Source organism: Prunus dulcis, chromosome 8 (genome assembly GCF_902201215.1).
Source record: "Prunus dulcis chromosome 8, ALMONDv2, whole genome shotgun sequence".
NCBI lineage: Eukaryota > Viridiplantae > Streptophyta > Magnoliopsida > Rosales > Rosaceae > Prunus > Prunus dulcis.
The window spans coordinates 13513204-13579008 of record NC_047657.1 but is presented as its reverse complement, the minus strand read 5'-3'; the positions used below and the strand labels follow the sequence as shown (position 1 = coordinate 13579008).

Genomic DNA, 65805 nt, shown 5'->3' with positions numbered 1-65805 from the left:
TAATTAAATTTCTCCATGCCCAAGAGCCCTATCCGTAACTATTAGGCCATTACTCGAGTAACTATTGTCGCTTTTTGATTTTTTTACTTTTCCAAAATTATTATCTGTATAAAGATCTTGGTACTTTCGTGTTTAATAATGTATTCTACACGTCCGCACGTATTTCTCATATTTAATACAAGTATTCTTTTACAAAAATTTCAATAAGGCTCACAAAATTCACCTATCGTGTTCATATTCTCACATATTATTGAATATAAACAGTATATACATATATATTTGTAATATATATATATATATATATTTTAAAGTATAGCCGCACGGCTATGCTCAGTTTTCCCTTAATTTTTTATTAAAAAATAGTACAGCCGTGGGGCTCTACTTGTTTGACATGTGGCGCACAAGCGCTGGGGCCGGCTGCACTAGATTCTTTTTAAAGTTTATTTTAAAAAAAAAACAAACAAATAGTATTGCCGCGCGGCTATACTCGCTTGTCCTTTTTTTTTTTTGTTGAAAAATAGTACAGCCGCGTAGCTCTACTCTTTTGACACGTGGTGCTGGGCTGATCCATTTTTATATTATAAATAGTATAGCCGTGTGTCTATACTTTTTTAAATAAAATTTTATTGCCGAATTTTTAAAATTTTCAGAATTTGAAATTAGTTTCCTTTACTTTTTTTTTTTCCATTGCCCAACTTCTTTTATTTATTATATGTAATTAAGTAATATCTTACCCTCTTTGAGTTACTTTAATTAGTAATTATGTTTTAACTACTATTTCATACCCCAACCAAAAAAATTTTTAAAGAAAAAGTGCACAAAATAATTAAATTCTATTTATTTAGTGTTTTGTGAAATTGTTTTGGTGTCTTAATTAAATTTCTCCATGCCCAAGAGCCCTATCCGTAACTATTAAGCCATTACTCGAGTAACTATTGTCCTTTTTTGATTTTTTTACTTTTTTAAAATTATTATCCGTATAAAGATCTTGGTACTTTAGCGTTTAATAATGTATTCTACACGTCCGCATGTATTTCTCATGTTTAATACAAGTATTCTTTTACAAAAATTTCAATAAGGCACACAAAATTCAGCTATTTTGTTCATATTCTCACATATTATTGAATATAAATAGTGTATATATATTTTTTAATTTTTTAAAAGTATAGCCGCACGGCTATACTCAGTTTTCCCTTAATGTTTTATTAAAAAATAGGGTAAATTACTCAAATGGTCCTCAAACTTGTACGCGATTTACATTTTTGTTCCTAAATTAAATTATTAGTCCAAATGGTACATAAATTCTATTTTAATAGCCCATTTGATCCAACCGTTACATTCTGTCAAAATTGCTGTTAAATATGAGGGCAAATTGGTCATTTCGTACGTTAAAATTAAAAAAAATAAAAATAAAAATTAAAACTCAGTAATTAGAATAGGGGAGAAGAAATCGAAGGGAGGGGGTTTGGGTCTCATGATTTTTTCCTCTCTTTTTCTTCAATTATTTTCTAATTTTGTATTTATTTTAATCCTATTTTATTTGTTAATTATGAAAAAAAGTCCTATTTACCCCTAAAATTTGGTTACATTTAACAGAAATGTAACGGTTGGATCAAATGAGCAATTAAAATAGAGTTTATGTACCATTTGGACTAATAATTTAATTTAGGGACCAAAATATAAATCGCGTACAACTTTGAGGACTATTTGAGTAATTTACCCTAAAAAATAGTACTGTCGTGGGGCTCTACTTGTTTGACACGTGGTGCATAGGCGCTGGGGCCGGCTGCATTAGATTCTTTTTAAACTTTATTAAAAAAAAAAAAACAAACAAACAAACAAATAGTATTGCCGCGCGGCTATACTCGCTTGTCTTATTTTTTTATTTTTATTTTTTTAAAATAGTACAACCGCGCGGCTCTACTCTTTTGACACGTGGTGCCTATGTGCTGGGCTGATCCTTTTTTATATTATAAATTTTTTTAAAAATTTTCAGAATATGAAATTAGTTTCCTTTACTCTTTTTTTCCATTGCCCAACTTCTTTAATTTATTATATGTAATTAAGTAATATCTTACCCTCTTTGAGTTACTTTAATTAGTAATTATGTTTTAACTACTATTTCATACCCCAACGAAAAAAAAAAGAAAAGAAAAGAAAAAGTGCACAAAATAATTAAATTAAATTTATTTTGTGTTTTGTCAAATCGTTTTGGTGTCTTAATTAAATTTCTCCATGCCCAAGAGCCCTATCCGTAACTATTAGGCCATTACTTGAGTAACTATTGTCCCTTTTTGATTTTTTTACTTTTCCAAAATTATTATCCGTATAAAGATCTTGGTACTTTCGCGTTTAATCATGTATTTTACACGTCCGCACGTATTTCTCATGTTTAATACAAGTATTCTTTTACAAAAATTTCAATAAGGCACACAAAATTCACCTATTACGTTCATATTCTCACATATTATTGAATATAAATAGTGTATATATATTACTCAGTTTCCCTCAATTTTTATTAAAAAATAGTACAGCCGTGCGACTCTACTTGTTTGACACGTGGCGCACAGGTGCTGGGGCCGGCTGCACTGGATTCTTTTTAAACTTAAAAAAAAAAAACAAATTAGTATAGCCGCGTGGCTATACAAGCTTGCCCTAATTTTTTTTAAAAAAAATAGTACAGCCGCGCGGTGGTACTATTTTTACACGTGGTGCCTATGCGTTGGGTTGATCATTTTTTATATTATAAATAGTATAGCCGTGCGGCTATACTTTTTAAAATAAAATTTTATTGCTGGATTTTTAAAATTTTCAGAATATAAAACTAGTTTCTTTTACTTTTTGTTTCATTGCCCAAGTGCCCCAAGGCCCGAGCCCCAAGTCTTTGATTAATATAAGTATTATTAATGAAGGCCTAGCCTATTGCCAGGCCCATTAACCCAACTCTCCTTTCTTAACCAAACTCATTTGACATAATGCTTTGTTTATAAACAACTATATAGGAGTTTGTATTTACGATGTGGGACTTTTACAAAAGGCACCTGAAAAGGTAGGCCTACAGAGAAATCTATATTTTTATTGTTGGTGCAATGTGAAAATATGTTTAAAGACCTTCAAGGTCTCGGTGATGCATCTGTAAATGCCCTTCAAGGTCTTGCAAGACTGTCAACTGCAACCAACAAGAACAATGAGGATCATAACTTTCGTAATCTCGTTCAATTGTATGGATATCAAAACCATTAAGATCAGACTTTTGGGAAGTAATACTAGACAGGAAAAGTACACTTGCTACAGGCATAATTGGCAGGTCACCAGCAGCAAGCCAGCAAGCAATACTAATGGAAATAGTTCTCACAATTTTTCAATTGCTAACACAGGATTGTGATCTAGTGAACTCGGCGGAGAAGATACGACAGGTAAAAGAGAAGAAGAAAATCCAGAAAAAAGACCATGACACAAAGCAACTATCATATGTATGAGCATAACACTTAAAAAAACGAAACTGAATAGCCGATTATTCATTTCCATAACAACCAAGACTCAAAAAGTAAGTAACCACAAATGACCATACATGAATGATTTGACAGACATACTTTCTAGTTTCTAGCAATCTATCTTGGCGAACCAGTGAACTCACTATAGGACTGTTCAAATGAAAGGAAATAGACTCTTGCTTTTTACAGAAAATTCAATCTGGTGAAGTGACAAAATGTGTTCCAGCAAATACCTTCCCACGGTTCTGCTCTTATCAGAATGTCTGCTAGATACTCCATCTGTAAAATAAGAAAGGGCCTCACCGTGTCTGAATATATATCATCATGATTGAGCACGACTAAGGAACAACCCTGCGATAAGAAAAGGTACATGAGATGAATAACTGAAAAAAAAGGAGTGTAATATTTGAGGTAAAGAGGTAGAAGAACAAGCCATGAGTTGGTTCCTGTGTTCTGGCAAATCAAGCAAAAATGCAAAGAAGAAGAAGAAGCCGAAGATCAGATCCCATCAATTTCAGGTATCCCCATGAACATTTGCCGGACATAATTTGGAACACTTCCAAACTCTCAATCTAGAGTTTTTATCATTGACATGTTTAAAGAGTTAACCTTTATGAGTCAATTGAAAGCACTGTTTACCACATCGATTTACTTTAGATGAATGCATGAATGCCATCTTTATAATAGCTTGAATCTTAATTATTTGCGATCCTTTTTTATTGTCATTTTTTTGATGTGGTTGTTATCACCCTTATTGGGTGTGTATAAATACTTTAGCCCGTCGGCTTTACTCAGATTTTTATTTTTTTAAATAGTATAGCCGTGCGGCTGTACTTAGCGGCTATACTTTTTTTTTTTTTTTTGGGTATAAAAAGTATAGCCGGGCGTACTCTTTTTTTCTGATTTTTTTTCTATTTTTTAATTAAAAATATAGTATAGTCGATCCTCTATACTCTATATATATATATACTGGGGTCCTTTTTTTCTTTAAAAAAAATTTCCCCGATTTTCGTTTATCGATAAAAGTAGTTTAGAGCATTATCCATTATTATTAGGCTATTACCTGAGTCTCTATTGTCCCCTTTTCATTTTTTACTTTTCTAGAATTATTACCCGTATAAATAATTTACCACTTTCATGTTTAATACAAGCATTTTTTTATAAAATTTTCACTAATACACACAAAATTCACGTATTATACACATAATTTTCACATATTATTGAATAAAAATAATATATATTAAAATATTAAAATATATTATATTAAAATATTATATAGTGACCGAACTTTTCAGTTGTAACTTGCCAAATTTTTTAATTATTACTAGACAATTTATTATGCAACTAGATTTTACTAGTTTGTAGAGTTGAAGTAGTACAAAATTAATTATATAAATATGTATTGAAAAATTATTCAAGATTTCCATGTCTTTATTCAAAATTAGCTATTTTTCTCAATATTTTCATAGTTTTGGACCCTCAATATTTTTGTCCATACTTATCTTAAATAAATTACATTAAATATTAGGTATTAACTTAAATAATTAGAGGACTATTCTAAACAAATAGGGTTTTGCTTGGTACTTAAGTAAGTAAATAATTCAACCACTGCTTTGTATATATTAAAAAAAGTATGAAATTTTACTATTTAATTTATTTTCTATATCTTTATTACAATTATTATCACAAAATGATACTCCTTGGTCCTTTTAATAGTTATTTATTATTATTATTATTTTTACAACAGAAACTTGTACCCGACTAAGATGGGTTTAAAATGGGCTAATTATAAGTACAACACCCAGCCACAAACCCCGATTATTGGGCAAACAAAGCACAACAAAAATTTCACCAAAGATTGGCTCCATTTCCTTGGGCCAATTCTACAGATTAAACATGACCTTAATGGCATTGCCTCCACCAGCACTGGTTTCAAATGCTTTTTCCACTTCCTTTTGAGAGAATCCAAAACGATGTGTTATCAGGGGCTTCACATCAACCTTACTACTTCTCAACAATTCGAGGCACAGGGGCCATGTGTTCTTGTATCGGAAAATTCCAATCACATCGACCTCTCTGTATTAAAATCATGAAATCTTAAATAATAAAAATAATGCGTGTCACAAATGAGTAATGTCTCATGCCTCTATTAGAGATGTGACACCAAATACAATACAAATAGTTTTACCAACTGAACAAATGAATTAATCAATTTATACCTGGCAGCAGCTGAAGTGAGTGGGAGAGTCAGCTCTCTCTGGCCCATTCCCACAAGGCAAACTTTGCCACCGGAACCAGTAGCACTTAGAGCTGTCGCCATGGTTTTATTAAACCCTGCACAATCGAAGCTTACATCTACTCGAGTTCCCATAGCTTCTTTTATTTTAGCAACTTCTTCAGCAACCTCCTTCAAAATAATTTAGATAAACTCATTAAAAAAAGGGTTGATTTCACCCTACAAATCCCGAACATGTAACAGCATCATGTACCTCTATATTTGTAGAAACTTTGACAATCTCATGCGCACCAAGAGCCTTTGCAACGGATAAACAGTGGTCATTCACATCTGCCACGACAATTCTAGGTGCTTCGAAGGCACGAGCAGCCAACAATGTAACAAGTCCTATAGGTCCTGCTCCCATGACCAAAACATTTGTTTCTGGACCAACACTAGCCCGACGACAAGCATGAACACCAACACTTAAGGGCTCACACATTGCCCCTTCCTCCAAGCTCACATTGTCTGGTAGTTTAAAACACAGGTCTCCAGGATGGACAACCTTTAAAATAAAATATAAGAAAACATCATGTATCTCCAACACCTGCCTCAAATTTGAATTGCCCACTGAAAAAACTGTAGTATCTCAAAGTGTCTGGTAGTTATTTGTACTATTTCAACTCACATGACTAGTCCAATTCATTTGGACAATAGTTATAATCGATGTTTGGTAGGCAAAGATCTATGAACTAACCCATGTTTGACTAACCAAGCAGACAAACGACCCTGCATCTTTTTTATGTCTCCCACATTTAAATACATTTTAGACTAAGACACAAATCTTGCACAAAAATCCAGAATAGCAGAGAAAATTCAACCTATCAACACACCTCCTCAACATAACCCATATTCAAAGAAGTCACAATTAAAATAAATTCAAAGTCTTGTAACCCAAAAACAAAACAAAAACTCAAAGTCTAGTCATGGTCTAGTCAGCCTTATCCAATACTAAATGTTCCGCTTGTGCCAAGCTTACAACGCTCCACGTGTCATCTTGTGCTAGTTACAACTGGCATATAATATGCTGCAAATACGTAGATACCTGATTTGCCAGGCAACCATGAGTTGGAGGGGACCCGAAAAACTTCATCTCGGGGCATAGATTATATCGGCCTTGTTTGCATAGCTCACATCGCTTGCAATTGATGCCGGGCTCTAGTGCCACACGGTCACCAGGCACCAGATGCTTCACCTCACTCCCAACTTCCTCTACGAACCCAGCACACTCATGCCCGATTACCATTGGCTCTTTCACCACAAAATCTGCACATCTCATGTTCTGAAAATAATAACAAATTAAACAACAACAATCAAAACAGGCCATTTACCAATTAATTTAAAGTTTATATTGTTTAACAATCAATAAACATCAAATATCAAATTTCCCGTGAAGACGTGAATTAGGTTAGTTGATTAAAGCAGTGTACCCGGCCTTTGCTCTATCATGAATATAATAAAGAACCAAGAAGGAAAAGAGGGGGTGACCTTGAAGAGGTGAACATCACTGCCACATATGCCAACAGCCTTGAGTCGAATTAAAACATCACGGGGTCCTAAAGAAATACCAAGAAAACAAGGAACACAGGAAGTCAATTAGGCAAAAAAGATCACAAATAATAATTTGACCTGAAAAGTGTAAGAAGTTGACTTTAAAGAAACAGTGATCCAGAAACAGAACAAATTGGTACCGAGATTAGGGAGCTTGAAAGGTTGGATTTTGAGGGTGTTAACACCAAGCAGCCAAGCAGCCATGTTCTCTTGTTCACAACCATCTCTGCTGGCTTCCTCAAAACCATCACCTCCATCAGGCTTTCCTCCCTTACCCATTCGTTATCTGAGTTTTTTTTATTTTGGTGCTTTGGATTTATGCCAGTCTTTATAAAGCCTGTGTTGAGAGATGTAGATGGAGAAACGTGATGGCCTGCTACCTTCTTAAATCTATATGATGACGTGCGGGTCACATCTTTTAATTGCACACTTTATTTTTTTAGAAAAAAAATTTAGACTAAACACCTTATATTTTTAGAATAAAAATTTAGACTAAACACCTTATTTTTTTAGAATAAAAATTTAGACTAAGCACACCTTATTTTATATACCAGAATAATCCAGCATTTAATGGTATTTGCCAACGTAAGTACTCATCTCATGCAAGGTTTTCCTTGCCACATTCAACGACAATCCGTTACATCACTGTTGGCTAGATTGTTCCAAGCACATCTAGATTAGTCATTGACTTCAGAAATTTTCATGTTTATCAAATACACAATTTCATATATATACACGTATTATAATTTGAGTGAATTCAATATATTCTATTAAAACAACGTAATATTAATATATTTACACGTATTATAATTTGAGTGAATTCAATACATCATATTTAGAATGACGTATGTTGTATGTTGTATGTTGTATCGAATAGAGTGCACCAAACCCTAAAGAATAGTTTCCAATATTTTTAGGACAAATAAGGTAGACATATTTGGTAATTTCAGATTTAATTCCACGAAACAGATACCCTCTACATATGGCACTCCATTTACACAGCAACCAAAACCCATCAAGACAAAGCCTCTCAATATCCTGTCACATCACATAACATAAACTTTTTTGTGTTTTTTTTCCCTTCAGATTTTTCAACGGAAGGAAGTGCTGCAATGCGTTTGAGATTGGTGCTTGCTTTAGTCCTCATGACATTGTTGGCTTCAACCCAACACATTGGTGTTGAGGGTGCGACCACAGTTATATAAATAACATAATAAAACATCATATTCATATAAATAACTAGGCAACATGTGTGCTGACCCTTTCATCTTTGACTTTGTATTTCTCAAACTTCTTAGGGTCCTTCGGAGTAGCCCAAGGGTCAAAAGCCCCACTAAAAGTGGCTTTAGGAGAAATTGATGTGTATCATATACGTTAATGTAGTTTGACCTAAAGACAGATTTTCTTGTACAACTTTAAGGCTCTCACGAACCAATTATATATTTGCACTCTTTTAAGTTTTAACTAGACCGGAAAGAAGATTTGGCTTGAGTTGGGAAAACTCCTACTACTGTAAAGAAGAGGGCCAAGCCCATGGGTTTATAAAGAACTCAAACATCACGTTTGAAACAATGTGGCTGTTTACAATGGATGCGATATAATTACATCTGATATTCTCTAAATACCAAGCAGCGCGTTTTGTTTGAATTGCTGAAAGTTGCAATACTTGGCTAAAACACGACACTTGTACTAAATTAAATATTATAATATTAAATTTCCAACAATGAAGCCTTTTGTTTTCAGCACATCTTCAATGAAGCCTTTTGTTTTCAGCACATCTTCATTTGCTTTGATTTATGTCTGGATCAAATTCCTTAGCTGCTTAATTAGCTCTCCACTTCTTTCCCTGGACAAGCAAACAGAATTGCATCCGAAGTATGTAATAATTCATTGTCAATGTATTCAATTCTTTATTTTACTATAGTCTTCATGGATAAAAATTTCTCTACTCTACTCATGCATGTGACTATTACGTTGAAATGTATTTGGTCTTTTAGGGTTATTAGTAGAGATATAAGATGTGCGATGTTGCTGGTGTATCCTCCAATCTCTGGATTAACCCTTTGCCATTATTGTGCATCCATCTTTATATATTAACCCATTATGTGTATTTGGTCTGTGTACCCAATTATTGAATACAATTATCGCTAATTTTAAAAATTAAAAAAAAAACTGCTCTACTCAAAATTGTTCTATATTTTCTTCGCTTTTCAGGCCACCTTTGAGAAAATACCCCTTAAGGGACTATATCTATACATATGTGTTGAATTTGAACGGAACATTTTATTTATATGATCAAGTGTGACTTGCGTATGATAAGATAAAAATAAAAATTAATTGTTCTATACACCATGTATTTCTTGACTGCAATAGGGTGGGATATAGATAATCTAATTAGGGTTCTTGCCTTTAGTTGCGTCTCTCTGCCTTCAATAAGTCTCGTGATGGTATTAGGTGTTTTCTTGGTGAAGATTTGATTGTATTTGTGTGCTTTGGGATCACATGTTCCTTTTTTTTTTTTTTAGGTCAATCTCCTTGTTCCTTTCAATAGTTGTTTTTTTTACAACAGAAATTTGTACCCGACTAGATGGGTTTAAAATGGGCTCATTATAAGTACAACACCCAAACACAAACCCCAATTATTAGGCAAACAAAGCACAACAAAAATTTCACTAAAGATTGGCTCCATTTCCTTGAGCCAATTTTACAGATTAAACATGACCTTAATGGCATTGGCTCCACCAGCACTGGTTTCAAATGCTTTTTCCACTTCCTTTTGAGAGAATCCAAAACGATGTGTTATCAGGGGCTTCACATCGACCTTACCACTTCTCAACAATTCGAGGCACAAGGGCCATGTGTTCTTGTATCGGAAAATTCCAATCACATCGACCTCTCTGTATTAAAATCACGAAAGCATAAATAATACAAACAATGCGTATCACAAGTGAATCATGTCTCATACCTCTATTAGAGATGTGACACCAAATACGATACAAATAGGTTTACAAACTGAACAAATGAATTAATCAATTTATACCTGGCAGTAGCTGAAGTGAGTGGGAGAGTCAACTCTCTCTGGCCCATTCCCACAAGGCAAACTTTGCCACCGGAACCAGTAGCACTCAGAGCTGTCGCCATGGTTTTATTAAACCCTGCACAATCAAAGCTTACATCCACTCGAGTTCCCATAGCTTCTTTTATCTTAGCCACTTCTTCCGCAACCTCCTTCAAAATAATTTACATAAACTCATTAAAAAAAGGGTTAATGTCACCTTACAAACCCCGAACATGTAACGGCATGTACCTCGATATTTGTGGAAACTTTGACGATCTCATGTGCACCAAGAGCCTTTGCAACAGATAAACGGTGGTCATTCACATCCGCCACGACAATTCTAGATGCTTCAAAGGCACGAGCAGCCAACAATGTAACAAGTCCGATAGGTCCTGCTCCCATGACCAAAACATTTGTTTCTGGACAGACATTAGCCCGACGACAAGCATGAACACCAACACTTAAGGGCTCACACATTGCCCCTTCCTCCAAGCTCACATTGTCTGGCAGTTTAAAACAAAGGTCTCCAGGATGGACAACCTGCAAAATAAAATATAAGAAATCATCATGTATCTCAAACACCTACCTCAAATTTGAATTGCCCACTAAAAAATTCCAGTCATGCTCTGGTCAGCCTTATCCAATACTGATTGTTAAATTCAATAGAAACCGGGGGAAAAGTTCCAAGTCAATAATATTCGGGCCGGCCCTTCAAAGTTCCACTTGTGACAAGATTACAACACTCCACGTGTCATCTTGTGCTAGTTACAACTGGCATTTAATATGCTGCAAATACGTGTATACCTGATTTGCCAGGCAACCATGAGTTGGAGGGGACCCGAAAAACTTCATCTCGGAGCATAGATTATATCGACCTCGTTTGCATAGCTCACATCGCTTGCAATTGATGCCGGGCTCTACTGCCACACGGTCACCAGGCACCAGATGCTTCACCTCACTCCCAACTTCCTCTACGATCCCAGCACACTCATGCCCAATTACCATTGGCTCTTTCACCACAAAATCTGCACATCTCATGTTCTGAAAATAGTAACAAACAACAATCAAAACAGTACATATTTACCAATTTAATTAGTTATAATGGAGACATGGGTTCGGTTATGTCAGTTGATCAAGACAGTGTGCCCAGACCCTTGCAGCCAAGAAGGGAAAGAGGGGGGGGGACCTTGAAGTGGTGAACATCACTGCCGCATATGCCAACAGCCTTGAGTCGAACTAAAACATCACAGGGTCCTAAAGAAATCCCAAGGGAACAAGGAGCACAGGAAGTCAATTAGGCAAAAAGGATCACAACACAAATAATAATTTGACCTGAAAAGTGAAAGAAGTTGAGTTTTAAAAAAAAAAAAAACAGTGATCCAGAAAAAGAACAAATTGGTACCGAGATTAGGGAGCTTGAAAGGTTGGATTTTGAGGGTGTTAACACCAAGAAGCCAAGCAGCCATGTTCTCTTGTTCAACACCATCCCTGCTTGCATCTCCAAAGCCATCACCTCCATCAGGCTTTCCTCCCTTACCCATTTGCTATCTTTGTTTTTCTCTGTTTTTGCTGCTTTGGATTAGTCTTTGAAGCCTGTGTTGAGAGACGTAGATGGAGAAATGTGATGGCCTGCAACTTTATTAAATCTATACTATGGTCGCACATCTGTAAATGAGTACACCTTATTGTTATAACATTTCAAAATAGACTAAGCACTTATTTTATAGGAAAAAGCTTTGCTCTAGACCAGAACAATCGATGGTATTGTTGTTGACTACGTACGTAAGTGGGTGGCTTGTTCTTATCTCATGCAAGGGTTTTCCACGCCACATTCAACCATCATCCATTACATCACTTTTGGCTACATTTTTCCAAACACATCTAAATTAGTCAAACACACACTGGAAGGAAAATACCATACAATAACACGTTATTGACAACGTACGTAAATTACGCGTTGTGGAATTAGACTTTCCACAACGTATAGGTTGTGCGTGTAGTATTATACTGTTTTCAACAACTTGAATTTAGTGCGTGTCGTATTATACTGCTTTCAACAATTTACATTTAGTGTGCGTTGTCAAATTGGAATTTTGGGGACATTTTAACAACGCATCCTTTGCGTGTTGTTAAAAACTATATCAATTTACTACAGTAAAATGTTGTTGAAAAAACTATTCGAATTTTTTTGCGGGCTCACTTTTCAGCTTAAAATTTCAGTCTCGTGTGTGTCGTGTTATACCGCTCTCAACAACTTACATTTAGTGCGTGTTGTCAAAATGGAATTTCAGAGATATTTTACAACGCATCCTTGCGTGTTGTTGTATCTGAAGTTCAACAACACGCATCGCATATTGTCAAAACTATATCAATATACTACAGTAAAATGTCGGTGGAAAAACTATCCGAATTTTTGTGCGGGCTCACTTTTCAACTTAAAATTTAAGGGGGGTGTATCCAATTCATACTTATAAAGACTTTTTTTAAGTGAGTGACTTTCATAGAGATGACAAATTCTTAAATACTTTCATAAAATTGATAAAAGTCACTAGTAAATTGGTAAGACTTTTGCTCTTAACAATTAGCCTTAAAAGTATAGAAAAGTCATTCACTTAGTAAGCTTTTTAAAAGTTATTAACTTTTTGGATACCACCAAACTTTTAAATACTTTTTAAAAGTCATAACTGAATATCATCAAACTTTTAAATACTTTTAAAAAGTCACAATTGAATACCACTAGACTTTTATATACTCTTTAAAAGTCTAAATTGAATACCTCCAGACTTTTAAATTCTATGAAAGTCATTAAAAGTTTGAATTGAATACACCCCCTTAAGTCTCTCTCTCAAACTCTTTTTTAATTTCGGGTCCCGCTCTTTTTATTCACTACTTTTCTAATTTGGCACTCTCTCTTACCCTCAAATCCTCTATCGTCCTCTGTCTCTCGTCCCCTCCCAATCTCTGACCCTCACTTGCTCCCTCTCATCTAGAATCCCTTTTCCTCTTCGTTCTCAGACTTCATGCCTGCACCATTCTCTCTCTTTCCCTCTCAATCCCTTTTATATTCTCAAGATTTTAGACTAAAATTTATCCAATTGGAGAGCAAGGTGCGGAACCTTCTTCCTCTTTAAACTGATGGTTCTGAAAACTGATCGGGAAGAGTCTGAGCCATCTATCTCTTCGTTCTCAACCTCTAACAGCCTCCATGTCAGGTCGATTTCCTTCCTCCCTCCTCAATTTCTGTGTGTCATACTGAGAAATCCCAAAACCAAAACCGCTGCCTTTTAATTTCGTGCTCTAGCTGCTTGTTTAAATATCACAAAGAAGAGAAGTATTCAATGCTAAATAGTCTAAGTAATCTTCCTCTGGATTGGTGAAATAAATATATAGTGTCTTTTTGTGTATAATATTGGTGAATTTTGTCTACTGGAACTGATCCATGTAGATAGTTGCATGAGTAGTTTATTCATTACAGTGATGTTTGTGGGTTCCTAAAGCATTAAAATTTAAAAAAAATGCACAGGTAATCCATTTTTGCAGACTTGTATGTCAATATAGTTTTTTTGCCGCTCAATTTCAGCTTAGAGTGTTCCCTCTGGAGAGGCCAGGCTTAGGGTTGAAGGAAATAGCACAAGAGTAGAATCTGAACTGGGATTCTTCAACACTGAAGCGGGCAGTCATGTAGCATATTGAATTTGGGATTCTTCTACCAATCTAGCACTTTACATCCAAATCATCGGCTCATAAGCTGTCTAGCCTAACTAAATCAAGTTTCTAGACCATGCTTGACGAGGGTTTTGAAAATAGTACAATTTCCCTCTACTTTCATTTGGATAAGTGTAACTTTGACAATGAATCTATTGATCATTGTAATACGTATGGAGTTATTTTTTGAATGAAAATTCTATATTATTATTGGGAAAGAAGAAAATAGTTTTACTTATCATAAAGCTTCAATTTACAAATGAATTATATTGTTATAAGGTGAATTTGAAAATAATAATAAAACAATGATATTTAGTATGACAAAGTGCAAAGTGTGTTGTCGAAAGTCTTGAATCTTTTAACGACATCGGCTTCAACAACGTGCACCGCATGTTGTTAATACCCTTCAACAACACGCATGAATCCACCAAACAGATAACCTTTCCATAATAAGCATCCATCAAATCCTATAATTTATACCCTTTACATTACAGTCCATTCACACATCAACAAAAACCCATGAAGACACAGTCTCTCAATAAACTTTTGTGTGTTTTTTTTTTCTTCTTCAAGTTTTTCAATGGAAGGAAAAGCTGCAATGCGTTTGACATTGGTGCTTATGACATTGTTGGCTCCAAGCCCAGCCCCTTCTCCTGATGCGTCTACCTGTAACGAGGCTGATTGTCAAGCAGACTGTATTGCTCAGCTCAAGGCCCAATATGCAAGTTCCCAATGTGTGAAGGTTGACGAAGGAGTCGTTTGTGTGTGTTTTACCAACTACTTGTAATGCAAGCATTAATAAAATAACAGTGTCCTATTGCTCGATGGTCTTTATTTTGTTTTGATACTTAAATTACAACCCTTCTCAAAGAGAAAAGAAATACACACTGAAGAATAATGAGGCAGATTTAGAAAAGAACTAACTGATATATTCAATACAGTTCTTTAGATAGATCTAAGATATGAAGGGGGATAGTAAAAGTTTGCTTGTAAACTCACTCAAGCATGCCAAAGACAAGATGTTCCGATTCATTGCATACGGTTACATGGAATTTTAATTTTTACAGTGGGTGTAAATCAAAAGATTGCATGAGATAATCAAGGCAAAATCCCCTTTGGGATAATGACGTCCCCAATGTTGTTGTGCCATGGGTCAGCCAAGTGAGTGGCCAAATTCTCCAAAGGTCCGGTGCCAGGGTACGCCGATTGTTGAACAACGAAACCAACAAAAGCTAACAATGCGAGCCGACCTACACAATCAATAAATTAGCTAGTAATTAGATTATAACACATTCACAGTGTGACAACATAAAACATCGTGATTACAAGAGACTAGGTATATGTGTACTGACCGTTTTTGATCTCCTTGACTTTGTATTCCTCAAACTTCTTAGGGTCCTTGGAGTAGCCCAAGGGGTCAAAAGCTCCACCAGGGTACTTTTTCTTCTCAGGGTCCTTTTCCATGCTGCGTTGGTGCTCTACAAAAGCAATGGAAAGGAACTCGATGACCAAAATTGTGGGCAATGTGCCCCATGGAACTGGGTTGCCTAAGTAGGTGGCTTGGCCTCCTGGAACGGCAGCCCACTCTTGTGCCTTTACCCAGTTGCCCAATCCCAAAGCCTCTGGTACTAGAATCCCTGGCTGCAAAAGTTGTAATTTGCAAGTTTAATCCTCAAAAGTAAATAAATTTCAAGTAAAAAAAGTAAACAAAATTGATGGAATTTTTAATGAAAATGTTTGTATAGTTTTAGTACTTACAACAGCAAGCATAGCCCATCTGCAGTGAATGAGCTCAGACTCCTTGAACCTCTCCAAGTTTTCTGGCACTTCTCCTAGCCGAAGTGGGTCAAATCCAAAGTCACTGAAACCCCAACAAGCAACAAATTAATACAATGTCACTAAACTAACATAAACTCCAAAATATAGGAAATATAATATGGTTTTCTTCAAATTAATTAGCATGTTAGCGTCACCAAATTTCGTTCACCAAATGACCTCGAACTATTTAAGTTATTCAAATCTAAATTAGCTCTACACTTAATTTATTTCTAACAAGATACGAAACATATTTGATGACCCCAACATTATTATTGAATTGTTATCTTTCGTTACCCGGGTGCAGAGCCATCTAGATAAGGAGGTCTCGGCTGGCCGGGCATCCAATCAGCGGACATGGAGAACCTGGAGGAGGCATTGGCCCCAACACTGGGGAGCTGGACTGCACTGGTGGCAAATTTAGACTTGGAGGATGAGAGGACTGAAGGGAAGGCTGTGGTGGCGATGCCACAGCTCATCAAAGTGTTGGAAGCCATTAATGAACAAATGAATGCCTGCAAGATTTTTGGTCTGTGGGAGGAGGAAGAAGGGGAGACTTAGAATATGGGAGGTGGAAGGAGTGGCAAGGAATACTAGTAGTAGAGGGTACACAACTTGTGGGAGATATAGAAGAATCCAAATGTGGATTGTGATTGGCTAATGCTGCTTGCTTGTGCTCTGTTATTGGGCCACGTGGATTCTGTCAATCCAAATAGGTGGCCATGTGTGGAATTTCCCAGTTGATAGGTCAAATCTTATATGTGTGGTGGAGGTTGAGTTCTGCTTGAAAATCAAGCACAGAAGTTAAGGGTGAAATGGTAAAATGCTTAGCAAACGGAAGACTGAAGAATTCAAGATGAAGAAAAAGCAAAGTACTAGCTTAATTAAAATGGAAAACACAAAAGAACGCACGCACAATTCTTCGACTAATTAAAGTGCTAAGATTAGTTGTTTATACGAATTGATTGACATGGATGTTTTAGTGAGTTTCATCGAATTTACGATTGAAATTCTTTAGTTTAACTCAACAATTCATTTAATTAACCCAACAATGTCCTATATGCTAATTAACTAATAAATCTTTTGCCGTTTTAGTGTAAAAACTCCCCAAATAGTCATGTCACGTTTAGGTACAAATATAGTTCATTTGGTGGGATAGATGATATGACTTGATATGATTCACAGCCCTAATTAAATGTTTGGCGATCTAAAGAACGTGAATTGAATAATGTCTAATCTTGTTAGGGCCAAATGTAGTAGGATTATGATTAAGATGAATGAGTAGCATCAAACACATCATTAGATTACCATTAATCAACCTCATAATCCAATATCCAATTCAATCTCAGTCACAAAATTTTGAAGAAAAAAAATCTGTCACCAAAAATGACATACTGTTGGGACCCAACAAATGTATACATATGTCATATACTGTAGTTTTATTCTCCTAATGACGGCCGACTATAAGTTCAAAAAGTAAGATTTCTTAATTATCGATCGTCTACACTCGTGAGCTTGTCTACGTGTCAAGGTATTACTGGTCAGGAACAGACTGGAACCAACCAACACCCCCGTACTAAAATCTTACAGTATACACGAAAGCAGCAGATTAAGCCCATCTAACCGGTTTACCGTGGCCACGAGGCACCCACAACGCTTTCTCCATTGCCACTCGTTCTTCTCTTGTTCGTCGTCTTCATCATCGTCACTGCGATGAGTCCCCATCCCAAAACCAATCACATCCTTAAACAAACCAATTAAACAACATTAACAACTAATTAACCCCCATTTTCCCGTCACGCAGCAGCTCTCGCTCGCAGGCCAGTAATGGCGACGACAGCGCTAGCAGCATCGTTGTCGCTGTCGTTTAAGACGGCGTGCATGCTGAGGTCGACGGGCTCCTCCAAAATGACATCGAAGGGCAAGCGTGCGAGGCAGGGGCGAGCTCTGGGGGACTTCGGGCACTTGGGTCAGGTGGTTCGCAAGGACGTGGAGTTTCTGAAGCGGGGGATTGGGAGTGGGATTCAGTGGGCTAATAAGGCTTTTCGAATTCCAGAGGTTTCCAAAACCCTAGATGACATCGTGTGGCTTCGCAACCTCGAAGACCCCAATGCGCCTCCATTGCCAGCTCCTTCTTGGCCTCAACCTTCCTATCCAGGTTAAGTACCATCTTCTACATACCTTTTTCTTGGTAAAGATTTGCAAGTTTGGAAATGAATGAAGTTCCTAGTGCAAATTTTGTGATTTTTTTTTTTTAATTTTGGCCAAGTGGAGTGAGTGAGTGAGTGTGGTGGGTTGGCTATGGGGTCAGAAACTATAACATAGTTTGCTTAATTTGACAGATTGGTTCTGATTTCATCAACAAACAGCTGCAAATGTGTAAAGTCTCACCCTTTTATGTAATTACAAAGCTTTGACGAAGTATAAGATTAATCACTTGGTTATTGATTTTGTCAAGTAATTCTGTCAGTCCTCCTCCCATCAGTTTTTTTAATATTAGGACTAGATTGGTCTTGTCTTACTAGGTTTCCTCTGATTCCTGTTCTAGGAAAAATAGGTTTTGTTCTCAAGTAATCATGTATCCATACCATGTAGTGTTTTGCCAATGACATTCTAATAAGGATGGAAAGAACTCAAGTGTAGCAAATTTGGGTTGCCAATATTTTTGACTAAAAATATATTACCCTCTTCATATGATTATCTAATGCTTAAATTAACATTTTGTGCGATCCCGTTCGAAACTTGGAACTTATACCTTGTTTAGTTGAAATTGATGTTGGAAATCTATCCTCTGGCAGAACTCTCTGGTGTTGATTTGTTCATGGCTGATCTCAAGGCTTTTGAGGCATATGCTCTATACTTTTATTATCTGTCTAAGGTTTGGTCTAAGCCACTTCCTGAAGTCTATGATCCAGAAAGTGTTGGTGATTATTTCAGGTGCAGGCCCCATGTAGTGGCCTTCAGACTTCTTGAGGTAGGTTCAATATCTAATAGATAATTAACTTTGAGGTATCCAATACTTTGTTGGTGTGCCTCTTGCCTTCTTAGATTGGTGAGTTATCTAGTACTAAGTTTCCTTTTCTAGAGGCTCTTCCAATGGCACACTTTTGGATTTAAGTTATATTGAACTGATATTTGGCACTGCTAGGCCTGGCCCACTAAGTTGGCTAGTTCTTTGGTTCCAATCTTTTATAACATTTCAAGCATGTATTTATTGTAGTCCAAAATACTCTTTCCCCAGTAAATTTAAAGTCTTCTTTCCTTTTTATTATTTCTAAAATCTGTTTATATTACTGATTAAAACACCAGTTTGCTAGAGTTCTTATTTTAATGCATCCTGTGTAGGATGAGGGTGCTTGTAAGCGAAATTACAGCAACTACAGTCAACACTGTTGACACTTTTCCTAATTTTTTGAGCTCCCTCATAACAGTGTACCAATCTTGACTTGTAAAATACTGTTTTTTCTTCAAAGATCCACCACATCTTCTTGGATTGTGGAACTGTAAATTGGAAAACATAAAACATGTTCTTGGGTTATACCTGCCTGTTAGATGTCTATCTTTTTTCTGGCTTGTTATTTAGTTCAGGGTCTGCTATCTGATTGTTATGCAAAAGCTTTTATTTGGGCTATTTGATAAAATAAATCCTTATTGGGTTCCCTGTGTTGCGTGTTGTAAGGTATTTTCCTCCTTTGCTTCTGCTGCAATCAGAATTCGGACCTCTGGGATAAAGAAGTTCTTAAGACCAAGTTTGGATGAGGGAATTAATGAGAATGTATCACAATACAATTTTGGAATGGTGTTAAAAGAAACTATGCTAAACCTGGGTCCCACTTTTATCAAAGGTGAGAAAGTCTATCTAGTTGAAGTTTTTCTGTGCATTAAAGCTCCAATTCACATCTTTCTTGTTATGGTCTTTAAAAATTTACTCTATCGATATTCTACATATTGCTTTCAAATTATATACTAGGACTTCTACTTTCCCCTGCAGTCACAACATTGCCAATATGCTAGTTACATGCGTTTGCTTGCTGATGCAGTTGGTCAGTCCCTTTCCACCAGGCCAGACATTATTGGTGCTGAAATTTCCAAGGTTAGATTGTATAGAACTATATCTTCTATTTTTGTTTTTATTTATTTGAATATTAGTACATTATCTGCCACCAATGTGAAATCATATATTTATAACACACTTCTATGTATTTTCCGTCAAGTGTAAAGGTTTCAACTTTCATGTGTAGTCAATGTCCTTTTACCATGTCAGTATAGCAAACGAAAAAAAAAAAATTTACTAAAAATTATCCAATTCTTCTCATCCTGTTTTGCATTGATATGTGTGGACTTTAATCTAATGATGTTTTTCTTTGTGGTTGTATGCTGGTGCGCTTTTGTGTTTATGTAAGTGGCTTCAATTATTACAATACCATTTTGTTTGTGGTTTCTTTTTCCTCGATTTGAAAGTTCTTCTGAATATTTTCTTTTTTCATGCAAGATATTTTGTTGTTTCCTCATCTTTACCTTGAAATAACTCGAATGCTGGATATTTTGTTCATCTTGTCTTCTTTGGTTTATGATTGCAGGCATTGTCTGAGCTGCATGATCAAATTCCTCCATTTTCCAGGGATGTGGCTATGAAAATTATCGAAGAAGAATTAGGATCTCCTGTAGAGTCATTATTTAGCTACATTTCTGGGGAACCCGAGGCTGCAGCATCTTTTGGTCAGGTGTATATAACACATACATATGTGTGCATTTAATTGATGTAGAATTATTTATAATCATTATGTTTTCGAGTTTATTTCTTATTTGCTTGATGTTTTATACATTCTAGGTCTACCGTGGGCATACTCTTGATGGATTTAATGTTGCTATTAAAGTTCAACGGCCTAACTTGCGTCATATTGTAGTGCGCGATATATATATTCTTCGCCTAGGGGTTTGTAAAAGAATCGATTAATCTTGTGTTGGTGAATTGTAATTTCCTATATATGTTTTTCATTAAGCTTGTGCTCAGTTGTACATAACCATTTCAGCTTGGGATATTGCAAAAGATAGCGAAGAGAAAAGGTGACCTACGCCTGTATGCTGATGAGCTTGGGAAAGGTTTAGTTGGAGAGTTGGATTACACTTTAGAGGCTTCAAATTCTTCCAAGTTTATGGTAATAATTGCATATTTATTTGAGTTTAATAACTATAATGGTTACCGTGAAAGGTAATTACAAAGTATTAATTAACCTTTTCTTTAAAAGACTAAGAATTGCATCTCAAGTTACACTTAATGCTACCTCATCTTGCAGATATGCAGTTTAATAATTAAGTTTGCAGGAATTGGGTAAATTATAGGACAGGTTAAATGGTTAACCTCCCAATCCTGCTCTAAATGGGATGGGGTTGTTTATGGGGTTGTTTACAGTTTTTACTGGTAATCAACATGACATAGGGTCATGACATGAGATTCCAACCATCAACTGACATCAATATTAGATAGGTGAATAAAATTGTTAATCTCCCAATAGTTAGTTATTTCCCCAGTGTGATGTACTTCTTATCACAATGTTGTTTCAGAAAGAAGAAGAGAAAGAAAAAAAAAACTTTTTAAACAGTGAAGGGCTAGTTTTGGAAACAAGAGTAAAGCAAAGGAGAAAGAAACCTTGATGTGGACCTTTATTATTTGGTCGTTAAATATTTCTTTGTTTGAAGTTATGTTGAGGAAAAAGTTGGGTAGAATCCAGAATTGGTTGTTACATTTACTTGTTTAGATGGAAGTGAAATTCTTTTGATAACATATGAAGCTCCCTTTTTCTGTGATAAGACATACTCGTAAAAGTTTATTACTAGTTTGTTTCCAGGTTAGATGCTTCTTTCCTATTAGTGACTGTTTGTTGCTGTATGTACAGGAAGCTCATTCCTCCTTTCCCTTCATGTTTGTGCCAAAAATATTTCAACAATTAAGTCGTAAGAGAGTTCTGACAATGGAGTGGATTGTTGGTGAGAGTCCAACTGATTTACTCTCTGTATCTGCTGGAAGCTCTATTGATAATGGCTCTACTTATTCAGAGAGGCAAAGACTTGATGCCAAGAGACGTCTGCTTGATCTGGTATGCAATTTGAATTGCAGGATTCTTCTTTTCTTAGGTTCTAGTTAATTCCAGACTCCTGGTAGAAAGCCTACGTGATAGCTATTAGCTATCAATTTGGTCAGAACTGACTTGAGATTTGAGGGGCCAAAATAATACTGTTATGAAATATGACAAAACGGACTTAGCTTAGGGTGGTGGAGATGAGATATGGACATCCTATTTTAATTCATTTGTAAGCTGCCATCCTATGTTAAGTTCAATGAAAATAACATTGAAAATGTGGTTTCTTAACTTAGTGAATTAGTGATTCCACCAATAAAAGACGTGTCAAATTATTCTTCTGAGTGTTTCAGTTTGTAGTATGATCTCCCTATATTATGTCATCATAGGCAGCTGAGTGACAGATTATTGTGGTTTGACTATTGTAGGTTAAGAAAGGAGTGGAGGCATGCTTAGTTCAGCTCCTCGAAACAGGCTTATTGCATGCTGATCCACATCCTGGAAACCTGCGTTACACATCCTCAGGACAAATCGGGTGCGCCTTTGACTGTCATTGTGTAGAAATAAGCTTTACTTGCTATACCCAAATATCTATGTATGCATCTATAGCTCATTTCACTTCTACTGGTGACTTCTATGTCAGGTTTTTGGATTTTGGCTTGCTTTGTCAGATGGAAAAAAAGCATCAATTTGCTATGCTTGCATCCATTGTGCACATAGTAAATGGAGATTGGGCATCCCTTGTTAATTCCTTGACCGAAATGGATGTCATAAGGCCAGGGACTAATATCAGGCGTGTAACTATGGTATCATATCAACTTCTTTGGTTCAGTTTTATGTAGTGTCTATTATTTCTGCTTTCGAAAAATATGTTTGTTATTTATTTATGAAAATCAATGAGGTTGTACTTTCTTTCTTAACTATGGAAACTAACTTGTTGAGCTGTAATTATGATTTAGGATCTAGAATATGAGCTGGGAGAAGTAGAATTTAGAGATGGAATTCCTGATGTGAAGTTCAGCAGGGTGAGAATCATGTCTTGATCTCGTAAATATTGGTAACTTACAAGTATTCTTCAGCATGAAATATCATCTGAACAACGTGGAAATTGGCTTATCTGCAATCTGTAATTGTGTCTTCCTACAACAATAGCTCCTCTGTCTGCAGTAATGATACACATAATATTACTTGCTTCTTTATATTTACTAAAGGCTGATTGTAACTGTAATTTTTCCGAAGGTTCTGGGTAAAATCTGGTCCATAGCCTTCAAGTATCATTTTCGCATGCCACCGTACTATTCACTTGTTCTACGTTCTCTTGCTTCCTTCGAAGGTAGTGTTCACTTGCCTTAGGGCATCAAATGCTTTTTGCATATATTTTTTGTATCTGTATTCTGTAGGATACTGGTTATGTTGTGTTACTTTTACATGCATCACTATCCTGTACAATCACGATAATGATGTATGATTACTGTCTGGATACCCTGTATGCTGCCTCAAGATAGTGACCTAAGCAGGTCTGACACAATCACTATCTTGATTGTATCTTTCTGAATCAGCAAGCTGATACAAGGACTATCTTGATTGTAAAGTATTATGAGACCAGAATCAGTTCTTGATTTCAGACTTCTTGCTTCATATCTTAATCAGCAAGTTGCCCAATATCAATTTGTTTCATATTTTTCTGATGCTGGTTCTAGCTCTCTCTGTGATGCATCCAACCCCTAAATCATCCTTCACTTTTCAATGTTTTTATAAAGATTGTTTAACTTAATAGATTTTACGTGTTTTGTCTGTTGTCTCAGGATTAGCTGTAGCTGCAGATAAAAACTTTAAAACATTTGAAGCTGCATACCCTTATGTTGTTCGGAAACTTCTTACTGAAAATTCAGCTGCAACGAGGAAAATTTTACATTCGGTAAGAAATGCTCAAAAACCATAGCTTATGCTCTTACTTTTTGTTGGTTATCACATGGCCTTGCACTACATCTATATCTGTTTGCGCATACTAATGGCATTTCTTTATTTCTTTGCATACTTAGTAATGTAAAATCTATAGTGTTAAACATGTTAGTTTAGACTTGGTAGGGGTATTGGTATCATGCGAACAAGAAATTTTGGACTCTCCATTTGGTGTCTTCCATGCTTCTGAGTTTTCACAAACTTCTGTTTGATAATCAAAGGCATAGGGGTAGGTTTTTTGGAGGACAATCTACCCAGTGAGGTTCCTAAATCAAATTTTTAGCATATTTGTTGTTGATTTACTTGATTTGTTCGGTTCAGGTGGTTTTTAACAAAAAGAAGGAGTTCCAGTGGCAGAGGCTTGCTCTTTTCTTAAAAGTAGGCGCAACCAGGTATGTTAAATTGTATTTCTTGGAGTCCAATTCCCAAGGTACAAGTTTATTCTTCGAATATGTCTTGGAACTTTAAGAACTTCAAAATATTGGTCAGATGCAAGGCCCATGACTCCATGAATAAGTAGAAAAGAAGAAGGGAAATTACTTTTCTGTTAGCAGCTACTGATTTTTTTTTTTTGCACTCTTCTGTTGTTTTTGGTGTGGATAGTCACAGTAACAGCTTTTAGGGTTTGCATGGGATGCTAATCATCCTCACAATAGGATACCTTATCCATCATTACCAAAAATCTTATGCTGGTCCTTTTTGATAGCCTTTCTTAGTTTACCTGATAACTTGCTGGGGTTGCATCTCGTCTGTATAAATAAATATTCATGTTTCTTATATTTTTTTTGCAGGAAAGGTTTGCATGGGATGATAGCATCAAAAGCTGATTCTTCCCTTGGCTATTTACCACTAAGGGACTGTGGTGCAGTTGATGTTGCAAACTTGGTCTTGAGGCTTTTACCATCCAAAGAGGGTGTTGTGCTCAGAAGACTGTTGATGACTGCAGTAAGTCCCCTTATGCTGGTCCCTTTTTCTCGTTGTATTTATAATATTGTTAAGATGATTCTCTTTATCAATCATCACACAGGAAATGTGAAATATACCCCTATTATGGATATAACACATTTAATGTTAGGGTTAGAGGCTAAAAGGATAGTATGGTAATTACACATTATCTCATTTCTAATTGGTTTCTACTTTTACTCTTGTTTTCCTCGTTCCCTTCTCTCACTATCGTCTTTAGCTGCTATTAGTTTCATTTGAGGTGATAACTCATCTTGTTCCCAGTTCACTTTGATGGTTGCCAATGGCATCATATTTTCTGGTATTGTCTACCTTTTGGTGTAGCTCTCGTAGGTCAATGGCTTGCTGAACGAATTTGGACTTTATCTTGCATGAGTAAGAATGAAATAGTCAAATGGAGGGTTAAGTAACAATGAGATAGGCAGATGGAGGGTTAAGTACATGTGAAACATGATGCTTTTTACCCATGATCTATCACTTGTCATCTTATCCTATGAACTAAAAACTCATTGTCAATTGAATCTAATAGGATGGAGCTTCATTGGTCCAAGCAATGGTATCCAAGGAGGCAAAGTTCTTCCGCCAGCAATTTTGCAGTGTCATTGCAGACATTCTATATCAATGGATGTTTACAGCATTTGGGCGGGGCATTGCAACAACTCGGTATAGTTCTGATCTGAGATTGGCAAGTGCGCATGACAACAGAGATCTAGAACCATCTTCCAGAACTCCCATTTATGATTACCGTACCATCTTCAGAGATCGTCGGCTCAAAGTGATTTTCTCAAATGTACTAAACTCTGCGAGGAAAAATCCAATTTTGATGCTGAGGTTCTACTGGACTTCATTTGTTATGTTTACCACAGCTTTAGCTTTGGCTTGCCATCGTGCTTTAGTATCCTTCTCTGAAGCTTACTTGAGCCCCATATCTTTTGCTCGAAAGCAATATGCGATCCCATGATGCTCATATTCAACTCCCATAGAGCTTTTTTTGGGAGAAGCTAAGAGTGCAGGCTTCCACTTGCAGTGTTCTTTGGAGCAACTGATAGGAGGATAAGAGGGATATTGGTATTTTCACTGCTTGAGTTGGATTAAGGTGTTAAGGCCGCACCAGGCTTAGTACTTGCATTGAACTCAGGATCCTATGCAAAGCTATCATTTCTTCAATCACCATTTGTACTTAAAAAAACAGAGCCGCAAATGTGATGATGAAGGCTTACAAAAACAGAGCCGCAAATGCGATGATGAAGGCGGATCAAGGACAGCATTGCAAGCTGGCGAGAAGTATAAAATGGTGAGGTATGTGAACAGTCCCTTTCTAACCTAATACATATATTAAACGGTGAGAAGTGTATACAGATTTTGGAGCATGTTTTAGGGTTGAATACATGAGATGGCATGTAAGAGATCAACATCTCATTAATGTTTGTGTAGATGGTGGTAGGCATGTCTGCAAATAGAAGACGTGCAAAATATTGGATTCTTTCCCATGTTGTAACAGATCTAAACTGTTTTTCCTTTTCTTTTTTTTTTTGGTAGTTGATATGTGAAAGGAAATTCTAATCCATCTTCTTGTTGAATGATTGCAATCATATGGCTGTTGAGACAAAAGTCTATAGTTCACGATATTATTGCGTAGAAAATCAATTTTCTTCATGGCACGACCATATACATAAAGAGATGCCTTATCACTCTCTTTTTATCTTATGTGACGTTTTAGCATGGAACATGTTTGTGAAACAATTCCTCTGGAATTATTTTAGGCATCGTTTTCAAAATTTTAATTCCAAATTTTTGGTGAACAAAAATAATAGTTGAATCTTCCCAATTCAACACGATACATACAACATCTCTATTTATTTATTTTTTCTTAAGAGCGGGTGAGTTTAAGAAAATGGAAATTAAAGTATACTCTTTTAAAACTAGTTTATTTTTGTTTTTAGCTAAATTGGCTTGAGTTGAACTTTTCGAATAAAATGAATCCCAAATTACATTTTAGGTTTTGTGGTTTGGTACAATTTCTGTTTTGGTCTTGTAATTTTGCTTTGTGTGTGTGTTGTTTTTTTTTTTTTTTGGGGTGAAATAGTAAGGCTTCATTCAGCTATCAAAGGTTACAGACTCAAGCAAACAAAAATGGTCTCATCAAAACCTTGACTCAGAAAACCCAGTGAAAAAAATCTAAAACTTATAAATCTCAGTACTTATAAATCTAATCTAACATTATTAAGAAAAATAGATGTACATTTTGACTGATAACACAAAAATGCCCTCATACTCATATGTGGCAGTTGTATATTTCATGTTAAATTTCATCTATTAACGTGACGAAATAGACAAAATGAAAAACAAATGTACATTTGGGAAACCTTGTAACTCAATCCAATCTGAACATTGGTCGCGCCTTTACTCAATCACAGCAATTTTTATATTAATATTCACCGCCTGTTTCAATTCAACTCCTTCGCGGATCGGACTGATACACAATTTGTACAAATCCCAAACCTTCCTTGCTAAACCCAAACTCTGATACTCCGATCTCAAATCACCGCTCCAAATCCAACGTCCAACGACCACGCGCCATGAGCACTCCATCACTCTCAGGGGTAAGCAAAACCCACAATTTCTCCTCTCTTTTCTTTTCTTTTCTTCTGATTTGTGTTTTTCAATTGAATTTCTGAGTGGTGGGCTTGCAGGGCGCGGGTGCATTCTCTGGGTTCACTCGGCTATGCAAGGGCTTAGCGGTGGTGCTTATTGGAGGACACATTGTGGTTCAGTTTCTCCCTCAGGCCGTTAATTATCTAGCGCTCATTCCCGCCAGGTTTCGTCTTTCTCTCGATTTTGCGTCCGTGTTCAATTTGGGTTGGCTTTTGTGTTGTGGGTTGGCTTTTGGATTGGAGATTAACCAAAATGAATAGTGAAATAGTGCATAAATCTGTGTTTCCAGTGATGGGTTTTGTTGTGAAAAAGGATGTTTTCAAGGCGTTTGCTTATGGGTTGATCTGAAACTCAGCTCAGGTTGTTGGCCCTGCTTTAGTGGCATTGCAATTATATGATAACCCTAACCCTTTGTATGTTCCATATTTATATTACAAGGGGCATGGGATATTATTGGCCAAGTAATCTCTGCAGCTTTATCTTAGATGGTCCTTTGACTAGTTGATTTTGTTTTCCTTAGATTCTGGATTTTGCAAAAATTTAGAAGTTGATTTTGTAGTGAAGCTTAGTGCCTTCTCCTGAAAAATTTGAATCAGATGATGCATTATTGACCCCAGTAGTCGTGGCACCTCTCTGTTTGAGGCTGTTTGGGCTTGTCCCATTGGTCTCCACATGTCTGTGCTTTTATCACTTTATGCCTTCTTTTTTCTTTATAATTTTTTTTTTCCAATGGAATTTCATTCCGAGTAATGTAATAGAGGACTTATAATCATAATATTTTGGGGTTTGGGGTTCATCACATGATTAATTTTGCATTTTTTTTTTTAAAGAGAGTTAATTTTGCATATCCCTATGCTCGTTCACTCCAATAAAGAGGGAGAGACAGCTCACCTCTTTAGATTTGGAACCTCTTACCTGCAGCTTAATTCTAATCCAAACTTCTGTGTTGTAGGACTATTCCTTTTGTCTGGAACCTCCTAACAGCCGGTTACATTGAGCAATCAGTATACGGGGTATGTGCTTCTTATTCGATAAACAGTTTTTGTGTGCTGTAGTCATATATTGCCTGAGATTTCTGTACCTGACAGATTCTCTTTTTTTACATTTAAGAAATAGTACTGACTTTTACACTTATTTAACAGGTTGTTGTTAGCACTCTTGGTCTTCTTTTTATTGGGAAGCTGCTTGAACCTGTGTGGGGTTCTAGGGAGTTCTTGAAGTTCATCTTTGTAGTTAACTTCCTAACTTCCATATGCACTTTCATCACTGCTATTGCTTTGTACTACATTACGATGAACGAAAATTACCTGTAAGTACACTACTAAGATAACATTAAACATTCAGAGAAATAAAAAGTTATGGGGATGCCAGTGATTCATATTTTTGTCTTTCTTTCTCCCTACTTTTTCAGCTTTATTGCTTCTTTTTATCTGGTATTCTGTAGCATGTTGGTTTGTTAGAAATAGGAAAAAAAACATGGAATTTGTTACACTTTTTCCCCCCTTCTTCCTTTCAAGCTGATATATTGGCAATTCAGATCTAACTCTAATAGCACACAAATTTTGAAACGGATCATTTTTTAAACTGTCAACACATATCTTCCATTGTTCATCTATGAAATTGTATATAATAATGTTTGTACATGTGTTAGCCTGGTTTGATCATTTATTTTATCTCATGCATAACATTGCAACTTTCTTTTGTTCGTTTGTGCCAGCTATCTGCCTCTTTCTGGCTTCTATGGGGTCCTTTCAGGTTTCTTGGTTGGCATCAAGCAAATCATCCCTGATCAGGAGTTGCCTTTATTGAAGATAAAATCTAAGGTGTGGACTTTTGAAACTGGTGTTTTAATGAAAGTTTCTGCAGGTTAATTAATAGTCCTATAACCCCCAATTTGCTGTTGTTTCAATTATGTGCAGTGGTTACCATCTCTCTCTATATTGTTGTCCATTGCCATAAGCTTCTGGACAGCACAGTCAGCAACATATCTTCCCATTTTAATATTTGGCACCTATATTAGCTGGGTTTATCTCAGATACTGGCAGAGGAAACCAGAAACTAAACTCAAGGGTGACCCAAGTGACGATTTTGCATTTTCTACATTCTTCCCTGAATTTTTAAGGTGAATAATTGTTATTATTTTGAAACTCTTCAAAATAATTTTCGTAGGTTGCCATTTCTCAAGTGTCTCTTGTTAATTGTCACAGACCAGTCATTGATCCTGTTGCATCTATATTCCATCGGATGCTCTGTGGAAGATTTGAAGCTTCCAGCGAATCCCAAGGTTATACCCTTGGAGGCACCACATTGCCTGGATCCGACCCCATCGAAGCATCTAGAAGGAGGTAGCATTTCTGTTCTCAATACTACAAACAGTTTTGGTATTCATGTTCACTAGATGGTATGATAGTCTGCAAATAAAATACACAAATAAATATGCAAATTAGTGAAGAGGTTTGTACTGTGACAGAATTTCTGTAGCCCCCTTCTGGCTTCAATAATGCCCGTAAGTGTATCACTATTAAAGAAAAAGGAATTTATTGCTCCCTTCCAGCATAATCAAATAACTTTAGCGGGAAAAAAAATGTTCATTTGTGACTGAACTGCCTTTTGCAGAGAAAGAGGGGCTCGAGCACTCGAAGAAAGACTGGCAGCTGAGAGGTTGGGTGCAGCACAGGGTACAGAAGAGTCAGGAAGAGATGCCACGGAGAGTGTTTAATTGCTCCTGTCAACCAACCCAAGTGTGTCCGTTCTGTTAGAACTTGAGAGGTTCTGTGGTATTTGAAGATAAGGCTTTTCCTTTTTCTTATTCATATCTCGCTCTGTGGATTCTAGAGGATCGTTTTGCTAGCATTTTTTCTTGGACCCTACCGTAACGGTACAAAAAATTTGTCTATGCACAATGATTGGTGTGTGTTCTTACTCAAAAATACGTAGAATAGATATTCTAAAGAGGCTTATCTCCCTTTGGTTTTCATTTTGCTCCATATCCTGAGTGGAACCTTTGCTCCTTTAAACAACTGGGGCCATTTTGTCATGTTGTACAAATACATCTTTGAGCAGACTTGGTTTTATCTTCGATCTCAAAATCAACCATGTTTTATGGATGTTTATTCCTGAATTATAGTCTCATGTGGGGTAAAAGAAAAATATACAAAACAAAATCACTTCAGAAAAATATAATGAAAATTAATTAACATTAAATATATAGTTTTTGGTTGCATATAAATTATAAATATGTATTTGTTGGGAAAGGGGGATTTGAACATGAAACTACAAGTAGATGAACTGTGATAGTTTATTTGCTGACCAGCCAGAGTCAACGTTCAATCCACATCCACTGTACGTTCTCCGGCCAACACTTAGCTGTTGTCCTTGTTCATTCGTTCACTACGGTAACTAAGGAAGATGTTTTGTTAAATTATTAGGAGGAAGCAATGTTGTGTTGCACTGCCTTCCCATCGTCAAAATGTTGGTGCTCATGCATCGAGGGACATATGAATACAAGTAATTCTTATCGGGCTGGTCTGAGTTTCTCTAGCTTGGAACATGAATGAAACAGTTCCCTCTGAAACACAAATTTTAGCATGTCAGAATGTAAGAGATAATCTAATAAGCATGGCATAAGGAAACCAAATACCTTTAAAATCTTCAAGCGCATAAGGAAACCAAATACCTTTAAAATCTTCAAGTTACAATGTAAGAGAAATAATATGAAGAGATCAATCAAGCTTTTTATAGTTGAAAATTTGGCACAATCCAAATTGGGGGTTGATTATATGTACCAAAATCATCAGGTTTACCAGTTTCATCAAATATACATCCATTGTCATGGTTGAAGTATATATAATTTGGCTGACATCCTAAAACACAAATATTAAAGAATTATCACCCAAAAAGATAGCATCATCCCCCAATTTCTTCTCTCTCCCCCCGTGACCCTAAAGAATGGATTTATTAGGTTATTGCAAAATTCTTCTCCACAACTATTAATAACCAACCTTTTGAAGACCCACAAAATCTCTTATTTGGCACTCTTACTTGCAAATCCAGTAGCTTATCATCCATTGTCATAAGAGTGCTAAATAACGTTCTGAATTTGCAAGTAAGAGTGCCAAATAGGCTTGGAAATAAGAGAACGTTATGGAGTGCCAAATAACGTTCTGGAGTGCCAAATTCCATGTTCCACGATTTTTTGAATGATCGACAATCACTCCATCATGAGTTTTGGATTAATTTCTACACCGTTTCACCAAAAAAGAAAGAATAATTATTTCTATACCATGTGGATTAGGCAAACAAATAGCAGCCCAGGAAAGCGAACCCATAACAAAAACCAGCCCAATAACACAACTATACAGCCCAAGATGAGCAATACATTTTTTGCTTGAAAACGACGGTCAATGATAGATAATTGTTGTCCCCTTATGTTCAAAATTTAAAACAAAAACTTGGCTCTTGGTGTTTTTGTTCCAAGAATTAATGTATAAATTCTAGTGTCAAGCTAAAGAGATTCAAAAGGTACCCGAATGCTTTTTGAGAAGTGGTGTATTGATAATGGTAGAATTGAGAACAATGCTGACCTGAGTGAATTCGATTGAGAGCTACAGCATGAAATGATTAAATATTGTCTGGCTACGGGTGGAATTTAAAGTCTATGATGAAAGATATGCTAAAGAAAGAAAGAAAATTAAGGAAACCATGTGTTAGAACTTTAAGTACAAAGTTTCTTATTTAAGATTAATTGTTTAAGTTACAACTTGGATTAGCAGACATAAGTCAATTAACTACAACTTCAGAACTTCTGGTTCTAGGTCATGGTTGAAGTATTTGACTGACATCTGGAAATTTTTAAAGCGAACACAGATATTGGAGAGTTATCGCTAAAAAAAAAAAGCATTATCACTCAATGTCTTTTTTTTAAAGCCACGTGCAATTTTCAAAATCCAATTTGAAAATCTTGAAGTTCATTTCATACGTTTGTGAGCTTCATGATCAATATCAAAATACCTTATGACCATTATAAATTCTCTGTCATTTAAATTCACGCTATGTGCCTTCTTTATACGTAACTTTAGTTGTTTAATCTCTTGTGCAATAATCTTTATATTTGAATATGACTGAGTAGCAATATCAAAAGATAAGTTTGGTCCAATGATCGACTGCCTAAAATTTATTCTCAATGGAAACAACTTCTTCAATCAACTCACATCTTTGATCCAAATAGTTCCAAGTTGTGTCTTTACCAAGTCTAATAAAAGTCAATTGCAATATCTCCTCGTATACGACTGTAACAATGCATTCGTTTTGGAAACAAAATTGTTACAATCTTCAGCCCCTGCCTCACGATATGGAACATTTAATTGAGGAAGATGAATGGAGTTTTCTTTCTTTCTCCCCATTATTATCCTAAAGAATGAATTTATTATGATTAATGCAAAATTCCTCTCCGCGACTATTAACCAACCTTTCGAAGACCCACAAAATCTCTTATTTGGGACTCTTACTTGCAAATTCAGGAGCACTACAAGGAAAAATCCTTTTGACGACTACCACTTGCAAGTTGCAGTAGTTTAAATAGCAGTAATCGGGTTCTTTCGCATTTGGGTCTTCAAGATTGCTGGGTTTAAGTTAGAATTAAAAATAAAATAAATTTAAGCCGTTGATTTTAATCGTGTGGCTAAAAATACATATCTCATCTAAGGTCCATATATGGTGTTCCTCGTTATAAAATTTTGCAATCTTGATGACCAGTAGGCCCAATTCAGACAAACTCCAAACTAAGCATTTTGTCAAATTGATAATTTGGTATGTTGAATGTGTCAACAGTAGCCCAATTATGGTGTTGACTGGAGACCCCAGTCAATCAAATGTTTGTTCTAATCTATAACCAAGTGGTGTGAGTAAAAAATAATTAATTAAATCCTTGAAAATTTTAATGGCTGAACTGCAAAATATAATACATAACTTTTTTTTTTTAATGCTAACAAAGAAATTTTTGGATTTCAGCTACAAAGATAAGGATAGCAATTTCTTCCCCATTTTCTTGAAGTTTCCAATTTGTTTCCTCAACACAAAACATGGCAAAAATATATAAAACATTTCTACAATTTAAAATGAAATTGTTTCATCAACGGGGTTTAGTCCAGTAAAAAATGACCTTGAATTGCAATCAAGAGATCACAAATTCGAACTCTCATGACATCTTAATTCTGTGCGTGTGTGTGAAAAACTCCTCATTCCCTATTAATTAGATAGCCAATACCCTAGAATTTCTAAAACGATGGAAGTGCTTATGAAAGGCGTGACTTCAGCAGCCTGCCTTGCTTGTACCTTCTTTCACTTTTAGAATAATATCTTATCTTGTGCTACTCCAAACTTGTACGGTAGTGCTTGTTATGGAGTGTGCCAAAGTTTGACGCCACTCTCTCACTATGACTTGGACCACAAACTTACGTATTTCTCCATTTCTTTCGCTTAAGTACTGTACCACTAGTTTAGCTCTCTCTCTCTCTCTCTCTCTCTCTCTCTCTAGTGCCTTATGGTTCAAGGTTTATTAAGAAGATTTAGAACTCCATTGCTTATCCTATACTAATGTAAAGTGGGCACAGTTCGGATTAGTCTCGTTGAAAAATCTTCATTTAATAGTAGTTGGGTTCATTTTGAATTGATTGAATTGATAAAACCTAATGAAAACAACGAGAGTCGAATTCTGAGAAAAGTAGTAGTTTTCATTGAGAACTAGTATTTTTTGTAAATTTCGTATCAAAATATACGAGAGAATGACGGTGATGGGTTACAAAACATGAGTTAGTGTGAACCACTAGGGTTTTTGGTAAGAGTGGATGCTCAACTACGAAAAGTCCCAACACGTGGCACAATGAAGCATCAGCAGCTCCCACCTGGCACTTTCTCAGATGCTCCCAAAAGATGGACGGCTTGTTGTGGTTGTATTGCAATTGCTTGTCGGTTATCTAAAATTGTGGAACTTAAGACTACACAGGCTGCCACGTGGACATGACTAAAGAGAGAAGCGCGTAGCGTGTCGTATGCTCGACGGTTAGTTGCGCGTCGTTGAAGCCACACTACATAGTCCACTCTGACTCCTTACTGTGCTAAGCTCACTGACCAAGGATTTTACACAAATACCCTTGCAAAATAGGCTTGGAAATAAGAGAACAGTATTTTATTTTTATTTTTATTTTTCATTTTTTTCATTTTACATGGATATTTAAACAACATTTTCACAAACTCATTTTGCGGATCTAAATGATTAGCACATACATCAACAACTTTAAAACGATAGAATATTACATAACTTATAGTCTAGTGATATTTTTTTTAAAATTTTCCACAAGACAAAACATTATCGGAAAATATAAGAATTGCAACAAATACTCATTGTAAGGAATTCAGTTCTCAAAAATAAATGTTCAATACTCAAGTATTCTTATAAAATTGATTATGATCAAATCATACCTAGTGGAGTTGAAAATAAACATAAATTCGAAGATTCTCAAATAGTTAATCTTTCGAACAACCCGAAGTTTGAATCACTCATACTCCATTAACAAAACAAAATCCAGAAAAAAAACATTAAATAAAAAAATGACAAACTAACACATCATCAATAATTGAAAAAGAAACGAGGAAATGATATAGGAAAGTGGGTTGAAGCAGCCCTAACAAGTAACATGAAATAGTAAAAGCGTTTATTTTAAAATATGGAGTTGAAATTCCATGTCTATCTTGTCTAGTCTTCTAAAAAGATTAATAAAAATAGGAATTCTCTGAGTCTCCAGTCTTGAAAGTTGAAAAATAAGAAGGGCAATTTGGTAAGCTTATGGTCGTACCGAATGAGCTTGGTTTTTTCTAGAAAACAACGAGGATAATCATGGGAATGATAAAGCACACGTGGCTAATAATGCATGTTCCTCGCAAGATTTAGCTGTCTTTCCAGAAGACCAACCAAAAAACTATAAACTACAAACCAAACAACTACTCAAAATGCCAGCACTCAAGAGAAGTCCCAAGTCACAAGCTCAAAGCCTACATATGGAAAGTTTAAAAGGTAACAAAAGGGACCCACATGCTTATATTATATATACGTGTGAAGAGCATGAACCAATCAAAATTTGTTACGAGCCGGGGAAATCGGAGAAATTATATAATAATATTAGAGTATGATCATATGGTATATTTTGTATATGTATTATAATATGGGTGAAAATGATAATCTTATTTTTTTTTTCGTTTTAGGGAATAGTATCGATAAAAGTGCTGTTATTTCCATCAATGTCTTATTTTTTCACTCACCTTATATTCCCACCTACCATATAAATTTTAGAAAGAAAAAAAAAACAGCAACATTCTCTTTATTTGCACATTGAAAATAATAGCTTATGATTTTTCCATCATATAATGGAAGATAATAGCAACACCCTCTTTCTTTGCCTCCCTTTTTTTTTTTAGCAAATTGCCCAATTTCTCAAGCAACTCTTCATTGGCCATTGCTTCAACTGCAATTTTTTGCTTAAATTTTGTGATTGTTCTATCAAACGCCTTTCTTTTTGAGTATGAGATATCGTTAAAATTGTGTTTTGTCAAATTTAAATGGTAGGTGGAAAAATAAGATAAGTGAGCAAATCCACTTATATTATAATACGTGGACAAATTATATCATATAGCACTACTATTTACTGCACTATAATTGCTATAGAAATTTTTGTGGTCAGAGTCATGATCACTATCAAACCCAAATTGGTTTCGACAACATATGAAAATTCCAAGTTTTAGTTCTTTATTTTTTGGAAATTTTAGAAGCTAGCATTCATACTTGATTTCTCACCTCACCACCACGTAAGCTAAGACGTAATAAGATTGTGTGTGGGGTAGGTTTCCGTTGAATAAAACCATTAAAGGGGCGGGTTTTCTTTTTTTATTGACTTTCTGCTTCTTTTTAGTTACTTACCAAGGAAAAAAAAAAAACCTTTTTGCTTTCCTTAAGCATAGTATCGGAATCATAACTTCTTGAATTTAACCAAATATAATATGTAAATGATAGGATAATACCTTATTAGAATAAACAAAATTTATAGTGTAGTAAAATAAAACACTAGAATATCAATTCAAGTTTAAATTTGTAAGATTTATTTTGGTATCTACAACATTACTATTGTTATAGTTGTTGAAGCCTAAGAGTATTCGCAATGGTGAGAATCATTTCAATTTTATTTCAATAAATTGAACTTTTGACTTGCATTAGTAAAGTTTAGTTCATTTCAGATATCAATATTTCATTTCATTGATCAATAGTTCATTTCAAAGGTCAATAAAATAAACTCCGATTTCAATAAGTTCACTCACCATAATAACTCTACAACTCTTTCTTACATGGAAAATATTATTTTTTTTACTTTTTAATTTTTTTCATTACATTTAATTAATACGTTACATTTTTTTTTTTCAAAGCAACTAGCAGTTTCTTATTTATTTCACTATTTTTTTTATAAAAAAAACATCTAGTTAATATATATATACTAGCTATTACTGTTTGTTTCACTTTTCCCCAACCAAAAAAAAAAGGATAGCTAATTATATATATACTAGCCATTGCTAATTTATTTCACCTTTTAAAAACACAAATGGCCAGTTCCCTTTTCAAACGGCTAGTTACTTACCTATAAATACACAAATGGATCATTCATATTCAATTTTGTTATGCAATAACCTGAAAAAGAGGTGCTTTGATGTGTTCTCATTTAATCTTAATTTCCAATTATTCAGTAAAAAGTGTTAATATAATATTGTCACCAACCAAAGAAAATTTTGTTACTATATGTATATATTCAAAATTAGTCTCTTTTTAAAGATCTCTTTGAAACTATTTTAATTGTATAATTCTTATCGTAATTAATTTTATTCAATCATTTAAAAATATATTTTAAAAAAGATATATTTTTATTTGTCAGTTATTAAACTACACCACTGCAAGTGAAACTGCAGTTCAGTTCAATAGCTACCAAAAAAATTCAATAAATTGAACTATTGAAATGAACAATTGAGCAACCATTACAGATGTTCTAAGGAAGCAATCACTAAAATAAAATAAAAGAGCTTTAGATAGTGTAGGGGGGAAAAAAGTAACTAAGTATGTGACGGAATTAAGATTTGTTTTGGTGTTGATACCTAGCATTACTCATGTGCTTCAAGAAATATTAATTAAGAAATTGAATAGGGAGATACCTTGACATCTAGGAGTTGGCAAAAAAGGGTCTAACCTAGCTCATATGATAATTTTTTGTTATAATACATATTCATTTTTATACGTGTCATGCCGTTACCTTCACCTTCAACCTCAATGTCATCATTAACATACTGAATTCGTTTAAAACATATCTTTCGTCTTTTTATCTTTTTCAGCCGTCACTTACTATCTCTCTTTTTTATTAAAAACAATCTATAATCACTTTTGATAAAATAAAAAATCTATAATCACTAAAACATAATGGAGATCTGATAAGAATGATGAACCATTTAATTCAAATATGATTTATTTGATCATAGAAGATCTTCTAAATTTATTAATTTAAATCTGATGAGTCATTTATGAGTACCTTTCACGATTTTCACATTGCTCACGCTCTATTCGGCGACTCTATTCAAAGTACAACTCTTATTAATAAGAAGGGCATGCCAGTTGATTAAGTTAATAGCATTTTGCAATAAAAAGTAATCAACTTTGAATGGTTAAATCTACTTATATAGTCAAGACTAAGCCACTTAAAGTGTTTTTTTTCTTCTTGATGGCCGAAGTATTTCAATTCTACATCTAATTGCATAAGATTATATACTAATTTTAGCTAAAACAAATTTTATATACTACTCTTCTAAAAGAATTTCCATCCCCCTCTTGTAAATTATATCAACATGATCAATTGCAATTTGATTTGGTGTCTATAGTATACCCACACAATGAGGTCATAATGTGTCCGTGTCACTACACTCTCTAAGTTTAACCTTTTATTTTATTTTTATTTTTGATAAGTACCCATGATGTAGAATTTGATCAATTGTTTTTAGTGTGCTAAAAATCATTTAATCAAAAGTAGTAATTAGTTCCTTTCTTGTTAAACACAATGACATCATGCGAAGTTTAGGGACACTTCCCTTTCCCATTATTTTATCCATCTTTTCTAGGCAAAGTTGTGAGTATAATTAGTTTGTAATTACCAAAATTACCAACAAATTACCAAAACAAAAACTAATTAAAAAAAATACCAAAAAACTTTATTAAAAAGAAAAAAAAAGTTGAACCGTGTTGATCACGCCCCAGGACCCAAGTAGTGTGATTTGCTTCGTTTTGTGGATGTAAAAGCAAATCAACGCAAGCATACAATTGTTTTGACTTGAAAAAGTCCAACCAAAAGCTCTCAGTCACCGCCTCTTCACCTCCCTCTCTCCCTTTCTCCACTCCCACTCCAACTCCACCTCCTTTTTTTTCTTTTTTTTCTTAGTTGACCGACTTCACTCTCCCTCACCAACTCTTCCCAAAACCCATATATAAATACCACATCTCTCTTCTTCACTCTCCACCGATATCCCAAAACAAAAAAAAAACCCCAAAACAAAAAAAACACTAGCCAATATTTCACCAAATTGAGCTCTCTCTCTGAAGCACACACCTTTTTCTTGCCCACTCAAACCAGTCTACATCTTTCTCTCTCGGCCATCGTATTATTTCAGGCACGCCAAACATGGCCTTGGAGGCTTTGAAATCCCCCAGCACCCCTTCCCCTCCCTTCTCATCTTTTGAGGAAGTGGAGGATCGCCACCTCAACCAGTCCCAGGAGCCATGGGCCAAGAGGAAGCGCTCTAAGCGGCCACGTGTTGACGACCCACCAACGGAGGAAGAGTACCTTGCTCTCTGCCTCATCATGCTCGCCCGCGGCACCACCGCCGACGCAGATGCTGAGCTGCCTCCTCAGCCGCCGGCTCTGAAGCTCTCTTACAAGTGCTCTGTCTGCAACAAGGCCTTCTCTTCATACCAAGCCCTCGGCGGCCACAAGGCCAGCCACCGCAAGTCAGACTCCTCTGCGGCTTCCGCCGCCGTCAACTCCACCGACAACCCGTCAACCGCCGCCGCCACTACAAGTGGTCGGACCCATGAGTGTTCTATTTGTCACAAGACTTTCCCCACCGGCCAGGCCCTGGGCGGCCACAAGCGCTGCCACTACGACGGCGGCAGCGGCGCCACCAGCGCCCTCACCACGTCAGAAGGCGGAGGCGCTGGGGCCTCCAGCCACAGCCACAGTCAAAGTCAGAGTCACCAGAGTCAACGCGGCTTCGACCTGAACCTTCCGGCGTTGCCGGAGTTCTGGCCGGTGTTCGGAGGCGACAAGAAAAGTCAACTATCTGTCGAGCAGGAGGTGCAGAGTCCGATGCTGGGGAAGAAACCGCGGTGGCTGTTGGGTCGAGATTGATTTGGGAGAATATTTACGTGAATTGCAAGCTCAATAGCCATAGCCTAGCTGCATGTTTTTACTTTTTTTACTTTTTTTTTCTTTTTTTCTTTTAATGAGTTGTTGCATGCTGTACAGAGTATTCAATTCGTTCATTGTTTTGTGAACAATGGTTTTAGTCTCCGATTGGTTACTTAATATTTTATCATCAATTCGATTTGGGTATTATTTTTTACTCATCGTTTTGTTACATAATCATAATGAATTTATCTTTTCTTCCGAGTATCCCAAACCAAATTTGGTTAATCCTGAGCTGTGATCTTTTTCTTTAATTTTCTTTTTTAGTAGTAATTATGAAATTTGGATTTTGTTTACAAATAATATTCTAAACTACTAAAAAATTAATCTAATTTACGAGAAGTATGATTCAAACTTGACTGTAGTATGACACGTTTACTGTCTACTGACCTAACCCACTTTTGTTTGTTGTTTGCTATTTTCGATTTTCAAGTCAAGGTGTTTAGTTAATTTGGTTTTGTGCATTTAATTTTCTTCTTTAAATATGTTAATTAAAGGGGTGGGGTGTGGTATTATTAGAAATGCAACGTGAACAGCGCAGGCACAGCAGGCAAATGCATGCACTAGTACTGGGGATGGCGCAGAGAGAGACAGAGAGAGAGAGAGAGGTGTAAAGCCAAGTACATAAAGAAAAGAGACATGCACGAAGGAAGACAGAGAGCCAAAGAATAGGCAAAGGCCACCACCAGGAACCACATGTTGATAATAGGCTGATGAAACCCATGGCAGCCTCCCATGTGGTTCATGCCTTTAATGCACATGTTGAAGAGCATCATTTTATGATATGATATATATAATATTTATGTATGCCACACTCAATAATTTTAATGCGGTTTAGCTTTTGCGTGGCTTAATTAGGACACTTGTGATTGCCTACTAATTTAATAATTTTGAGTATAAATTCACATGGACTACATTGTTTTGCAAATGTAAGGAACGGAGGCAGACATTTTTTTGTTGTTTTCCAAAAATAAATGGTGGCGTACATGATTGGTATGATTGAGGAAGGAAATGCTAACTACTTTTTCTTTCTATTCTTATTCTATAACGTAATTTGATGATCAGAATTGTCTATTTTCTAGGTTGTCATTGTCTCTCTTAAAAAATTAACTAACCCAGAAATTGTTCAATCATAGAATTGTTATCGAATAAATAGATGAATTGAATTATCACATTGTTAATGCATGTTCCGACATACTCATCTCACACACTAAATTATCACACTATTTTTCGATTTTTCAGTTTGATTGAGTTTCGAAGGATGATCTCGAAAAAGAACAGTTTTGGTTATCATAAAACATTGCATGACAGAAAGGACAATAAATAAATTTTAAAAATGTAGGAAAAGAAAAGATAAAAATGGAAGGTAACTAACTATTTGATTTTAATAATTTAAAGATGTTCATACGTGTAAATGAAATGTTTGTACCTATGTTGTTGAAGATACATTCAAATATAAATAAATACCTTGCTTAATGCTTTTTATTATTCTCCAACGTATCCGTCTCATCACACAAACGCAGTCGTGTTGACGCACTCCACTACTACTCTCCCTCCAGTATGTACGCTTTCAGAAGCTGAGCAATGAAAATGTCTTATTCCTACAGCAGTGTGAAAGCGAGGCTTTGCCGTGTGCCCAAAGCTGTTTCCTCCAAACGCGGTCTTGAGTTTTGACAATTAAGCTGCTTCAATTTTTCATTATTTTTTTGTTTTGTAATTGCTTTCTCAATGAATTATTCTTCTTCCCTTCCCTACTCATAAAAACAAGAGGAGGTCATGTCCCTTCTGGAGTAACCTGTCATCAATTGGACTTAAATGTTGGTTTTACAGGTGCATCTACTATAATAATAATCGATATGATTTACATTTCTCCATTTGGATAATGCCACTGATCTGGTAGGTGGGGTGCTGTCAAATTCTTAGTTTACTTATTTGAACAAGAACTTCAGTGATTTGGCTAATGCTTAAATGTTGTCTCTTTCTCGGCCTTTCGATCCCGAATTGTACTGAAAAAACAAGAATTTGTTTAATCAATGGTTTTAAATTGATACCTAGTAACATATGTATTATATGCAAAAGCGGAATCATGAATTATTCAAAGGGTAGGCTATAATCTTCGTTTTCTTTTTATTATATTTGGGTGGCTGATTGACTTTGTATAAGGAGCTGTCGTGGTGAAGTGGACTAATTTTTACTGGATTAAACTGAACTAATAATTTTTTCTATGTGAAGTGAATTTACTTGTTCGTCATGACTTTAATACTCAAAATGTAAGAGATATAATACAAGTCAAGAACTTCATTATGTGGTTGTAAAGCTTACCTAGAAACTGCTTTGGAGTTCATTTGAGAAGAAAAAAGAGCTCTTTCACACGCAATGGGAAGGAGGCTTGATGGGGTTGCTTCCTTGAACAGTTTAGAGACGTGGAGATACATATCCAAGAAGATGTTTGGGTTTGATTGCGTGCCGGAGGTATACACACAAATGCTTTGGTGGAATCTTACAATTACGACAAGCAAATCCATTTCGTTAAGGTCATGCATTTTAATTACCTTTGCAAATCAGAGCAATTAAGAATAAATTAATCTTTGATAATGATGGTATTAAATTAATTAATAAGAAATTAAATTGATAATGAAGGGATTGGTGGACATTGAAGAAGAGAAGGTCAAGACAAGAGGAACGTGAAAGGAAGAAGACCAGAGACCATCATGAACTCCCCTTCACATTTTGCATTCTCATTTAATTTTTTTCCCATTAAAGTATATTAATTAATAAAAACTTATGTAATTGTCATGCTTCTCTTTATAATTATTTCTATGCCTCTCTGCAGGTACCCACTTGGATTTTTTTATAATTTTTTTTCTATTTCTTAAAATAAAAATAAAAATGTCAGCTCAGAAACCAGAACAGTAAAATTGAACCAATCACAAAGAAGAGTCTTCCCATTAGTCAAAAGTTAATATTAGGGGTGGCTATGAGACCAACTGGGATCAAAATCACATTTCTCTTGTCTTATAAATATTTTATAATCCTATTTAGAACCTAACTGTTATATTGGACTATATGAATAATTTGATGGATTATTTTAGGACAATAGAGGATGAGGTCAACAGCCATCTTTCTTTGATGGTTTGGAAGTGAGAACCATTTGGTAGGCAAATATGCAATCACCCAAAAACTACTTGTTGGATTCAAAGATTTGGTCTAAAATAGTTGGTTTGGAGGTGGCAAAATCTGTTGAGTGTGGTTGGGTCAGCTGAGGCACAGCAAGCAAAAGTTTGAGACATTGTATTTGGTCCTGACCAAGGGATTAGGCATATGTATAGTTAAGTTCAAAATTGACTTTTTATTGTATATAAAATCTCTATATTCAACAGCACATTCCTACTCAGTTCCCTCAAAATGGAATAAAACCACACATCTTCTTACAATTCATCCAAATTTTAGCTTCTTTTTATTATACTTAAATTCAACGTTGGTTCAAGTATGACTCAGGAGGGAGGATTTGAATTTTGGACATCTTCTCATGTGGAAAAAAGAAGTACCGAGATATTGTTGCATATGTTAGAACTCCGACAATTGATTTTCATTGAACTCTTCTCACAGAACTTAAACCTCTTTGATCTTATTACATTATGATTTTTTATTTTTTTAATAGAGATCTTTGTTCAAATCATGATGAGCTTCCGTTGCTTGTAGTTTTTGGTTTAACAGTTCATACTAAACCTAGTCTGAACAAAGAATCACCCCTAAAAGAAAGAAAAAGATTAGTTCAACAAGAAACTCATAACACAGTGACCCAAGTCCAAAGACTTGTATAGATTAGTTGGGCAGCTTGCTCTTGGGATAAGTTTGGGGGGGTTGGGTTGCAAGTTCTTCCAATCCAGATCCAACCCAAACCTAAATGTACTAACCCAAGTCTACCCCAAATTCCCAATCAGAACTTGACCCAAGTACCCAACTCAGGTCAAACTCATCTTGCAAGTAGCAAACCCAAAGAAACCATACAAATTTGCAGGGGCCCATGCAACTGCAATTTGGGCATCAACTTGGGTTACAGGGACCCATTTCATAAATCACAAAAGGATCATTTGGGTACTCAAAATTTTCATTTTTATGCATGCACTTTTTTCTTTTTTTGAAAGAAAATCAGGATTCTAGCTGTAGAATCTAGGTCATGATGTCTGCTAATTGGCTCAAACATAGAATAAATTGTACTAGTTTGGGAAAGAGACATAAAGAAAATGCAAAAACAAAAAAAGAACAAAAAAAGAAAAAGAAAAAGAAGAAGAAGCAGGGAAAAAGAGAGAAAAAGAAAAGAAAAGGGTGCAGAGAGTATTGAGAGCCTCTGAGACTAATACAGAGGCAGCCTCTGCCCTCTGCCTTGGCTGATACATACACAACACACAACCTTTCTATGTCACTCACTCTTCATCATCATCATCATGTCTTTGTTGCCAAACCCTTTATGTCCACAGCATCACACTATTGCCATATGTCAGAGTGTCGTCATCAGAAAGAGAGAGGGGGAGAGAGAGAGAGAGGGGGGGAGAGAGAGAGGGGGCCAAATAATCATTTCACTGCTATGTATATGTACAAAGGCATTTGAATACAAGTCCATGCATGCACTTGGGCCACAAACTTTTGTGGCATGGAGTATAAACAGGGCTATTAATTTATAATAATAATATTGTAGTTTGCATGGTTTGATTGAGAGAGCTTTTTTAATCCCAGATCATCATTTCCTCAATCCACAGAATCTGTTTGCCATTTGCTGTGAAGACCATAAACTAATACCCTTAGGGTGCCTAATGGTTTTGCCTATATAAGCTAATTAATTCCCTTTGGGTGCCTAATTATTTGGCCAAAATGCCTAATTAGCGCTTTTTTCCACCGACGACTAGCGTACTTTTCTGCATAATTAAACATGAAAACTACTAATCATGTTAATTTAAGATAATAAGGTGGTTGCTTTCTTATGCAAATTTGTACTTTTTCCTCACTTTTTAATAGGTTGGTCCTTAATTAGCTTGGTTTTTCCAAGTGGTAAATCTCACCGGAAACATGGGAAAAGATGCTTAAGCTACTACAGTGGTGGTCCAGACCATGTTTGATTCACAAATAGTACATAGCTTAATTAGGATTAATTAGATATCAAATTAAAATCTTCTACTTTGAGGCATGCTAGCCTTTGGATTTTCAAGGGTTCATGTGTGGCAACACATGATCAAAGAGGCCAATGGTTGTGATGATTGATGATTAGGGTTTTGTTTCTGTCAAAACCTAATTAACTTGGATCGGATATGTAATTAATTAAGCAAATGGATTTTTAAGTGGTTGTCATGTGCACTGTGTGTGTTAGAATATATCGATAACAATGCACCACATTTTTTTCCACAAATCAAATGCCAAATTATTGGGTGAGTTGTAAATGGGATCACCATTTAATTAGGCCTAATGACGAAAGTACAAATTGCTAGCTAGCTGAGATTGCAATCTTTATGCACATATCAACTTTATGCATATATATATGTATGTATTACATTGTCCCCTATAAGGCTGGCTTTGATATCCCCTATCACTTAGATTGTTGTTGATTAATTATGTGTATCTCACAATTAATCCTATGTCCGTCAACGATTAGTTAGTTTTATATACTAACCACTTACTTGCACATGAGTGAATGATAATCGTTGATGAATGTGCAATATCTCACAATCGATCATCAACAACTATTCAATTTTCTCTTCTAATGTACATGATTGACGCAAAAAGTTGATTAATTTAAGCCGTACAATAAGACCTTAACCAATGTCAATTACTCACATTGATTGCCTATCAAGCATAAGTGTTGGTTTGTCATGTCTTTTACATCGATCAACGTCTATCAGTTGCTCACACTGACACAAGTAAAGATGCTTGTCATTAGCAAAGGACAACAAGCATCTAAAAGATCATGCTAAGATTATTGCTTGAATTTTAGGGGTCTCCCATCTCCACACAAAATCGGGGGAAGTAATCTTCGCCATATCAAAAGCATTTGCAAAATACAAGCATATCAAACAAACTCTGCCCCATTCATGTTAGAGGTCAAAGTAGGCAATAGGGGGCCCCTTTTCTCAAACTATAGCATATGACCACAAGCTTTGTGATGCATATTCTATTCAAATTCTGATAATGGTTGCACATTAGGGCATGTAGGTAAGAGAGTAGGACCATATAGCAAACCATTCGCGTGACGATAAGCTGCTGACTAACATATCCTTATCGAACAACCCCCCACCACACGATGACTTTCTGCAAATTCAAACCCCCCAAACCAATTGAGAATCAAGTGTTTGATAAGGAACCCTAATTTTTTATATCTACAACAGTCAGCACCATGTGTATTATATATATACCAAGGCAGTGACCAGTGAGGGTGTAGGGGGGAGAGAGAGAGAGAGAGAGAGAGAGAGAGAGAGGAGGGCCTTGAAATGTGGTGGTTTGAGGTGTTTGTAAATCTAATGAAATCTGGCACTATCATAGGGAAGTGTTGAGATGAGAATTTGATATATCCTAAGCTGAGTTTTATATTACTGAATATTATTCATGCTGATGTTTGGTGATTTCACGAGGCAAGGCAAGAGAGGCACAATATTTTTGACTTGTGAGTGAGAGATATACCGCTGTCAACCGCAAGCAATCATAACCCTAATCAATAGTTTATGCATCCTCAACTTAAGATGATATATAATTTAAGAATGAAATTATGGATTGAGATGTCCTACATACATCACTGTAATCGTCATCTTTCTTTTTATTTTTTATTATCCGCAAAATATACGATATTCAAACTTAAAGACATTTTTCGGATTGATCATAGGTGCAAAAAGATCATAATAACAAAATACCAGCTACATTATTATATATATGAGCGCTCAAAGTCTAACCAGTTATTAGTAAGACACTGTGCTTATCACTAGTGTAGTGGAATCCATCCCACAACGTCATCTTATGATCCGAACCTACATATATGTAGTATAGAACTCAAAACATGTTATACATCTTTGACTATATACATTAAGGCTTCACAGAAGGTGGATATGCCATGCTCATGAAGTTTCATTGAATATGCCCTTGGCGTGAAACCTAGCAGAGTTGATTCCTTTAATCTTTAGCTCACATGGACCTTAGTTGGTACCAACAGCCCCATGTCACCATTTTATTAGTTTATAAATTTCGGGAGAACCTGCAGGAACATATATACAAATGAAACACACTATTCAAGACACCAAAAGAAATACTACAAGTTGGAAGTTCTCTATATATAACACAACATATCCAAATCCCAAATATGTATTTTCTCGGACTTTTTAATCGAAATTTGGGATTCAAGACACCAAAAAAATATTTCTAAATAAGAGAATTGTAGCGCAAGTGGTTAAAAGTTATGTGTTTAATACATGTGTTGTACGAGCACCAACTAGAGTTTACCAACATTTTAATACTAACATTTTGGGTAATCACCCGCAACCCTAAACCATGGTGCCGCCACCACCTCCAATCTTGAATCCAACTTTCACCGCCTCAACATCTCCTCTTCTTGTTCGTAGTGATGATGCGATATTATTCCACTGACATCCTCCTCCATCTATGATGAATCTTTTCATTTTGTTTCCCATCACTGAGATTTTCTTATAAATATATAAGATTTGAGAGATTATCTTGTATTGTTTTCGACGATGCTGGACATATACATCTTGACAAAAATACTTGTTTGATTATCCTTGGGAACTTTTACTCTTGTTATTCATCTATCAATAATTTAACAAGGAATCAACAACCAAGATTTCCATATGATTAAGAAAACCCATCAGCGGAATTATGATGAGCAGATTGAATCGCATCGTCACAGTAACATTCAATGAATTATGAATGGTTGGGTTCAAGATTGACGATGGGACTGACTGGTGATGCGGCACCGTGATGGTGACACTATATAATAGCAGCCGCGACGGTGTTGCTGTGGTGATGGAAGAAGGAGCTGCGGGACTCAGCCTAAATTAGAAAATTAAGTTGATTAAAAACAAATAAATCAAGAAGTTAAAATATATGAGTTGGTAAGTCACATGGACTGTTATATCATGTGTAACATCAGTTGGTATTAAAATGTTGGTAAATTAGTTGATATCGTAGCATTACTGTTTTAAAAATACGTACTTACATATATTATACGAGTATTATATGCGAAATTGCTAACTAGTCCCACATAAGGAGTTTGAAGGAGGGTTTTTGAAAAGGTCAAAAATACCGCTTGCAAGTTCAAATTTTTGGATGGAAATTTTTTTTTAAAATGAAAATTTAATATCTATTTCCTTTTTCTTTTTTTTTGGGGTCAATATCTTTCCAATTATCCAAAGAGCCAGTGTTCCTTTGCTGTCAACTAGAAAAGATCTGGTAAAATAAATAGTAATGCCAAAATAAGTATAAAATCTATATGAAATCTTGTGGTAAGTGTGAAAATGTATTTCCAATTAAGCGAAAGAGAAAAGACAATGTATTTCTTAGCTGTGTAGCAAGACAAAAGGTTCAAGCAAATATTATATAGTGATATGTAACTAGCTCCTCAAATCCAATGTTTTTTCATGACCTTTTGAACATGACCATCACCGTGAACATGAACACATGATGAAAAAATAGCATCCATTATCCAAGTTATGGCCTTGTGGGTTTAATTTTTAGGGTCATTTAATAAGAGGAGAGTCCGCGTCATGGGGGCAGCAAGAGAAAAGCAGCAGCGTGTCAGTTTTAGCGTGCTTTACTGTGCAAGGTGGTGAGCGAGAGTGAGGTGAGTGTTAATTATGCAACCTAAAAACTCAATGAATCTCTCCCTACTTTTTGCCCACAAAAATTAAAGTAGGCAAGCTAAAGGAAAACATCTTCTGTGTGCCAAAAAAGAAAAGTGGTGGTGGTGCTGTGCTGCTCCTGTGTGATTTTTCCTTTTTTCTTCAGTTTTTTGGGACATGGGTGTACTTTGGTTTGGATTTTGGAGCTCAGTAAACAGCTCATTTTCTGATGGGTGCTTTTAAGTTGTGTTTTCTCTTTTAGCCCTTTTGGTTTTTCCTGAGTTTCGTGAAAGTTTGTTTGGTGGTGGGTTTGGTTCTGAAGACTTCAATGCTTGTGCATAGAGCTAAAGACTCCCTCTTTGGTTTCGTTACTGTTACTTCCTCTGTTCCTCTGAACGCTGAAAACTCTTTCTGATTCTTCAAGCAAAAAGCTTGAAACGGTGGCGTAAGATATTGGGTGAGCTGTGCTTTGCAATTTTCTCTCTTTATCTCTCTCTCTCTCTCTCTCTCTCTCACACACACACACACACACACACACACACACACACACTCTCCACTTTCTCTGGTTCTGGTTTTGTTTTTTGGATTTCTAGGCTTGGTTTGGGCTGATTGCACTCAAACTTGAACTGGGTTCTTCTATTTTCAAATTGCAAGTAGATGATATTAGTTGGTACTACTGTATAGTTCTGTAGATTTGATGAATAGGTCTTGGGTTTTGTGGGGGTGTACACGGAGAGTGGCTTTTGGGGATTGTCCTTAGATTATTTGCCTATTTCTTCATGTGGGATTTTAAATATTTTTACTTATACAGCATAATATGTATCTTGGCTTCATTATTTTACTAGATTTTCTGTGATATATTCTGTTAGATTCCTCAGATTTCAGTCCAATTTTGTATTAATTTTTTTTGTTGGTAAGTTGATGTTTGGTTGTCCATTACTATAATAACTTTATTTTGTGATCTTTCTCATTTATTCCCATACTTTGCCCAAATAAAAAGAGATGCTTGTTGTCTACCGTTTTGGTGGGTTCTTCAACTGATACCGAGATGCTGTTTTCAGTTGCAGGTTTTCAAACTTCAACGGTAAAACTAATCTATAAATTAAGTGTTAATTGATGTGTACATGTTGGGTTTGGAACTTGAAGCTTTAAAGGCGTCTAAGAGGTCTTGGTGGCATGAATCTTTAATTAGCTTTTAAAAAGGAACAAAGGAACAGAGTAATCAGAAGAGAAAGATTAAGAAATAGTGGGGGAGTGTGGTGGAGTCAGATTTGTGCTTGTGAGTGTCTCTGGTGTTTGATAATTATTTAGTGTTGAGAGTCTGTTGGCTATGTCCCCTGAGCTGACTTGGTGCACCCGGACTCCGTGGGCTTTGCCGCCGACCAAGGAAACACCCTCTTCTTTGGCTCTCTTGCCATTCAAGAGAACCTTTTCTTAAAAAATTGCACAAAACCCATTTTCTCTTTGCCTCTCTCTTTCTCTCTCTTAGACTGCCTTGGTCCCTGTCAAGATTCGGTCATACCCTGCCTTGCATACATATAACCTTCCCCTCTTTGAGATCTTTCTTTTCTCTCTCGAAGCCCAGGAAGTTGGTTGCATTCAGATATCTATATCTGGTCCCCCACTCCTGGTGTCTTCCTTTCCATTTCCAGCAACTTTTCCTCGATTGAGATGCATTATTATTCGGGATGGTCAAGGTGTGAAGCATTTGATTAAGCAGTGACAGGTTGAGTGGTGAGGAAGTATTGTTTTCGGGAAGTGAAGGAGAAGCAGATTGTTTGCTTGCCAAGATGAAGTTTATGAAACTTGGATCGAAGCCGGATTCGTTTCAGACTGATGGCAATAATGTTAGGTGAGATCTTCTAGGGCCTTCTTTATGCCCTACCTCGTTCTTCAATCATCATTTTGTATTATTTTTCTTGCTATTGTGTCTCGTGCATATCAGTTCCTGTTGCATAAACCTGCTGGTATAATTTTTTGTATAATTTTTAACGGTTTTTCTGTTCATATTGGATAAATTTGAGTTTTTCTTCTCACGGATAGTGCCTGTGTCCACTCATTTTGAGCAGCCATCTGGTTACCGAAAAATTGGACAGTAAATTTTGTCATCCTTTTTTCATTTCTCGTCATTTTCTCCTGCACTCGTCTTAAAATTGTTCTTATTCTATGATTTAGTATCAACTCTGCTCTCTTTTCTTTTTTCTTTGATGTAGTACATGGAAACATAATTCTCTTAGTGGGGCCATATGAAGAGAACCTTTATTGAATCTATCACTTGCTCTATGATCAACTTTTTTTAAACCTCAGAATCATTGGTATTATCCATCTTGTTTAGTCAATATAGTATTCATTAGTGCTCTCATAGCTCTCATAAGCAGATCACCACACATTGTTTGTTATTTGTTATTCGTTCTCTTAGATTAAATGAGGATCTATATATATATATCTGATTTAAAAAACCAGGATAATATATAGAAAACCAATGAGAAATTATAAAGTTGTGTCAAAAGTACACAAAATGTAGAAATGCTAGTTAAATGTCTTGCAAGAGCCTTATATAGGAATGAAGGATACGAGAGAATGAATTGTATTTTATATCATAGCCAATCAATCTTTTGATTGAGGGAGGGCTTTTAAATCCAATCTTTATTTAGCCCTGTGGAAGGTATCATTTATTATGAATTGAAGCTGGTACTTTGCCATGCAACTTGGGTGGGCATACTATTGACAAGTAAATTCAAATTACTTTCCTTGAATAAATGCAACAAGAGTCCCTGCTAACATCACTTACTGCTTTTGGCTATCACTTATATACTGTTAGGGTACATGAATGGTCATTTAAAAAAACGTTGGCTATCACTTGTATTATTTTTAGTTGAGTATATATTTAGCAGTCTCTGTCATTTCATTACTAGATCTTGAAAAGAAAAGCAAAGTATGATTGTTTTTCTTCGTTGACATGGCATAGCTAGAACCTCAAATTTCTATTTATGACTGCTCTCATACAATAAACTATGTAGCTTTACAGCTTGGTCACTCTTGTGCATTAACAGTGACTTTAGGAAAGAAAAAGTGATGGGGTTCTGAATAAATTTTAGGAAAGAAAAAAGGTTGAGTTTCAATTGCATATTGCGAGCCTTAATTGTGTTTGTACCTAGGTCTTCCTCTGCTTTTATTTTACACTGTACCTATAATGAAGAGTCCTTACTAACACTTTAAACGAACCTCCATATATGCAGGTATGTAGCTACTGATTTGGCAACAGACATCATTGTTAATGTTGGAGATTCAAAGTTTTATCTGCATAAGGTATACTCACCATTTTTCATTTTATGGTGAAATACATGGTTCCCCAGTGACATGCCTTGTATGTTGAATTTTCAAGTGGCGCGATCTATAGTCAAGAATTTGTTAACGCTCATATTGGAAAGCAACCAGAACAAATACAGATATGTTTAGCTACCAACATTATGAGCTATATAAAAGAGGTGCAAGGCTTGTAAGAGTCATAAGAAATTATGGGTGTTCTCAACTTCTTGATTGATAAAGATAAGGTTTATCTTCTACAAGATATAACTAGTTGAAATATTATTTTAATACCTGCTTTGTTCAAACTTGACAAATGCCTTATCACTTGATGAATTTTTATGATTTTATAGAGGCTGGAAGATCATTGATTATCTAAATGTTGAGCATGATATATATGTTAAACTCAATTGAAAGTCAAGGGATGATAAGGCGTTGGCAAACTTAACTCAACACAACTCTGTTGCATCTCAAATTTTAACTGCAATCTGCTGTGTGGCTACAGATAAATGTCTTGTGATACTGATCAGAGTGATAATCTTTTATGCAGTTTCCTCTTCTATCAAAGAGTGCACGCTTGCAGAAGTTGGTTGCAAACACTAACGAATCAAACACTGGCGAAATTTACATTTCTGACATTCCAGGTGGCCCTGCTGCCTTTGAGATATGTGCCAAGTTTTGTTATGGCATGACTGTCACTCTCAATGCTTACAATGTTGTTTTGTCTCGATGTGCTGCTGAATATCTGGGAATGCATGAGTCTATTGAGAAAGGAAATCTCATTTACAAGATTGATGTCTTCCTTAGCTCCAGCATTTTCCGGAGCTGGAAGGATTCAATCATTGTTCTTCAGACTACAAAGTCTCTTTTGCCAATATCTGAGGAACTAAAGTTGGTCAGCCAATGCATTGACTCTATAGCTACCAAGGCCTGTGTTGATGTTTCACAAGTTGACTGGTCCTATACCTATAATCGGAAGAAGATCCCTGAGGAAAATGGGAATGATCCAAATTGGAACGGTGTTAGAAATCGTCCAGTTCCAAAGGACTGGTGGGTTGAAGAATTGTGTGAGCTTGAGATTGATTTATACAAGCGTGTTCTAACGAATATCAAAACCAAAGCAGTACTTTCTGCTGAAGTGATAGGAGAAGCCTTGAAAGCTTATGCTTACAGAAGGTTTCCAGGTTTTAGCAAAGGTATGATCCAGGGTGGAGATATGGCAAAGCATCGATCAACAGTGGATACAATTGTCTGGCTGTTGCCTGAGGAGAAGGGTGGTGCCTCTTGTAGTTTCTTGCTCAAAATGTTAAAAGCAGCTATATTTTTGGACTCTGGAGACATGACTAAAGGAGAGCTGGTGAGGAGAATAGGGCAGCAACTGGAGGAGGCTTCTGTAAATGATCTTCTGATACGAGCAGCAGAAGGAGAACCTACAATTTATGATGTTACTGTAGTCCAAAAAATTGTTGAAGAGTTTCTAAGGCAAGATCAGAGTCCAGTAGAAGAACGCCATGAGCTTCAGGAGGTGAGAAGGCCGGGGATCTTGTCGGATGCTTCTAAGTTGATGGTGGCAAAACTGATAGATGGGTATCTTGCTGAAATTTCAAAGGATCCCCACCTACCCTTGTTGAAGTTTGTTGATCTTGCAGAGATGGTGAGAGGTTTCTCTCAGCCTTCTCATGATGGGCTCTACCGAGCCATTGATATGTATCTTAAGGTAAGAGCTTAGAATACATTTTATTCTTTTAATAGGCACTAGTCTTTGCATGGTGGCATGCAAGTTTTTACATGTCACTCTGCAAACAAGATGCTAAAGTGTTCTGTTTCTGTTCTATTTTAGTTTGATGCTGGATTATGTTCATAAAATAAAAATTCTTTTCTCCTGAGTGCTTTTGTGTTGTATTTTGTTAGTGTTGTGGTGAAGTATCACACTCTGGCCTTCTATGATGCAGGAGCACCCGGGGATCAGCAAGAGTGAGAGGAAGAGGATATGCAAGCTGATGGACTGCAAAAAGCTATCAGTTGATGCGTGTATGCATGCCGTGCAAAATGAGAGACTTCCATTGCGTGTAGTTGTGCAGGTACTGTTTTTTGAGCAAGTCAGGGCAGCTGCTTCATCAGGCAGCAGCACTCCAGACCTGCCTAAAGGCATGAAGGATTTAAACAATGGGTCCCATGGGAGCTCAAGATCTGTGACAACCAACACAGAGGAGGATTGGGATGCAGTGGCCTCGGCTGAAGAGCTTAAGGCCCTAAAGGGGGAGCTAGCTTCCTTAAGGTTGAGCAGTGGTGTGGGAGGGGGTGAGAAGAATGGAGATGGCAAAGGCAGTGTTGACAAGGCGGCAGTCAGTAAAATGAGAGGGTTACTTAAGTCAAAGAAGAAGGTTTTTGCAAAGCTTTGGTCAAGCAAAGGGGTACAAGGTGAGAATAGTGGTTCTGATTCATCTGAAAGCCTTGGTTCTGCTAATCCTGAAGAGGCTAAATCCACACCTTCCAGAAATAGGAGGCATTCGGTTTCTTAGTGGAACTAATTGGCACAGAAATAGGTCGGAAATTATCGGGTTTCTCTCTTTATGATCTTAGCAACTTAAAAAAGACTTGGTGGTCTATTACTTGAGCAAAAGTGAAGTACATATAGTTTGGAAGAAGGGTTTTTGTTGTACTTGCAGAAAAAAATCACAGGTTGTGAGAAAATCTTTTAAACCTAAATGGTGATGCAATTGTCAAGAGTTCAAAACTAAATGTTCACTTGTCAAAATCTTTTATAGGATGTTTTGGTAAGTCTAGCAAGAAAACATCTCTCTTTACATATAGGAAATTGTTCAGTGGTGAGCTTTAGCAGGCATGTCATATGCTGGTTTCACAATATAAAATGCCCGATTCCATAAAGAAAATTGACACACACCGAATCTTTTCAACTTTTTTCCCAATTCTCTCACATGACGTGAAACTCATAAAATTATGGAACCTTATTTTAGGACATGTTTTTGGACTCAAATATTAGAAAAAGTGGATTAAACAATATTTAGACCTACAGATACAAAACAGTTCGCTCAATTATACTACCATTACTAGGCTGGAGAGAAGATTGCTAGTATTCCCCTAAAACTACAATATTAACACTAAAACTACAAAATTTGCCTCTTTTTTTGGTTGGTCATTTTACTAAAACTCTCTTGGATCAACAAAAATTGAAAGCCCAGGAGGAGATTTGGTCCAGTCTCCAATAGGCCCATCACTATAATCCTGCAGTAGTCTCTTGATGCACCACATATCCTCGGCGCATGATAGTGTCTTCCAGTGTGGTATTCCTAACCTCAACGGTTCTTGACTTGCCACCTCAGTCGCCACCACCCCACAACCCAATTCCCTAGCCATGTTATGTGCGTGGCCACAAAGCGCTTCCACCATCTTACCCCCGCGCGGGCCTTGTCCTCCCAAACCATAGAGGAAAACCAACCCAAAAGGCCTAAAAACCTCAGGTACCGAAGGGATCCTCAGCCAAGGCAATGCCCTGTCCACCACGCGCGTGGCCTTCGCCGCAAAACGCCGTGCAAGCGACGCGCCTTTGATTTCCAAAGTAAACACCTCCTTACAATTCCATGCACTTAAAACTGCCCATGACTCTGGCGGTTCAGACAGAAACTCGGCCAAACCGGGCCACGAAAATCCAGTTGGGACGGCCAAAAACGTGCCAAGATTGAGCTTGTTTTTCACAACCCTATCAATGTCCTGTGGGAAAAACTCGATGGTGCAGAATCGGGAGCGATAGAGGGTCTCGGAGTCTGGAGGGCTGAGTTTGATGATCGTGACTCGATTGTGAGTTTTGACTTGGTGAGCAAATACTGGTTGGACCAAAATTGAAGGGGTACGAAACTTGGTGTAGTGGCATTTTTTAGTGAAGAGGTTGAGGGAAGGCATGTTGTCATTTTCAGTTGCCATGTATGAATACTCTGCTCCATTTCTTCTAAACCATTTCTCCATTTGATTAACAAGCTTCAATCCAATACCTCTACGCCTGCAGATGATCATAAGCCATTGGAACCAAATTAAATTAAACTAAATTTTGTTAAAATCAAGTAATTGCTAAAAGCAACTATTTGTCTCATATTTTATAACATGTTACATTTAGTCACATTTTTATTGGTGATGTGGTCCACAGTATGGTACATGTAATATTATTTGAACAAGAATGTATATATACCTGTGTGAAGGAGAAACTCGTAAGCCGAGAATATAAGCGAGTTTGGTGCAAATGGGTTCGAGTTTGGGATCAGAATCTTCATTGCTAGAGTTTGCAATTCCATTGTTACTTCTTATGAGCTTTTTGCCACAAGTAACGATTTTGATGCAACCCCTAATGACTCCAACGATTTCTTTGCCAGGACCCATTTCAGCCACCTGATTAATATTATAACCACAAAACAAACCCCATTAAAGACCAATTAACAAGGTAATAAAAGTGAAAAAAAAAAAAAAAAAACGAAAATGGAATTTAATTATGCTTTACACACACACACACACACCAGCATGAGGAAGGAGGGTGAGTTTCGAATCCTGCAAATTGGGTCACCCAAAAGATCAGTAAAGAGAGACATTTTGCCAGATGAAGAACCACCAACTTCACACTTGCTCTCTAACTCTTCCACACTTTCTGTGTCCTTGTTAATGTCCAACTCTCTAATCACCAACAAGCCTTCCCCTGCCTCTCCCATAATAACCTTGATTAGTCACTAATCACACACTCTAATTAACCCCCAAAGCTAATAAGCATGGAAATGTAGAGATAATTATATAGTTATAGCTGCAATGGACAGCTATAAATATTTGGTTGATGGTTCCTCTTCTTTTCCTTTCTTTTTTTTTCTGAGAGAAAATTTATAATGATGGGATTTTGAATTATGGGTACGGATTAACTTGGGTAATCATTGGATTAGTGGAAGAGATAGAGCTGTTACGCTGCTTTTAAATTAAATCATTACTTGGTTCTTGGGCTCATTAATTTTTTTTTTTTAAAGGTTTTAATTCATCGGTTAGAGGGAGGGGCCTATAATGAAGGGACACCTGGAGAGGAAGAGAGTTAGTGGAAATGGCGGCTGTGTGTCTGCGCAAAACTTTTCCTATTTTAACGTAATAATTAAGTTACTTAGGAAGATGCGCGGCAATTAAGGTCCCACTAATCCACGATTATGGTGCTCTATCATTTATTTGTTAATCTCTAAAATTTATTTATTTTTATGAACATGAGTTAGTGAGAACACAAAATTGCCCAACTCAAAGCTCGACATTAAAATCCAGTTGAAGTTTGGGGGTCAAGGCTTTAGGCCTCTTGGACTTAGGGATGAAGAGGAAGGGCCCATTTGACATATTGACAGCTTGGAAGAAAGTGAGTCCAATGGTTTAGTAGATTTGCGTATGATACGCGCGTATCTTTCATGAATAATACATGTCTTTTCGTATATTTTGCAGTAACACGCGTAGTATTTACGTATTTTATCAATGTTTTTTTTCACATACTATTGAAAGGAGCACCCAAGGGAAAGTCAAACATAAAATGCATTGTTGAGTTTTTCTTTGTAAGAGTTTTTATTTTTTATTTTTTTTATATTTTTTATTTTATTTTATTTTATTTTTTAATCATGCCTCAATTAACACAAATTCCTAACTCGACTCTACAACAAATTGGGGTGAAAAAAACATTCCGGACATTTAAGCACTTTTGCCCTAAATAAAATAATAATGTATTTCTCAAATATAATGGACCTTAACACAAATCTGTTGAGTTTTTAATAAGAATGAACCACATAACACTAGTTATTTTATTTGGTTTGGTTATCATTTTTGATGTAAAGCAGATCAAATCGGATAGTTTCCATCCCTAATTGATTCTATCAAAAATTTGGAAAAATAAAAAATCCCAAACTCGGCCAAGAAAAACCATACCTCAAAACTCAACAAATCCTACAAAGTTGCAAATATATCTCAAAACCTTGAATCTCGCCCTTCTCCCAAATCTAATTCTCAACAAGATTAACATGAATTCACCGTTGAATTTGTAATAAGAATGAACCATTTAAAATAAAGAAGTTGCTAATTTTTTAATTAATCAAGCTGCCTAGGTAGGGAACCATTGACAGCAAAAGTCAACCACTCCCAGCATAAACAAAACCGCTCAAAATCTGATTTCTCCAACAAATAGCTTCGAAACGACCGTCATGATCCCATTAGCTTTCCCCAGAATCTATTTTCCATGTCTGGATTTTGTTTCTTTCCTTTCTTTCATTTTTTTTGGTGGTGACAAAAATTTTCTGTTAAAATGAATGAATGAAGAAAAATCAAAGATTACGTCTGCAGAAGGGGGCACATCATATGTGTGCCGCGGCTAGTAGTTATCCGAGTTATATTAGTAAATTAAGCACATCTTAGCATAAAATAATTGGATGTTAACCTCATTTAGTTGTACTTAACATTGATAGGTTTTTTTGGGAGCTTTATTGGCTTTGTTTCTGCCAAAAAACAACTCAGTGCGGCATAGGAGCTTGGCATGGCTCATAGTGGCATAAAAGACACATAATCAGATCACGTTTATCTTTACCTATGGATCGTTTATTACAAAGGATCAAGTAGAATATTGACAAAGGATTTGCCGTCACAAGAGTCAAATCCCATAAAATAAAATAAAAGATAAAAGAAATTTAACCTAGATGGTCTAGTGGTAAAAGGTAAGTATGGACAAGCGATAAATTTGAATGTCTTAGGTTTGAACCCTAGCCTAATGATGGAAAAATATAAAAATTAATAGTGCAACTCTAAAATCTCAATATTTATGCAAGTCTTCACATTAAAGGGAAAATTTGTCTCTCTAAATTAGTAGTTTTTCTACGAAATTACTTGGCTCTTTACATGTAATGAGTCATTCCTTCTTACAGACAAATCACAGTCTAACATGTATACATAAACTTTTTTCTTTTTGTAATGTTAATGAGTTGCTTTTGAATATGTATCACACAGTAATTGGTAGGTATGCAAGGAGCCAAACAGTGTTCGTTTTTCTACATCAAAGATATTTTTATGGTAAAAAAAGTGCACACATCCTAGGGTCACTTCACAATATATTTCGGCGATCGACACTCTCTACATTTTAAGTCATCTTTTGAGAATGTTTAAACCTAAAATTTTCCTGTTGGCCCTACAAAGAAAAATGACGTGGCAATGACCCATTTGAGCCAAGGCTTTGGGCCTAGAGACAAAAGTGTTCAAAGCCCAAAGCAAAATATGAAGTCGGATCTAAAAGCCCACGGCCGTAACACAATAGACTCGGCCTAAGCAACAAGGCTCGACCTAGGTCTCAAAGCATGCTAAAACACTGCAACCCAAAATGCCAAACAAATTGACTAAGGCCCAAAGATCATGGTTCGAAATCACGGCCCAAGCACCAAGGGATGACCTAATTCTCTAGCCCAACCCAAATCATTAAAGCATGATGTAAAGCTTGATCAAAGTCAAGGCTTAGCATTTGTTCCTTGGCCTAGAGCAGTGACGAATACACGACAGGCCAAAGGGGCCGGACGACCCCTTGGAATGCAGGAATCTTGGCTGTGAACTTAATAGGCGACCATTTGGCTAGCCTATGTGTGACCTCTTAGGTGCACACCAAGTGCTTGACGAAAGTCCTTCCCCCTTTGGCCTTTGCTGCGCAACGCCAGGGGGCTAATTTTTTTTTTTTTTTTAAACAGCTCCAAGCCAAACGACGTCTTTTGGTCTAGGGCTCTTAATATATATATATATATATATATATTTATAAAATAGAAAAAAAAAACAAAAAACAAAAAACTTCACACCCCAACCAAATCGTCATTACCAAATCAACTGTCCCTAATCTCCATCAAACCCCAAACCTCAACTACTACCACTTTGCCGGCGTAACGGCACCGACGACATCTTACCAGTAGCAACCTCCTTATATTTAAACCCCAAGTGAGTACAATTTTTAAGTATAATGAAATTGATGTATACATAATATATGTAGATGTGTTTGCTTATATTAATAACGAAGTTATAATGCAACGTTTTGAAAAGATGAAAACTCATCATGGACAGTTGTAGTTTGTATTGTTGGTTTTGCCATGAATTATTAATGGGAGTACGATGTTTATGTTCTTTCTTGTTGAAAAAAATTCAGAATTTTTATTGTGACTCCTTGGTCAGAGAATCCTGGATCCACCACTAGCCTAGAGGATCTCGGCCGAGTTAAAAAGCATGAGCATCGACTAAGGAAAAGATTTTCAAGTGCACCACCTCAAGAAGCGCACCAGAGCGAAAGGAATGATAGGACGTCGAGCTAATTTTTGAAACTTGAGAAGCTCATAGAATGGAACCCTTGGAACTTGGAAAGAAAGATTGATCAGTCTAACATGTATACATAAACTTTTTTCTTTTTGTAATGTTAATGAGTTATTTTGAATATGTATCAGACAGTAATTGGTAGGAATGTAAGAACCAAACAGTGTTTGTTTTTCTACGTCAAAGATATTTTTATGGTAAAAAAAGTGCACACATCCTAGGGTTACCTCACAATATATTTCGGCGATTGACACTCTACATTTTAAGTCATCTTTTGAGAATGTTTAAACCAAAATTTTCCTCTTGGCCCTACAGAGAAAAATGATGTGGCAATGGCCCATTTGAGCCAAGGCTTTGGGCCTAGAGACAAAAGTGTTCAAAGCCCAAAGCAAAATATGAAGTGCCTGTTTAGCATTGCTTATTTGGGGTGATAAGTGATTTTAAAAAAAAATTTGGGAAGCCCAACTCGTTTGGTAAACTGTGAGAAAATCACTTATTGTTAAAAACTGTTGTGAGAGAAAGCTATGAGAAAAAGCAGCTAATGAGGTGCTTTCATTTTCTGATTATCTAGGAATCAGTTTCGAAGAGGCGCTGAGTTTAATGATTATGCGGCAATTATTTTTTGATTATGCAGAAATCAATACCAACAACACTTTTAACAAAAATTGTACTAAATGCCAAACTGCTTTATCTCACAGCTGATTTCTTTTACAGCAAATCTGACAGCGATTGTTTTCACAGCACAACAATGCCAAACTAGCCCGAAGTCGGATCTAAAAGGCCATGGCCATAACGCAATGGACTCGGCCTAAGTAACAAGGCTCGACCAAGGTCTCAAAGCATGCTAGAACACTGTGACCCAAAATGCCAAACAGATTGACTATGCCCCACAAGGCCCAAAGATCATGGTTCGAAATCTCGGCCCAAGCACCAAGGGATGACCTAATTCTCTAGCTCCGCCCAAATCATTAAAGCATGATGTAAAGCTTGATCAAAGTCAAGGCTCAGCATTTGTTCCTCGGCCTAGAGTAGTGGCGAACACACGACAGGCCAGAGGGGCCGGACGACCCCTTGGAATGTTGGAATCTTGGCTGTGAACTGTATAGGTGACCCCTTGGCCAGCCTGTGTGTGACCTCTTGGGTGCACACCAAGTGCTTGACGAAAGTCCTTTCCCTTTTGGCCTTTGCTGCGCAGCGCGTGAAGGCTCATTTTTTGATTTATTTTTTATTTATAAACAGCTCATAGCCAAACGATGTCTTTTGGTCTAGGGCTCTTAATTTTTTTTTTAAAATCACCTGGCCTCAAAACTACGTTGTTTTGGGCCAAGTTTAAGAAGAAAAAAAACACAAAAAAAAAAGGATCAGCACAACACCCTCCCCTTTTTACCCGACTTCACACCCCAACCAAATCCTCATTACCAAATCAACTGTCCCTAATCTCTAACCAACCCCCAACCTCAACTACCATCACTTTGCCGGCGCAACGGCGTCGACCACATCTTGCCAGTAGCAGCCTTCTTACATATAAACTCCAAGTGAGTATAATTTTTATGTATAATGAAATTGATGTATATATAATATATGTATATGTGTTTGCTTATATTGATAACGAAACTATAATGCAACGTTTTGAAAAGATGAAAAGTCATCGTTGACAGTTGTAGTTTGTATTGTTGGTTTTGCCATGTTTTTTCTTGTTGGAAAATATTCAGAAATTTTACACTGTGACTCCTTGGTCAGAGAATCCTGGATCCGCCTCTGGCCTAGAGAATCTCGGCTGAGTAAAAAAGCATGAGCATCGACTAAGGAAAGGATTTTCACGTGCACCACCTTGAGAAGCGCACCAGAGCAAAAGGAATGATGGGACATCGAGCTACTTTTTGAAACTTGAAATGCTCAAAGAATGGAACCCTTGGAACTTGGAAAGAAAGATTGATTAGAAAAGGCACTTGGAACAGTGATCGAGGCATGATGTGACGGTAGGAGGGCGGCACAAGAAAACTTTGGGCAGTGGCCGTATATCTCGACGCCTTTTGAAGGCGGCAATTCGCCTATAAATAGTATAACAGTTTCATTTCTAATATAAAATGACCCAATCTCTCAACAACAAAAAAACGAAGCCGAAATGTTGTTCAATGTTTTTCCTAAACTAGATTTAGATATTTTTGTTTTTGTTTTTCTAGCATTCAACGTAGCATATCACCAAGAACTTTGAAGCTTGTTCAAAGTTCTTGCATACCGTCATTTTAACCATCCATTCAATATATCAACAAACAACTATGTTCTTCAAAGTTTTCATTTGAGCATCATCTAACCCGTTTTTTCTTTCATTGTAGTTTTTGTTTCATTTAGATTCAAAGAGGACTTGAGAGATCACTTGACAGTCGAACACGACCACACTGAGCACGACAGTCTCAAGCACCAAAGCCAATGTAATGCAAGTACCCTTGTTGCCAAGGCTAAGAACCCAACGGCCGAGCAAATGTTCCTAACTCGGCCCAAATCGTTTAACGAAGTCAGACCCAAGGTGAAAATCACTATAACACTTCCTCTACTTTCACGGAATCAACGATTGTAACAGCTAGCACACAGCGCAAAAATACTCACACCAAGGACGACTTTATTCCCAAATCCGCTAAGCCCGTCAAATATTCTATTTAAAGTAGTCCACCTGGTTGACCAAAAAGATTTAGAGTTTAACAAAGAGTTGTCCTTATAATTGGAAGATGTGTGTTTACATATTGTGCAACTTTGGGAAGAATGGGATTATGCAAAACAGAAAGTAATTAAGATATAAATTTTTCCCATTACCCTGCCTAATGTACATGTGTCCCTCTAGGTCATGGAAGGGACATTTCAATTAGCTGCAATTGCCAATGGTGATGCTTAATACGACACCATTCTCTTACAACTAATCCAATGAATCCATGGCTTGGCTTTATGTGTACGGCCAAAGTGATGTCCCATCCCTTTATTCTATATATATATATACCTAAATACACAACCGTAGTTAGTGACCAAGAGTGGCCTTACATTCGGAAGCATGAAAATCCAAATTAAAGTGAGCTGTGAAAAGTTAATTGTATTGGAATCCCATTCTCCACAAACTTTGTTTTGTTGGAACATCAATTTACCATTATTTTAAACATATTTTAATGTGGGATTGATTTAGTTAATCGTGGTGCTAATGAGATAAACATGCCACGTACCCGAGTCGCGACTATAACTTCAATGCCTTTACTTTGTCCATATCGTCATCTTTATCGTTAGTCCCATGCGTGCCCACTTTCTTCCCAAATTCTGCGCCTTGTAAATATAGCCACTCACTCACTCTTCAAGTGAAGTCATTTTTGTCTAATTGGTATATATATAATTTAAGTCAAGAATGTTCTAGCACAACATATAATATATATGTTCTTAAGGCTATCGATTAAGTGGAATCTAATTTTAAAGTATAGTAGAACCTGACGTCATAACATGTAAGTACAGGATTCTTTATCGAAGTTTCAGAGACTAAAATGGATAATATGGAACGGAAATATATATTTATACTAATTGATTAAATACTTTTGGTGATACCCTTTGTGATGTAAGGGATTATTCTAGTTTGAAAAAATAAAAAAGAGAAGAGAGAGTTGTAGGGATTCTTCTACCATTATATGTATAAAGCTATAAAGAATGGTTGCCATTATATAAAATTGGTTTCCCAAAAGAATGGAAGCTCATTTACACCCAACTTAATTGGCTGTTAAATTCAATCCAGCTAGACCCCCCACTCATTTATATGTTCTAAACAATGCTTAATTAATTATTAATTAAACCACTAGGCAGTAATAATAACCTTTTTCTTTTATGGAATTTTCTTGAAGCACTCTGCTGCTCCAACCAAAACAAAAAGAGAGAGAAAGAGAGAGCAGAAACACCAAAAACGTTTGGTCTTGTTGCATGCAAGCGTCTCATGAGTGGCACAAGCTAAGCACAGCCAGAAACAAATGGAAAATTAAAATAAGAAAAAAGACAGAAACAGAATCTGGTCATAGATTTTAGATAATATCCATGCAGAGGTATCCAACGGTGGAGGAATGAAATTCTATGAACCACACCCACCTACTGCGCGGAGACACGCAGCCGTCCCTCACCAAGTTCTTTGGAAGTACACCCAACCCAAAAACCCTCCATATTATACAGTCAAACCATGTACTCAACTCCACCTCAAATAACTTAACCCTAGTTGATCAAACCAGACGCTGATTAATCTCAATAATATATATCTTGATATGTTATGTTGTTAAACTGTTAATATGTCACGTAAGTTCAAATAAGAATATTTAACACCGTCCAAAAATAATCTAAATGATTATATTATGTTTTTTTTAAACTATATCGATTAGCTATTATTTTAGTAGTATTTCTTTCTACTTTGTTGCAGGAATACCCTGCGTTTGAGATTCAACCCTCCCCATATAATAAAAAGGAAAAAAAAAAAAGCATAATCATATAACATTTCCCACACACTCTCACCCTATATATACACAAGTCATAATGCAAATATTAAGACGGCCTCCCACATCTACAATAATTAGACGCAGGCTCCTATGTATTACTAGTTGTGGCCCTAGCTACTACTGTTGCTGTCGTTGTCTTCGTCGTCGACGATCATCAATCGGAGTTCGATTATTTACTATTAATGCGTGAAAATGAGTTGCAATGGATGCCGAGTCCTAAGAAAGGGTTGCAGTGACAATTGCATGCTCAGGCAATGCCTACAATGGATAGAGGACCCCCAAGCTCAAGCCCACGCCACCGTTTTCGTTGCCAAGTTCTTTGGCCGCGCCGGCCTCTTCTCCTTCATCAACGCCGTCTCCGAATCCCAACGACCCGGTAAACAACATTTCTCCCTATCAAAATTAAATTATGTTCATATTACATAAGTTCAGATGATGATGTCCACTACAGACCCAGTAGCCTCTGTAGCGTCGAGGTCTGTCTCTCTGAACGAATACATATGAAAATAAAAAGATTGCTGATGGTGATTAGTTTTTTGTTTATAGCTTTATTTCAGTCGTTGTTTTTTGAGGCGGTGGGGCGGACTATAAATCCGGTGAATGGAGCGACGGGGCTTCTTTTGAGTGGGAAGTGGGAGGTGTGCCAGGCGGCGGTGGAGACGGTGCTACGCGGCAGCACGTTGGAGCCACTTCCCGAGTACACTCGTGACGACCACCAAAATT

At 36.3% G+C, this 65805-nt stretch overlaps 9 protein-coding genes across 12 annotated transcripts in view; 5 read left to right on the top strand and 4 right to left on the bottom strand.

Annotated features, from left to right (window-relative positions):
• Positions 1-5194: 5194 nt before the first annotated feature.
• On the bottom strand, positions 5195-7661 carry LOC117636480 (sorbitol dehydrogenase-like). The gene is made up of 6 exons (XM_034370994.1): positions 7461-7661; positions 7258-7325; positions 6815-7051; positions 5984-6274; positions 5714-5901; positions 5195-5570 (listed from the first exon to the last, which is right to left on the bottom strand). The coding sequence occupies exons 1-6, from the start codon at positions 7597-7599 to the stop codon at positions 5378-5380; spliced, it is 1116 nt and encodes a 371-aa protein (XP_034226885.1). The 5' UTR covers positions 7600-7661; the 3' UTR covers positions 5195-5377.
• A 2168-nt stretch (positions 7662-9829) lies between these two features.
• Positions 9830-12078, bottom strand: LOC117636481 (sorbitol dehydrogenase-like). Its single transcript, XM_034370995.1, has 6 exons — positions 11781-12078; positions 11565-11632; positions 11183-11419; positions 10628-10918; positions 10361-10548; positions 9830-10217 (listed from the first exon to the last, which is right to left on the bottom strand). The coding sequence occupies exons 1-6, from the start codon at positions 11917-11919 to the stop codon at positions 10025-10027; spliced, it is 1116 nt and encodes a 371-aa protein (XP_034226886.1). The 5' UTR covers positions 11920-12078; the 3' UTR covers positions 9830-10024.
• A 2822-nt stretch (positions 12079-14900) lies between these two features.
• LOC117636787 (chlorophyll a-b binding protein 6, chloroplastic) lies at positions 14901-16559 on the bottom strand. Its single transcript, XM_034371455.1, has 4 exons — positions 16196-16559; positions 15842-15944; positions 15436-15724; positions 14901-15333 (listed from the first exon to the last, which is right to left on the bottom strand). The coding sequence occupies exons 1-4, from the start codon at positions 16393-16395 to the stop codon at positions 15182-15184; spliced, it is 744 nt and encodes a 247-aa protein (XP_034227346.1). The 5' UTR covers positions 16396-16559; the 3' UTR covers positions 14901-15181.
• A 1000-nt stretch (positions 16560-17559) lies between these two features.
• LOC117637256 (uncharacterized protein slr1919) lies at positions 17560-26085 on the top strand. Of its 3 annotated transcripts, XM_034372103.1 has the most exons (17): positions 18001-18056; positions 18697-18743; positions 18836-18872; positions 19578-19743; positions 19939-19991; positions 20479-20622; positions 20730-20834; positions 20932-21057; positions 21796-21996; positions 22407-22513; positions 22622-22784; positions 22938-23003; positions 23218-23311; positions 23784-23896; positions 24262-24332; positions 24732-24885; positions 25433-26085. In XM_034372103.1, the coding sequence occupies exons 1-17, from the start codon at positions 18009-18011 to the stop codon at positions 25862-25864; spliced, it is 2127 nt and encodes a 708-aa protein (XP_034227994.1). In that variant the 5' UTR covers positions 18001-18008; the 3' UTR covers positions 25865-26085. The 3 variants fall into 3 exon arrangements, with proteins under 3 accessions (XP_034227995.1, XP_034227993.1, XP_034227994.1); XM_034372102.1 differs by having other exon boundaries at positions 17562-18056; positions 18697-18872; XM_034372104.1 differs by lacking the exons at positions 23218-23311; positions 24262-24332; positions 24732-24885; positions 25433-26085 and having other exon boundaries at positions 17560-18056; positions 18697-18872.
• A 1089-nt stretch (positions 26086-27174) lies between these two features.
• LOC117638250 (rhomboid-like protein 19) lies at positions 27175-30665 on the top strand. The gene is made up of 8 exons (XM_034373385.1): positions 27175-27506; positions 27597-27721; positions 28511-28571; positions 28701-28867; positions 29276-29381; positions 29478-29680; positions 29766-29903; positions 30175-30665. Exons 1-8 carry the CDS (start codon positions 27483-27485, stop codon positions 30275-30277), a joined length of 927 nt encoding a protein of 308 aa, XP_034229276.1. The 5' UTR covers positions 27175-27482; the 3' UTR covers positions 30278-30665.
• An 8291-nt stretch (positions 30666-38956) lies between these two features.
• On the top strand, positions 38957-40298 carry LOC117637470 (zinc finger protein ZAT10). Its single transcript, XM_034372366.1, has one exon. It carries the CDS (start codon positions 39315-39317, stop codon positions 40038-40040), a length of 726 nt encoding a protein of 241 aa, XP_034228257.1. The 5' UTR covers positions 38957-39314; the 3' UTR covers positions 40041-40298.
• An 8607-nt stretch (positions 40299-48905) lies between these two features.
• On the top strand, positions 48906-54976 carry LOC117637586 (BTB/POZ domain-containing protein NPY2). 2 transcript variants are annotated; one of them, XM_034372518.1, is made up of 5 exons: positions 48906-49385; positions 49996-50780; positions 52168-52237; positions 52785-53951; positions 54187-54976. In XM_034372518.1, exons 2-5 carry the CDS (start codon positions 50719-50721, stop codon positions 54754-54756), a joined length of 1869 nt encoding a protein of 622 aa, XP_034228409.1. In that variant the 5' UTR covers positions 48906-49385; positions 49996-50718; the 3' UTR covers positions 54757-54976. The 2 variants fall into 2 exon arrangements, with proteins under 2 accessions (XP_034228409.1, XP_034228408.1); XM_034372517.1 differs by having other exon boundaries at positions 49990-50780.
• Positions 54977-55399: 423 nt separating this feature from the next.
• LOC117638747 (probable N-acetyltransferase HLS1) lies at positions 55400-56949 on the bottom strand. The gene is made up of 3 exons (XM_034373852.1): positions 56761-56949; positions 56439-56635; positions 55400-56252 (listed from the first exon to the last, which is right to left on the bottom strand). The coding sequence occupies exons 1-3, from the start codon at positions 56947-56949 to the stop codon at positions 55400-55402; spliced, it is 1239 nt and encodes a 412-aa protein (XP_034229743.1).
• An 8325-nt stretch (positions 56950-65274) lies between these two features.
• The window catches only part of LOC117612291 (LOB domain-containing protein 38-like), an 836-nt gene continuing 305 nt past the window's right edge, over positions 65275-65805 (top strand). Inside the window, exons 1-2 of the mRNA XM_034341077.1 lie at positions 65275-65458; positions 65629-65805. The exon at positions 65629-65805 is cut by the window's right edge and continues 305 nt beyond it. Of these exons, the coding sequence (XP_034196968.1) occupies positions 65275-65458; positions 65629-65805 (361 nt within the window). The remainder of the gene's footprint in view (positions 65459-65628) is intronic.

Bases quoted from the DNA above. Each gene is read 5' to 3' on its own strand.
- LOC117636480 (XM_034370994.1), bottom strand. From the start codon at position 7,599: ATGGGTAAGGGAGGAAAGCCTGATGGAGGTGATGGTTTTGAGGAAGCC. The intron at 7,326-7,460 runs GTACCAATTTGT...GTATTTCTTTAG, and splicing joins TTTCAAGCTCCCTAATCTCG to GACCCCGTGATGTTTTAATT. The intron at 5,902-5,983 runs GTACATGATGCT...ATTATTTTGAAG, and splicing joins AAGTTTCTACAAATATAGAG to GAGGTTGCTGAAGAAGTTGC.
- LOC117636481 (XM_034370995.1), bottom strand. From the start codon at position 11,919: ATGGGTAAGGGAGGAAAGCCTGATGGAGGTGATGGCTTTGGAGATGCA. The intron at 11,420-11,564 runs GTCCCCCCCCCT...TACTATTTTCAG, and splicing joins GTGATGTTCACCACTTCAAG to AACATGAGATGTGCAGATTT. The intron at 10,218-10,360 runs GTATAAATTGAT...ATTTTAATACAG, and splicing joins CTCACTTCAGCTACTGCCAG to AGAGGTCGATGTGATTGGAA.
- LOC117636787 (XM_034371455.1), bottom strand. From the start codon at position 16,395: ATGGCTTCCAACACTTTGATGAGCTGTGGCATCGCCACCACAGCCTTC. The intron at 15,945-16,195 runs GTAACGAAAGAT...TTGGGGTTTCAG, and splicing joins CTAGATGGCTCTGCACCCGG to TGACTTTGGATTTGACCCAC. The intron at 15,334-15,435 runs GTCAGTACACAT...TTGATTGTGTAG, and splicing joins AGTCAAGGAGATCAAAAACG to GTCGGCTCGCATTGTTAGCT.
- LOC117637256 (XM_034372102.1), top strand. From the start codon at position 17,726: ATGGCGACGACAGCGCTAGCAGCATCGTTGTCGCTGTCGTTTAAGACG. The intron at 18,057-18,696 runs GTTAAGTACCAT...ATCCTCTGGCAG, and splicing joins GCCTCAACCTTCCTATCCAG to AACTCTCTGGTGTTGATTTG. The intron at 21,997-22,406 runs GTATGCAATTTG...TGACTATTGTAG, and splicing joins AGAGACGTCTGCTTGATCTG to GTTAAGAAAGGAGTGGAGGC.
- LOC117638250 (XM_034373385.1), top strand. From the start codon at position 27,483: ATGAGCACTCCATCACTCTCAGGG. The intron at 29,681-29,765 runs GTGAATAATTGT...TAATTGTCACAG, and splicing joins TTCTTCCCTGAATTTTTAAG to ACCAGTCATTGATCCTGTTG. The intron at 29,904-30,174 runs GTAGCATTTCTG...TGCCTTTTGCAG, and splicing joins ATCGAAGCATCTAGAAGGAG to AGAAAGAGGGGCTCGAGCAC.
- LOC117637470 (XM_034372366.1), top strand. From the start codon at position 39,315: ATGGCCTTGGAGGCTTTGAAATCCCCCAGCACCCCTTCCCCTCCCTTC.
- LOC117637586 (XM_034372518.1), top strand. From the start codon at position 50,719: ATGAAGTTTATGAAACTTGGATCGAAGCCGGATTCGTTTCAGACTGAT. The intron at 50,781-52,167 runs GTGAGATCTTCT...CCATATATGCAG, and splicing joins ACTGATGGCAATAATGTTAG to GTATGTAGCTACTGATTTGG. The intron at 52,238-52,784 runs GTATACTCACCA...TCTTTTATGCAG, and splicing joins CAAAGTTTTATCTGCATAAG to TTTCCTCTTCTATCAAAGAG.
- LOC117638747 (XM_034373852.1), bottom strand. From the start codon at position 56,949: ATGGGAGAGGCAGGGGAAGGCTTGTTGGTGATTAGAGAGTTGGACATT. The intron at 56,636-56,760 runs GTGTGTGTGTGT...AATATTAATCAG, and splicing joins CACCCTCCTTCCTCATGCTG to GTGGCTGAAATGGGTCCTGG. The intron at 56,253-56,438 runs GTATATATACAT...GATCATCTGCAG, and splicing joins CGAGTTTCTCCTTCACACAG to GCGTAGAGGTATTGGATTGA.